The sequence below is a fragment of the Vigna unguiculata genome, chromosome 4 (genome assembly GCF_004118075.2).
Source record: "Vigna unguiculata cultivar IT97K-499-35 chromosome 4, ASM411807v1, whole genome shotgun sequence".
Lineage (NCBI taxonomy): Eukaryota > Viridiplantae > Streptophyta > Magnoliopsida > Fabales > Fabaceae > Vigna > Vigna unguiculata.
The window spans coordinates 22,571,291-22,643,379 of NC_040282.1; the positions used below are offsets into that span (position 1 = coordinate 22,571,291).

The 72,089-nt window shown below is 32.1% G+C and overlaps 1 pseudogene; it reads left to right on the forward strand.

Moving 5' to 3' along the window:
• Positions 1–26,332: 26,332 nt before the first annotated feature.
• Positions 26,333–43,042, forward strand: LOC114180601 (annotated as a pseudogene).
• The last annotated feature ends 29,047 nt before the right edge of the window (positions 43,043–72,089 follow it).

The window sequence follows — 72,089 nt, forward strand, 5'->3', positions numbered from 1 at the left end:
TCACTGGGACCACAACAATTCATTGTTTTCAATAAAACTTCGCAATTTCTCTGCAACGTCTCCGATCCGATCAGAGGTTTTTGTACAGTGATTCCAACTTAGCAATTTTGTCATTTACATAGAATCCATATTTATGCATAATGACGTTGCAGGTTTTAGCTTTCCAATAAATCTTATTTCCGTTGAAAATCGTTTTTCTTTGCCTCTCTTCTCAATCAATAACTCAACTAGGACCATTGCCTCAAAGCATTAATGCAAAGTTTTTCGATCTGAATTTTGTTTGTTTTTTTATGCACACAATATATAGAAGATTCTGAAATTATTAAAGATATTATGTTTTCTTAAAGTATAAAATTTATTATTAATAATATATAAAAGTTATTTATAAAAGTTATTTATAATGTATACTTCAATACTTCTATTCACTGGCACGGTCTGTATGACAAAACAAATATTGTTATATATAAAATTTGGAACTTTTTTCAGTATAGTTCAATTTTTAATACAACTAATTCAGTTTATTCTAGTATAAAACAATACAATTAACTGTAATACAGTACAACTAAATTAATTATGCCCAGCTCTAAGGTTTTTGTAAAAATATTAAAATAAAAATTTCATGGTAAAAAAATGAATTATGTATATAATCATGAGGAAAATACATAAAAAAATGAAGAAAAATTAAGCAAGATGGCAACAAATGATCGTACTTTACAATAAACAAAGTATAAGAATAGGTAATGAAACACGGAGAAGAAGTATAAGAATAGGTAATGAAACACGGAGAAGGTTGATGAAATCGAAAACTTGATGGTAACCGTTGTCTAGTGTATGGGTTGAAGAGAAAAAGAAAAACTGGAAAACTTGATGGTGATGGAAAACTGGTGATTAAATTTAAGATTTGATTATAATTTTAATATTATTTTTTAATTATATACTTATTTTAATTAAACAGAATTTTAATTGATTGTATGCATCAAATAGTGTTAGAAAATATTAAAAAAAAAGGAATAGTAAAAGAATAATTTAAAAAGAATAAAATAAAATAATGAATAAAATAAAAGTATGGGAACGAACATCGGTAATCAAAACAAAGATAAAAGTTATACTGCAGGTCACTCACACAGAGGTGTACTGTCATATTATATTTATTTAAATTTTGTATTGAAAAAAATAAAAAAAACGCGTATAAACACAGGTGATCCAACATATAGAGGGAAGAAAGAGTTAGGTTACAGCCTTTAAAAACCCATTACTTGGTTACATTATGCATCATTTTTGTTTTCTTGTCTTGTACCAGCTCATGACATATTTATCTTGTTTTCAAAATTGTTTATCATGCTGGATACGTGTGGCCTAGTACACAAAAAAGACAACACATTTTGGTGATTTTTGTATGTTTCAACTGTAGTTGCAAAGCAATGGAATTTTTGACACACTTCCAATGTAAGAAAAAACTTAATTTTTTTTCTAAAAACAGACTAATATTGTTTTTGTAAATGTCAAATGTTCTAAATGTGGGTCCAAACATGCTGTAAATTTAGAAGGAATTAGGCTTTGATGGTTCGATTAGATATCCATAGAAGAAAAATGAAAGAATCAGAGTATAACAATACACTACTTGTATATGCCAGTAGATTTCTTTTTTCATTTTTTCTATTTATTTTTTGAGTTGGTATTCTATCCATAAATTTATTCTGATAAATGAGTTATAATTGTAGGAAGGAGTTATGTCTTTTATATTGTAATGTCAAGGAATTCTCACCCAAAAATTTGGGAATGCATTGCAGCTCCTAGAGTTTTGAAGAGTTTGAAAAGGTATGGTTTCATCAAGTTAACAATTTCCCCTCACATGTTTTTGTTTTTTTTTTTTCGATTAATTGTAATTCATCGTTGCATTTAATGGTTGACTGATTGGATAACCGACAAATTCCTTTAATGCTACAAAATTGGAACTAATTATTTCTGTCAATATCATGCAACTTAAAAATAAAATTTCAGATAATTTTGCGGTTGGTCTTTTAATTCAGTGTTTTCACCCTGAGTGATATTCTTTTATGTTGCATTAAATTATATACTATAGAAAATTGTCATTATTGTTCAAGTGTAATTCTTGCTTTATAGTTACGTGTGTATGTATCAGGCTCTTGATCTAAAGAAAGGAGAAACTGAAGCCATTTTAAAAGAGTTGGTTAGTAAGCCGTAACTTTTATTTGTGACGAAGCTTTGAATACTGACTAATTATTTCAAGTCAAGTTAGAATTTTTGTTTTTTCTTTTGTGTTTACTCTTTTCTTTTATTACTTTCACCACTTCATCTTTTTTTTGCTTTTATTTTTTTTTTAATTTTTGTTGTCCTAATATCTTTTAAAGTGGTTGAAAACTTGTTTAATACGTCCAGGAAACTCCACAAGATATCTATTCAAGAAGAGATATATTCAAGATATGCAAAAAGGAGTGAAAGAAACAAAACTTAAGATTGTTACAGCTAAGGGAAAATAATATGTTGTGTTCTTTTAAGTTCGTAAGACTTTTAAGTGAATCATGTTGATTGTTCTTAAGAGACTCTTTCGGTGATAGAGTATTGATGTTGTATTCGGTAAATTTATCTAATAATAATAATATTATTATTATTATCATTATTATTATTATTATTATTATTATTATTATGTTGCCAACATTATTTTTAATATATTCATTAAAGAGTGATCTATGTATCATGAATCTTTTTAATCATTACAATAATATAAAATTTTGATGAAGAACTAATTCCAAAATTTACTGAAACTTGAGGGACTAAAAACATATTTAATCCTAAAATTTATTTGTCTCGACAAAATGTCAGTAATGTTAAAAGAGTATAACGACTAAGTTGATAAAACAACAAAACATTATTGATAAAAAGAAAAAGAAAAGACGAAGAAAAAAAGGATCAGGAACCTCTAGGGTTTATTTTACTCTCACCACTCATTCGAACAACAATTTGGTCAATGTTGTTTTCACTATAATTTGGTTTTAAATAGCATTGTTTTTCACTATAAACCATATTTTTGTGAATCAATGAAAGAAACAATTTACTGTTATGTTTGTATCCTAACTGTTTATCATACAAAAATTGAATCTGCAGATTCAATTCGTTTCCTTCTATAAAGTAGTCTTTGTTCTTGCAAATATCATAAAATAAATAACAGTTAATATGATGTTGACGGTTGTCTTTCTCTACTTAAAAGAAGAGTTACAGAAGTTGGAAGAAGTTTATTATTATTACTAACTCTTTTCTTTTTTTAGAAAAAAATTATTAAACTATAAAACATTATTTATTAAAAAGAATTCTAAAAATAAATAATTTATATAATTCTTTTATTATTAAATACTTTTATATTATAAACAATTATTTGAATTTAAAAATAAAGTAGTTATTAAAAGATAAAATGTTAAAATAAATATTTCAATTTATAAAATAATTAAATCATTTAAAAGATAAAAAATGAAAATATAATTATTTTAATTTAAAAAAATGATTATTTAAAAGATAAAATGGAAAATAATGTATGAAAAAATCAATCCTAAATTATTATTATTATTACTATATTATTATTATTATTATTATTATTATTTATTATTATTATTATTGAAAGGTTTGTTTAGCAACCTAATATTTACCTATAATGTTATTGATGAGTGCGTATTTGTGCCGTTATTTAATGTTTAATTCTGGATATTTAATTGAATTTGTGTGCTTAAAGAGTGATTTAATTGACAGTTCTGATAATTAGACTAGTTGAGCTTATGTGATAAAAATGTCTTAAAAAGTGATTTTTAGCTGCATAAATTATTTTTGGATATTTTAACGTTTATTGATGCAGCTGAAGTTAAGATTAAGCTCATTTAAGGTGGAAAAATAAATTGATTGAAGTTACAAACCACCTTTAGATAAGGCTAAAATCAGCAATGTCTGGAAAAATCACTTATGCTCCTCCTAAATTACATATACACTCCCCTCTTTCTAGATGGGCGAAAAAACCTATTTTGCACCCCTAATATTTCTATCTACACACCTCCTTCCACTCAAAGTTCAGCCCCATTTATAAGCTGCGATGTGGCAATCCTCCATTAATTAAATTGTCCAACCATGTGTTGCCACGTGTCACTATCTTATCCCACTAAGTAGAACCAATGGAAGGATGCCACCTCATCATCTCCTTCCCATCTCCCAAATGAGAAACCCTAGCCTCACATTCCATCACGACAGCCACCATGGATCTCGCCGGCAGCCTCCACGTTCACGGTCCACCAGCACCTACAACTCGAAGGCATCTATCTTCATCCATCATTGCTTCGTCATTCAACACACCTTCAACTTGCAAGTGCCACAAACCAGAACACGTCGCAGACAACCACCACTACGCCTCACGCTCACACTACTATCATGGACACGATGATACGATCCTTTGTATTGAATGAGTATAAGGATCATATATGTGTATAGAATACGTATTAATTTGTTGTTATTCTGTTAGTTCTATTTTGGGAAGGATGATGAATGTTTGGCAAGTGAACCAATCGTTAACGTAGTAATAAAATATCGTCCTCTGAGATTGACTTGTTGAATACTAGATTCCTAATTTACGTAATTTTGAGCAAATGCGAATCAATATAATTGCAAGCATGAAATTGATAACAAAAACTTTAATCAATAGAAGAATCGTTAGAGGATTGATTTCGTACATTTTCCTATAGAATTCTACTCCTTTTACATTGATGCAAGTAATGTAATCATCCACTTGAGTTTACTGAGAGCTGTTTTACCCCTAATCCCTTAGTAGGTAAAATATAATTATTGAATTTGAACCCCCAATTCCTTAGGTTAGTTTACAAAAATTCAATAAAATCATGAAAAATCAATAATCATCTCTATTGCAAACTAATTAAATATGCCCAATTTCCCAATTGTGACATAATCTAACATGTCTTGTTTATAATCGTAAACAATACCCAATTTCCCAATTGTGAAATTGCTCATAAATAAACGATAAAACCATAAACAAAGCACTGAGATAAAGAACATTAACAAAACATCAAATATAAAGAGTAGAACCTATAATCCAAAGTCTTACATCAATCCTCCAATAAAAAGAAATTAGTTTTGCATAATGAAAAGAAAAACTCTAAACAATACCCAAAACAATAGACGAAAAAAATTAGAGAGGATGAAGAAGAAGTTTTTTTCCGTGAACGTCTTCCTTTTATCTTTTCTCCCGTTCTCTCCTTTGCTGAGATGATTTTCTCTCTCCTCTAACCATTTCCTCCATATCTCTCCTCTTTATATTTTCTTTTCCTTTTAAATCTTTGTCAGTCCACGTAATCTTTAAGTTTCTCGCTAGAAAATCCACAGGCCACCTATGGAACACGCTGTTTTGCGCATGATCTTCTGAAGCAAACTCCACAAGCTGTGGAAAAATCAACCAGGCACCTGTGGAACACAATGTTTTGTATCATCCAATTCGTTGCAAAAAACCACAGGTCGTGGAAAAATCCACTGGGCACCTATGGAACACACTGTTTTGAAACTCGCATCTTTAAAGCCAAATCCACAAGTTGTGGAAGACTCCACTAGGCACTTGTGGAACATGTTGTTTTGTGTCTAACTTACTCCTTTCAGACCTGTTTACACAAACAACGCACCAATCCAAATGTATGATCCGAAACTAGATAATGCATGATGAAATGAGTCCAATAATGGACAAATGAATAAAAATGCCTTAAACTAATGCATGAATATACCTATATATTATATACTCATCAGAGGAAGTTAGTTAGTGGTTGTTATAGGCTATAAAAAGGAAGAATGCATATTTTGTTGTAGCTATTCATTCATTCATTCAATTCTGAGAACAATTCCTTCCTTCTGTAATCTCTGTTACTCTTCTATATGAATAAGATTCAAACTCTATTCTTCCAGTAGAGGCCCTATAGTTCTTCATCAATCTTCGAATATTCAGTATTCCTAGTTTGATTTTATCAATTGGTATCATCCTTTACCTTCCTATGGATTTTTTATGGCTAATGCAACTCGTAATCAAACTGTGATCCAAAATTTGGTGCAGGAGGAAGAAGAACGCCTCAACGATCGTATGAACATGCGATTCATCAAGCTTGGCGCGTCAATAAAGCAAACGCTGCATGATTCTCTTACGAGTTCGTTAACGATTTCTTTAACCGATTCTTTGACTTCTACCTTGTTGTTGAAGATTCAAAATCTTTTTCAATAGAATTCAGCTCAGAGTCCTTCGCATCGTGGTGAAAGATCTTCTCCTTACTCGTATGGTACTCGTTTATCTAGTCTTTATTTTCCTAGGTTCGATGGCATGAGGTAAAGCATTGATTAATTCAGTGTGAAACATTTTTTCCCGTGGATCATACACCGGAGGAGTATAAGGTGAGATTGGCGGTGGTTCATTTTGAGGAACAGGTTTTGAAATGGCACATTGCCTTTGTTAAGTCGATTGGAGTTGATAATTTGCCGCCATGGGAGGAATACACTAAGATTGTGCTAGAACGGTTTGGTGAGGTTGTTGAAGATCCGATGGCAGACCTGATGAAATTGAGGCAAAAAGGTTTTGTCACTAACTATCACGAGGAGTTTGATTGCTTGGTGGCTCGTGTGGAATTATGGGAGGAGCATAAGTTGAGTTGTTTCTTAGAAGGGTTGAAGCAAGAGGTGCAGATGATGGTTCGGATGTTTCAACCTTTGGCTGTAAACAAGGGTTTTTCGTTAGCTAGAATGTACGAGTTAGCTTTTAAGGTGGGTGGCGATGGAAATTTGATGGCTAAAAGCTCAAAATCAGTGTTTCCTACTAAAGCTCCTAGGAGCACTAATTCTATATTGGGAACTTATGAGTCTTCCAAAGTGGGAACCAAGCCTACAAGACAACTTAGTTATGCTTTTATGGCATAAAGGAGAGCAAAGGGTTTATGCTACTTTTGTGATGAGCCATTTTCCCCTGAGCATGCTAAGGTGCATAGGGAGTTGTAGATTCATGTGATGGAGGTGGATGAGATGGAGGATTCAGTTGAGGAGTTAGATGGGGATGTTGAGGAGGAGGTTCATGTGGAGTAACCTCTAATATCTGTTAGTGCATTAACTAGTTTGTGTTCTTGAAATACTATGAGGACAATGCGGGTGACTGGTTTTGTTAGGAAGAAGCCAAATCACATTTTGATTGACAGTGGAAGTACTAATAACTTTCTTGATGTGCAAATGGCTAAGAGGTTGGGGTGTAAGATTGAGCCAATGAAACCTTTGCGAGTTTCTGTGGCTGATGGTAATACATTGGCTATATCTTCCATGGTGAAGAAATTCAGTTGGCAATTGCAGCAAAGTACTTTTAACTCTGATGTAATGTTGCTTCCCCTTGGTGGTTGTGATTTGGTGTTGAGAATTGAGTGGCTGGTAAGCTTAGGGGATATTATGTGGAATTTTGACAGGCTGGTGATGGATTTTTCCCTCAAAGGAAAAAGGCATGTGTTGAGGGGTTTGTCTTCAAGGGGCTTGAAAACAGTGAAGAAGCAGCAAATTAGTAAGGCCATTGAAGAAGGAGTCCACTTGTTTATGATTCAGTTGTGTGACCAGGGAGAAGGGCTGCTGTAGACTATGACTAATCATGCTAATAGTGGAGAGGTTTCTGTAAAAATTGATCAAGTTTTATTGGAGTCTGCAAATCTGTTCCAAGATCCAAAGCAGTTACCTCCTAGAAGGCCAGGCCATGATCATCGGATTCCTTTGATACAAGGATCTAATCCATTTAATATCAGACCCTACAGGTATGGCAAACACCAGAAAGATGTTATTGATGGGTTGATTAAGGAATACTTGCAATTTGGAATTATCCAAAACAGTAGTAGTCCCTATGTAAGTCCAGTTGTGCTCGTTGGCAAGAAGGATGGGTCTTGGAGGATGTGTTGATTATAGGGAGTTAAATAAGAAAATTGTTAATGATAAATTCCTTATTCCTCTTGTGGAGACCTATTGGATGAACTACGTGGCTCAGTTATCTTTTCCAATTTTGACTTAAGGTCAGGCTATAACCAAGTCAGAATGCATCCAGATGATGTGTATAAAACTGCATTTAGGACCCATGGAGGACACTACGAATATCTTGTGATGCCCTTTGGTCTAACTAATGCTCCAACAACCTTTCAAGGGTTGATGAATGCCATCTTTAAGAACTATATGAGGAAGTTCCTTTTGGTATTCTTTGATGATATACTAGTCTACAACAAAGGGAAAGAGGAACATTTGGAGCATTTACAAATTGTGTTGAAGACTTTGAGGGGCCATTCCTTGTTTGCTAGACAATCTAAGTGCTTCTTTGGTGTGCCTAGAGTTGAATACTTAGGACACTTTATATCCAAGGAGGGAGTGGTTATTGATCCTTCCAAGATTGAGGCAATAAGGAATTGGCCCTTACCTCATAATATTAAGTAGTTGAGAGGTTTTTTGGGGCTATCCAGTTATTACAAGAGGTTTGTGAAAGGGTATAGTGTTATTGCAAGGCCCTTATCTAATATGTTGAAGAAATATGGGTTTTGCTAGTTTGAGGAAGCCAAGGCAACCTTTCAGCAATTAAAAGAGGCTCTTATTACTTCTCCAGTTCTTGCTTTACCTGATTTTTTGAAGGAATTTGTGCTAGAAGTAGATGCTTGCGGGTATGGCATTGGTGTTGTATTGATGCAAGAGCATCATCCCGTGGCTTTCATTAGCAAGATCTTAAATCAACAATAGAAATCCTTGTCTATTTATGAAAAGGAGCTTATGGCAGTAGTGTTTGTTGTTCAGAAGTGGAGGCATTATTTTCCTTAATCATCATTTTACTATCAAGACTGATCGTAAGAGCCTTAAATACATTCTGGAGCAGAGATTTACCACTTATTTTCAGCAGAAGTGGTTGGTTAAACTGATGGAATTTGACTTTGCTATTGAGTACAAGCAAGGTCAGAACAACATTGCAGTTAATGCTTTGTCAAGGGTGCAGTTATCTGAGTGTTGTCAGTTGCTGGTGCATCAGGTTCAATCTGATATGTTGGCCAAGATTATGCAAAATTGGTCTATGGATGATGTTTTAAAAAGGTTATTAAGGAGATTCAAGCAGATCCTAGTTCTCATAATCATTTCACATGGTAGAATGGTGAATTGAGAAGGAAGGGCAAACTGGTAGTTGGGTAGAAAGATGATTTGAAGAAAGAAATTCTCAAATGGATGCATTCTTCTCCTATAGGGGGGACATTCGGGAAGGAGGGCTACTTTAAAGCGAATTAAGGTTATCTTATACTGGAAGGGCATGACAAAGGATGTGATCAAATTCATTCAGTAATGCTAGATTTGTCAAACTTGTAAATATGAAATAGTGGCCTCACTAGGGTTACTTCAGCCTCTTCCAATCCCTGGTCACGTATGGCAACATATATCTATGGATTTTATTGAAGGCCTTCCTAATTCATTTGGTAAGTAGGTGATATTTGTAGTGGTGGATAGATTGAGCAAATCTGCTCGTTTTATGCCTTTATCTCCCCCTTACAGTGCTTCTGATGTGGCTCAAGTCTTTTTGGATTTTGTATTCAAATTACATTTTTGGCAAGAGTTGATGTCTTTGCAAGGGGTGCAGCTCCGGTTGTCCTCATCCTACCATACTCAAACTAATGGTCAGACTAAGGTGGTTAATAGGGTGTTGGAAACTTATTTGAGGTGTATGTGCAGTGATGCTCCTACATTCTGGTCTAAGTGGGAGAACAGGATGAAACAAAATGTTGATAAGCATAGATCAGAAAGAATTTTCGAAGTGGGAAACTTTGTGTTTGTGAAATTGCATCCTTATATTTCAGTTGCTAACAAGATTAATGCTAAATTGAGTTCTAATTTCTTTGGCCCTTTTTAAATTTTGAGCAAAGTTGGTGCAGTAGCTTACAAGTTGAAACTGCCTTCTACTTCTAAGGTGCATAATGTCTTCCATGTGTCTTAGTTGAGGAAGCACATTGGAGAAAACAATGTGGTGTCTAGTTTGCCCTTGTCGGAGGAGGAACAACAGGACAAAGAACTAGAAGCTATATTGGATCGCATGACTGTGAAGAGGCAGGGTAGAGCTGTCACAAAGGTATTGGTCAAGTGGAAACATCAACTACCTGAAGATCTACTTGGGAATACTACTATGACTTGAAGAGGAAGTTTCCTTTCTTCAATTCTTGAGGTCAAGCAATTGCTTAAGGGGAGGGCTATGATACGATCCTTTGTATTGAATGAGTATAAGGATCGTATATGTGTATAGAATACGTATTGATTTGCTGTTATTCTGTTAGTTCTATTTTGGGAAGGAAGTTAGTTAGTGGTTGTTATTGGCTATAAATAGGAAGAATGCATATTCTGTTGTAGTTATTCATTCATTCATTCAATTCTGGGAACAATTCCTTCCTTCTGTAATCTTTGTTACTCTTCCATATGAATGAGATTCAAACTCTATTCTTCCGGTAGAGGCCCTATTGTTCTTCATCAATCTTCGAATATTCAATATTCCTAGTTTGATTTTATCACACAAAGCGTTAATGCCTTCACGCACCACATTGCGCGACCTGTAAAAGCAAAGCCAGACCAGAAACGGAGAGCGCACCAGATCCACCACAGATCTGCAATTGCACCAGCTTTCAAACAACACCGCATTCACGTCAAACCATGATGCCGGAGAAGAGAGGACCACCAGAAACCTGCGACCACGATGCTGCCTTCGAACCACCAATGTAGTACACCAGAACAGCAGCCTTACCGACAACAACGTCATTTCAATGGCAGTCGTCATTCCACATGCGACAGAAACCATGGTGGAGGACAAAACCCTAATAGAGGCAGGAGAAGAAACCCTAATTCTGGAGAGAGAGGATTTGCCACGTGTCAGTCTGTTATTGCACAATCAACGAGTCAACTCTGGTTAATCATTCAAAGACTGGTCAAACATTGCAGATTCTGGTCAATGCTATCAAATATTCAAATAAGAGGGGCAAAATTGGAAATTGGACAGAAATTAAGTTGCTAAATAATTAATTAAAGATTTTTAATTAATTATCTTTGGTATATATGAAATTATCAACAAAGAAAATCTTCTAAATATTTTAGAAATTAATAAAATCTGTTAATTATTTGAGAAATATTATATCAATAGATAAAAGATTTTAGCAACTGAAAAACCCAGTCCAAGTCCTATATAAAGAGACCAAGGGAGAAGCTGAAAACAAGCTCGAGACTTCGGAGTTTAGGAACCCTTAAGGGGGGCCTAATTTCGTTTCCTTTTTCTCTCTCTATTCTTCTTTTAATGTTAATTTATTTTCCATTCCATGGAAGGCTGAGCTTCAAGGGTTACTTCCACTGTAATTTCTTAGTTGAATTCTGAGATTTGAATAAATTTGTTTATTCTTTTGATTCTTGTTATGATTTATTTTCATCTATGTGTTTTGGTTCTTAACTTAGTAAAAATAATGATTTTTACATTGTAGCAAGTTAGCACAATGTTAAATCTACATAACATAACAATCGTATGAGTCCAAGTGTTTTTAAATTTTAATTGAGAAGTTACTTTGATTAATTTTAGAAACTTTCATATGATTATATGAGTTTTTGCTAATAATTGAGAAGTTACTTTGATTAAATGTGAAAACTTAGATTAGAATTAATCAAGAAGTTACTTTGGTTAATTAGCTTTTTACTAGATATAAGAGGTAAAAGAATGGACATGATTAAGATTAGTAATATTTAATTAAGTTACTTTGGTTAAATTTACTATGATTAATCTACAAAGTTCTTGCTTTTGATTGAGAAGTTATTTTGGTTAAAAATAAGGACGCCAACAAATTAATTGAGAAATTACATTGATTAATTTGAAGTCTTAAACAATAAATCAATAACAATAATCTGTAGGAAACCAATGATAAATCCTATCTTGAAAAAGTAGTGGAATCAACCTATTTTTCCTTATTATTATTTTTATCTTATTTTATCTTTTTCCATTTTTTTCTTTCTTTCAAATATTATTTTATTTAACTAACTCTTTTGTATAGTTTTATAAGAACTAATTTGTTAAAAATCAGTTCCGTGTTCATTGGGAGACGACTTTGGGTTATTTTACCCTTTCTATTTTGTTAACTACTTTTTTAACAATACTGAAATTGTTATAGATAAATAATATTAATTTGATCGCGTCAACGACAGCGTTATCCATTATTAGTATTATTGAAAGGTCTGTTAGCAACCTAATATTTACCTATTTGTAACTTGTGATAATAATTTACAATGAGAAAAGGTTGAGATTATAAAAACAATTAACCAAAAAGTGTTTTAAATTTTTTTTATTAATAATATTGTTTTCGTATTAAATGTTTGTATTAGTATAAATATTTGAAATAAATTATAAGTATGCTCGTAAATTATTTTTAATTCACTTATTCAAGATAAATTACAATAACTTTAACCTTATTTTATTTCAGTAATAAAAATAATTCATGTATAAATATTTACATGATAAATAAATATTTAAAAAGTAATTTTGTGTAGATTCAATAAATTTCACAATAAATATATATAAGAAAAGAAAGTAATTAAAATAAATTGAGCTTTTACCAGATAAGTTAAACATGATTGTATATTTCAGTTATTTACGAAGGTAGCTGAGAAGATTTCAACAAAAAACAATTGTACAGGTTAGAGAGATGTTGGAATATAGTTTAACTTACGTCTAGGAGTACAACTTATTCCACATTTATCAGTCAACTTTAGAAATGTTAATTTTTCTAGAGATATATAATTTTGGGAACTTAATAACATTTTATCTCTTCGTAGTAAATTATGTCGTTAACAAAAAAAAAAATACCTTCATTTTTCTGTATAAATACTATTGTTTTGGTAATAAAAAGTTTTTCTTAAATTTACACTATAAACGGTGGCGGATCTTCAACCAAAATTTTGGGATGTCAAAATGTTGATTACTTTTTTTTGCTTTTTTTTTTCAAAAATGTCAAGTTGGTCCTCTATTTTTTTCAGTCTCAATTTGGTTTCGATTTTGTAAAAATTGATGTAATAATCATTTCGTTAAGCAAAGATTATTCATCAAAATTGATATTAAGATTATGTAAATTACACCAATAAAACAAACCATCTTTAATTTGATGAAAAAGATCTGATTCAAAAATTTAACGAAAAAGAACCAAATTTCATCTTTTTTCAAAATTCATGACCAAATTTAGATTAACCAACTTGATATTTTTGATCGAAAATATGAACCAAAAGATTAATTCCAAACTTTTTAAATAAACTAGTAAAACATTGTATTTATTTTTTTATGATAATAAAAATAATAAAATTATAATTAATTGCTATTATTATAATTATAAAATTAAATACAAATATTTTTTATAATTTTACTATAATTAATTTTCATCAATAATGATTAAATTTAAAAAAATATTCAAATCTAAAAAATGGTTAAATTGAACAAATATTCACTTAAAAGATAATATTAATAAAATATTTATTTTTATTTTAACCCATATTTTAAAGGTAAAATTGAAAAGTAAATGTGTAAAAAAAAATGAGTTCCTTTATATATAGATATAAATTATAAAAAAAATTTAAAATATCAAACTATATTAGAAATATTAAATTTTTAAAAAATATATTTCAAATTATATAAGACATAAATAAAATTGGGGAGCCATGACCCTTTATCACATAAAAGGTCCGCCCGCCATTGATTACAAATGCATCACTTTAATTATATCTTATTTTAACTATAGAAATACACTATAAATGTTTACATGATAAATATATTTATATATCTAATAAATATTACGAGGTTTTGTATCAACTCAAATATTTATTTTAAATGATTGAAAAGCTTGGCAGGTGGATATAATTTTAATAAATTAAAAAGTAGTCATAGCATATCTAATTGGTTGATATTTATAATAATACAATAAACATTAATCACAATTAATTATATGTGATGAGATTAATTACTCACAAGATTTACATCATTATAATTAATTAGGATGAATTATTGAATTATATTTTACTCACAAGATTTACATATGTATGATTAATTAGGATGAATTATTGAATTATATTTCTCAAATTATCACAAGATTTACATATGTATGATTAATTAGGATGAATTATTGAATTATATTTCTCAAATTGTCCATAAGAATTGACAACGGGAATGTAGTGTAATAGCTTTATCATATTACTATGTCCAAAGACAAGTTTTATGTCACTAGTCATTAAGACATGTTTACAATGGTAAAACATAGTAGTTTCATGAGAACATAGCAAATCTAGTTTTTAGAGTTAAAGTGTTTTAAAATAATGAGATCCTATTATTATTTTAATGATTAAATGCTTAAATATAAATAGAAATTTTAGAAAAGGATCTTATTACTTAAAATCAATTCATCTCTCTAGAAACACTTCTCTAGGAGCTCTCTCCCTTCTTTTACAATTTCTCATTGTATTTTCATCTGTTTGACGATTAGAGACTACGAGGGCGATCCCTGTGAAAAGATCTCTAAGTTGAAAGAGAGTTTGTGCTATTGTTTGGGAGTTGAGATTTGTTGATCAGGTAAGGGAAGCTAATACTTGTTAGATTATATGAATGTATCTTGCATGATTATGATGTAATTAGAATTGATAACCTGTTTTGGTGTGACTTGATGAATTATTGACGTTTATCTTGAATTGAGATTTGATGGCATTGCTTGAATTTTTGAGGTAATTGAGAAAGATGAATTCCTAAGTCATGACCCTATATGGTATTATCTACTACTATTTAAAACTATTTTGGATTATTGTCTATAGTAGAAATACCACTTAAAGTCATGAAAACAGGTATTAGATTTCTCAAAAACCAGAACAATGTTGATTTCTGGTATGACACTAAGTGGCAGAGTCTAGCACTAAGTGCTGAAAATTACGAGGCGTTTAGCGCTAAGTGCTACGCTTGAGCGCAAATATGAGACGATCAACGCTAAGTACTGGCTAAGCGGTGCATGAGCGTTGGGACCTCTACAGGTCTAGAAGTGATTTTAATTATGAGCGCTAAGCGTTGGCTGAGCGGTACCTGAGTACTAGGACCTCTGCAGTTCTAGAGGAGATTTTTAATCATGGACACTAAGCAGTGGAATCTAATGCTAAGCGCTAACATTTACGAGTCAAAAGACGCTTAGCGCTGGGTTGTCTTGTTTTACTGTTTGTTGTTTTGATCTGTGTGAAGGTATTGAGTGTGATTAATTTGGATTCTATAGGCTTTATTACCATGATATGGACTGAGTAGTTTAGTGTGAGTATGAATTATGTTGTTATGAAAAGAATTTCAAGGAGAAATTCTATGTGAAAGTTTATTGTATGGATCGACATAAGGATTCATTATTGGATTGATATCCTTTCTCTAATAATTACTCAAGCTCAGATAGAGTAGAGTAGATTATATGATGAAGAGAAGAAGGACATCCTAGCCACTGGACTCGATCAAGTCCTAGGCGTGAAGGGCATTTATCTTGTTGATGGTTGGGTGATAACCTTTTGAGGCCAAACTCTGCAGAGTTTGGGAACCATCCACAAGCGTAGGCCACCAGGGGATCCGATGTCATATGCATGTATTTAGATAGTAGAGTCAGTGTCCTCTATTTATTTTATAAAATGATGAATATGTTGTGTATTGGTATGATGTTTGTGGTATTGTTCTGAATTATAATATGATCCATTGTCTACTTAATTATATGTTTTGGAAAGAATAAAGTTCTTCTCCATTTGGGTTGGATGGACATTGATTATGCTATTAGAAAACTTGAGTCACCGTTATTACTAAGACCAACACTTTAGATGTTGTTGATCTCTGTGAGAAGTAGGAGAAGTTAAATTGTCTCTTTGTGACATTAATAAAGATCAACTTTTCTACTAGAATTGGGGGTTTTGTTGATCAACATGCATGACCATGCGAGAGAGTTACTAAGGTTATTGATGAACAATCTATCACATTGGATAAATCCCTTATCAACACTATTATTATGCATTTTTCATCCTTAAAACTGACCGAGATTAAGGGAGTGTGTGATCACATTCTTAAAGCTCAACTAAAAGCCTTGGATGTTACCATGTCTAATTCCCTCCTAGCATATTATTGATAAACAATCTATCACATTAGATAAATCCCTTACTAACCATATTTATTTTGTATTTTTGATCCTTAAAGCTAACTGAAATGAAGGGAGTGCGTGATCACATCCTTACAGCTCAACTAAAAGCCTTGAATTATATATTATTATTATTATTATTATTTATTATTATTATAATTATTGAAACAACTCTAATATTTACCTATTTGTAACTTGTCATAATAATTTAAAATAGAAAAAATTAAGATTATAAAAACAATTAACTAAAAATTGTTTTCAATTTTTTTTATTAATAATATTGTTTTCGTATTAAAGCGAATGTTTGTATTAGTATAAATATTTGAAATAAATTATAAGTATGCTTGTAAATTATTTTTAATTCACTTATTCACGATAAATTACATTAACTTTAATTTTATTTTATTTCAGTAATTAAAATAATATTTACGCGATAAATAAATATTTAAAAAAGTTATTTGGCGTTGATTCAATAAATTTCGCAATAAATATATAAACGAAAAGAAAGTAATTAAAATAAATTGAGCTTTAACCAGATAAGTTAAATTTGTTTTGTATAATTCAGTTATTTATGAAGGTTTCTGAGAAGATTTCTCCAAAAAAAAAAATTGTACTGGTTAGATAGAAATGTTGGGATATAGTTTAACTTACGTCTACTAGTACAACTTATTCCATATTTATCGGTCAACTTTACAAATTTAATTTTTCTAGAGATAAAAAGTATAATTTTGTGAACTTAATAACATTTTATCTCTTCGTAGTAAATTATATCGTTAACAAAAAAAAATACCTTCATTTTTTTGTATAAATACTATTGTTTTGATAATAAAAAGTTTTTCTTGAATTTACATTACAATGCATGACTCTAATTATATCTGATTTTAACAATAAAAATATACTATAAATGTTTACATGATAAATATATTTATATATCTAATAAATATTATGGTGTTGATCGAATGAATTTGATTATCTAAACTATAAGAAAACAAACACCTCTACCCAAATACCCCAACTTAATTCATTGATACGTGTCCTTTTTTCAGGTTTTTTTAGTAATTTCACGGGTGGATATTACCCAAATACTCCAACTTAATTCATTGACACTTGTCTTCTAAATTGGTATTTTGGTAAAATAACGTTTTGGCAGTGATCTGAAACGCAAAACTCAGTATTTTACTGGTCTAACCCTTTTCTTCAGATTCAATTTTCGTTTAGTGCCCGGGGTTAAAAGTAATTTTGCATTTCCCGCCTGTTAAGTGTTGGAAGGAGGGATACTGTGCATGAGTTGATTGATGTTGCATGCATTAATTATTTCAGTTGTGTTTGAAATCGTTTTTTAAAGGTAGTGTTTAGTGGTTTGGTTTTTTCATATGGTTCTTGCGTCTTATTTTCTCCGATTTGGGTATGGGATTTTTTTTTCCAGTTTACTGTCTGGATTTTTCCTTCGATCTAGTACCCTATTTTCTCTAATATCATTATTGGTTTTCTTCGTTCTTGTCTTCGAGTTTTTGGTTTGATGGTGTAGCTGAGTTGGTCTGAGATGATTTTTCGTTTCTTCCTTTTGGTTTGATCCTGTTTATTATTTTTTCTGAGTGCATTGTTTGTATTTTTCAGTGCATTGTTTATTATTAACTATTAATGTGTTTTGGATGTTGTTTACTGTGATCGTGTATCTCAATTGGTCTGAGATTATTTTTCTTTTCTTCCTCTTGCTTCGATCCTCTTTAATATATTTTCTAAAATTATTTTACATTTCGTGTTTGTATTTTTTAGTTCATTGTTTGTTGTTTACTGTTATTGTGTTTTGGATATGTTTAACGCTTTTGGTTTGTATTTTCGTTTCCCTAGTTACGTGAGGTATGATCTTCCTTTGCTTTATTTTTGAGTTTTATTTTTTGTTATTTATATACTTTTCGGCTTATGTAAATGGATTTTATTTCGTGTGTGTTTTTTCTAAGGGTGGGACGTTGGTGTTCTTCTTGAGTTTGTGTAGGTTGTATTTATTGTCTTCAAATGGCTAGAAAATTTGATTTGATTAAAGATATAGATGAGAAGAAGGAGACTTTGAAGCTTGGTGTGAGAGTAAAGGATTTGTGGTTTGTTCAAAACCGGGATACGAATCGTCATATGGAGTTGATTCTTTTGGATCAGAAGGTAAATAAAGTTTGTTGTGTTCTTTATTTTGGGATATGGAATGATCTTTCTGTTTACCTTATTTTTCCAGGGGGATATGATTCATGCAATGGTAAAAAAGGAAGATATAAGTTTGTGGGAAGAAAAGTTGGTTGAGGGTCATACCTACATAATGCATAATTTTAAAATCATGAAGAACCAAGGACAATTTCGGGTTTGTGACCACCCATACAAGTTATTGTTCATAGGTGCAACAACTATAAAAGAACAACGAATTTCAAGTATTGCTCTAAATATTTATAACTTCAAAAGTATCGAGGATATAGTTAATGGAAAATTCTCTGCTGATTTGATGTATGGTAGGTACATATAATAATGCTTTTTTACTTTACCCTGTAGATATTTAATGATTTTGTTTTCTTGGTAATATTGGTTTTAGATATTATTGGAGTGGTGGATAATGTCAGGTGTAATCCCCAGTCCAAGAATGTTGTATTTCATATAAGGGATTTAAGGTTTGTGTATTTGATAAGTATAGTGTTTTATTTTATTAGGGTTTCATATATGTGTTGTTGTTTATAATGTATTGTTGTTTCATTTTATAGTTCTGCTGTTATTGGGTGTACGTTGTGGGATTCCTATTACTTTAAATTTATGAGTAATTAGAGGGGAGAACCAGATTCGTTTATTGTTGTTGTTATGTTGACTCAAGCTAAGATCAAGCCGTCTTCAGGTTTGTGAATTTAATTTCATTATTTTGTGGTTTCGTAATGTGATTTTGTAATCATTATTTTTCTGATGGATTTAGGACGGTGGCCAGTGTCAATATCAAATTCATGGAATGGTTCAAAGTTGTTTATGGGTGATGAATGTTCTGAATTGGTCCGGTTCCAGGAGCAATGGATACAATATGCATTTCTTGAATTACTTAGTTCTTAGAACATTGTTTTCCATTTATTATTTTATACTGACATAGATATTGGAATTATAGACATTTTGGCAATGAAGTTAGTCAAAGTCAAGAAGTTAGCCAATTGAGTTCATCGTCTCAATATAGTGAACATGAGAAATTTATGTATAAAACTGTTGTGAGTACAATATCCGAAATCACAACAATGAAGGAGGTAATATAGCACTAAGTAATGGTTTTAACATCCTTATTGAATTTTTAAGTTTGTTATTGTAATGACTTTTTTTTTATATATATAAGAAGTGTATTGTGTTACTGTTGCAACTACCGTCAAGTTTAATTTAGGGAATGATGGATGGTGTTATCCAGTATGCAATGGTTGTAGGAAGAAGACTGAAGAAATAGGTGCTTTTAAGTGTGTCATGTGTGGGATTAATAATGAAAAACCTGGAATTAGATTTGTATTTTTTTTACTATTGTATATGTTAACTGTATGTTGTATGGTTTGAATTAAAAAAGTTAATTTTGTTCTAGATATAAGTTGGAATCACAGGTCTGTGATGGAGATAGTTATGCGAATTTCGTTATATGGGATCAAGATTGCATTAACTTGATTGGTGTATCAGCTGTTAAGTTAATGAATAAGATGATTGAGGTAGTATTACTATGTTCATTTATTAATTTAACTAAATTTTAATGTTAATGTTTTTTTTTTTTGTTCTTAGGATGGGGAGGATGATCCGAAATGTTTTCCAGAAGATTTAGATGTTATGCTGGGATGTACTCTTGCATTCAAGGTTAGAGTTCAACCAAAAAACAGATCTTCATCGGTCATGAAAGCTTCGAACAATCTTGAAACCATTGCTTTTATTAGAAGTAAACTTGAGTCAAAGATGGTAACTCATTTATATCATGCTTTAAGATTAGATATTGTATTGGAATAGTTACATAAAATTAAATGTTTTTAACTACTCAATTTTTGATTCTGCATACGTGGATTAAAGACTCCAGGGCTGAAGGTACGTGTGATTCTAGTACTGAGGAAAATTATAAGGGTAGAGACAAAATACAAGAGGTGAAATAATTTGTCACTAATTGCTTTGTATGTAGTTTTTTATGATGTAATAAATATATTTCTAAACGCACAGGGTAAACAATCTTTTGATCTACCTATATGTGATTCTAACAACGAACATGAATCAATTCCCGTTATTACTTACGAGTCTCAGACAAATGTGGTAAGAGTCATTTAAATTTATGTTAGTCATTTATTTGCGATACTAAATAAATGATGTAATAACTGTTGTTATGGAAATTATAGATTAAGGAGTCCAGTCCCACAGATATATGTGGTTCTAGTATGCAATCTATGGCAATTGGTTTGATTAAAAGTGGATCTCGTGGAAAAAATGTATGTGTACTTTAAACTATATTTACACTTCTCTGTTCACACTATATTTCTAATAAGGTACTTTTATGCTAATTTTAGATTAAAGAGTCCAGTCCCACTGCAATATGTGGTTCCAGTACCCAATCTAAAGCCACAAATCCGATTAAAACTGGATCTCATGGAAATAAGGTATGTGTACTTCAACCTATTTTTATAGTTTTCTGTTGACACTAAATTTATGATATGCTATTTTTATGAAAGTTACAGATTAAAGAGTCCAATCCTGTAGATCTAAGTGCTTGCAGTACGCAATCTAAAACACTTGCTTCCATTAAAACTCCAAGTCATACAGAAAATGTCTCTTTAATTAAAACTGTTTGTATACTTATTTCATTGCACTAAATTTCCCATGTTCTAACCACTTTATTTTTAAATGCACAAATTAAAGAATCCAGGGGTAAGCCAAGTGTTAATAAAAATACCGAAGCTGACAATTGCATGGTAAGACAAGATATGTAATTTTATTAAATATCAAATGTTTTATAACTAACAAAAAGGATGTCATAGTAATACTGTTTTGATATGCTGCAGTTGACTCTGAGTGGTTCAGCAGATCATGATCCTTATATTGATTTCTGTGTTACCCCTACAAAGGACTTATTGTTGTACTTTGAAGTTGATTGCGACCACCTTGAAGAAATACCAAGTGTAGAATTTTCAAGGTCCAAGACTAAGAAACGAATCAAACAGGAAAAGCACTGATGTGGGCCACTTCTGTTTGTAATTAGACATAATATATATATATATATATATATATATATATATATATATTAAATGTGGGTGGTAAATGTTAACTTGGGTTTTGGAAACCATAGCCATGTTAATGTTTTTTGTCGTGGACTTGGGTGTATTTTGTTGGAGTTGGCTATCAAGGATGGAAAATGGTTATAATTAATGTTGGAAACACCAAAGGATATCACACATTATTATTACAATGTAAATATTTTTGGATATGTAAATTTGTTCTACAATTCCCATTTCGATGTAATGTTATGGTAATTTTATTCTAAGAATCGTTATACATATATTTCGGGTTAAAAGGTTAAGTATTGATTATTAATTATGATATGCTACAACAAGGTTAAATGTTATATGGACAAGAACCCAAATGGGATACTATTTGGTGTAAAAGTAAGTCGATGGTTAAAATAATAATAACATGTATCAATAACCATTAAAATTGGTAAATCATGAAGTTCCTTAAACTATATTCTTGAGTTTTTTTTTCTTAATGATCAAATTAATATTAATACTTAACATCGAGCATTATGAGATCACAACTAGAAGCATAAGCAATCATTTAGGGAAATAGTATGAAAAATATATATAGGTAATAGTTCATTAAAGATGTTTACAAAATATAGATAATGTTTCGAAACATATGATGAACACCGGAACTATATTTTTATCTCCATTACATGAATATACACGCTTAGGTCCCTATCAACACCAAGTTGGATTATAGTGCCTTCCTTGAATCCATTTTCATTGCAGAAATCTTTCCATCCACAAGTTAAATAACATTGACTGTTGTTTCTTCCAGACCATCTAGTTTTGCAAGGCCAGCAATCACCTTCTGCATTCACCAATAAATAGCGCTTCCTCTGTTTAACCAAAGCTTTTTCCAACAAATTCAGAATCCAAGTACTGAAAAAAGTTTGAATTTTAATAAATTAGAACACATCAAACAAATTTGCATTCAAATACCCAAGTTTAAGAATCTGTTAATAGTGAAGAAGATTTTGCATCATTTGAAGATAAGCATTTTGACATTGATGTTAGAAGTCTGTAGGATCATAACCTCCATCATTTGAAGATTTTGCATCATTTGAAGATAAGCATTCCGAATTGTTACTGCTGACAAATTGCGGAGTATATTCAATCTCAATGCCTTCAGCAGAAAAAACCTTGAATAAAAAGGTATCTTTGTCAACATAATTCATATGTATGGCTTTGTTTTCCTTCAGATTGTAGTATTGACATATCTGTAAGACACCTTTATGTATTGTAAAATCTCCATTGTCTAACCTCTGGATACCAACATCATGTTTCTTCTGACGTGAATCAATATGTTTAAATTTTTTCTTCTTATTACCATTTGTTGTGGGTAGAACAATATTTGTAATTTGAATTATAGAATGATGAAGTGTCTTTATTTGATGACTATGATATGATATCTAAGTTTTATGGATGAATCAATGGTGAAATTGTGAGATGTACTTTTTGATTAACTTTTTGATGTAAAGGGAGATATCTAGATTTTGATTCTGGAAAATTCTTTGGTATGTTTTATTGGATTAAATTAGGAAATTGTATTTTACTTTGTTAGTTAAAATGATTTTGGCCACTTGGTGGGTTGTGATTTTTCCTTCTATGAACATTTATCGGGGCAAGGCTTTTAGTACTGTGAGTTGCTATTTTATTTCCGTGATTTTATAACGATGAAGTTTTATTGAGTATGATTAACATTGGTTGATGATTTGATCATGTACTTCTATATTATATGGATAAAGTTGAAAATTGTTTAAGACAATTGCAGATTATTTCATGAATGATGTTAAAGTATTTAAATAATATTTTATTGATTTGGATATTATAGTTACGGTTAAGTTTTAAAGTATTATTTTTTTGGGAAATAAGCAATTGGGATTTACAGTAGTTTTGTGTTCATTGGCAACCCCTGGATCTTTATTTTCTTTTATATTATTATTTGTCAATGTGATGAGTGATGTGGAATTGTGGTGATATGAATAGTAAATGTTGACGGGTGTAGTTTATGTATTAGGCAACACTTTTGTTATTTGAATGATGCTTATTTCACAACAGTAGAGTTAGTGTGTATACAATACTATGGATGTGATTAATTTTAGTATGTTCATATCTATATTTGCATGACAGATTTTGGAAAACTGGGTTAATAAAATTTATTGGTGCGTGTGGTTTGTTATAAAGCCTAGAGTTTATAATGATTGATATTTTATAATGGGAAGAATTGTAGATAGAATTCATATTATTAAATTTAATAAATACCGTAGAAAAGTTTGAAATTCTTTCATGTTAAAATCATAGTATATTTATTTTGGACATATAAATTATAAAAGGTCGAACTATGTTTTTTTTTATGCAAATACGAAAGATTAAAAAAAAAGAGAAATTTGAGTATAGTTTTTAATTCTATTTCTATTAGTAGAATTATATTGATGATAGATTAGATAATAATTTATATGGACTTTCAGTAAACTTTTGGTAGTTTACATATTCTTGGATTATTATATTAAAGATAATATAATATACAATTTTGAATTATTATATTATTTTAAGATAATATAATAATATAAGGTGATTATGGTATTATGGGTTAAGTGGTTTGCAGCTCAATTTTGGCCTGGCAGCGCCAGACGATAGTGTAGGGGTAGGGGTCCATTGTAGATGGATTCACATAGATGGGCTTGATGGCTTGGTCAGGGATATGCTGGATTAGTTATGAGCGGGGAGGTTCGTAACGGAGATTGGAGATGCGTGATTGATGCGGGCGGGTAGGTCTGTATCTGTTGTACTCTTGTGTGGGGATACGAGCGGGGAGGTTCGTATGTTCCGTGCTCACACTTGAGGCTACTATGAGCAGGGAGGTTCATAGTAGGTGTTCACACATGTTGGACTACGAGCGAGCAGGTTCGTAGAGTTGGACTACGGGCGGGGAGGTCCGTAGAGTTGGACCACGAGCGGGCAGGTTCGTGGGAGCATGATAATCCCTGAGGACCAAGGTTGTGAATGGATCTTTCTCATATAGGTTATGAGATTGGGGTATAATGTTATAAAAAGGTCAATAAACTAAAATTGACTAAGTTAGATTGGGTGAGGGTCAATTCTTATTATCTTATTATTTGTATAATTTTTCTTTCTCAGCTCACCCTTTCTGTTTGTGTGTTTGTGTTTGGCGATGATCACGTGACTTGTCACGTGGGAGCAGATGTGAATCCAGGTGAGAACGCCGATGCATAGTGACAGAGCGGGGCAGACGATGGGGGATTTTCTCTATGTTTTATTTCATGCATTTTGTAATAAATTTTATGATGTTTTTTTTCTATCATGAACATGTAATAAAGATGGAGTAGTGTGATTGAATTACAACGAGATAAGTTTTAAACTTTCCCGCGCTTGGGAACTTTATATAATGTCTTAAATGAAAAAGAAATTTTATGATATATGCTTTATCTAGTAATATCCATCTAGGGTGTTACATAATATATTTCTTCCATGGGCAAACTGAAAATTCTAAACTAGAAATACCGGTTTCCACAGTAAAGGATCACTAACCAGTAAAGATCATCCAACTTATAAAACTTTGCAAGTTCACTAGCTATCCAAAATCTGTGGTTTTCCATCAAACAATCTTCAAATTCAACCATAATATAATTTCCTACCGGATCACGAAAATAGTTTGGGCCTATTAGCATGTGTTGTCCCCTGTAAGCAAAGAAGGTTTCATCAAACTCAACCAATTCCTACAAACAATTACAAAAGCCAACAAAAATGGAATTTTTAGAAAAATAATAAGTATACACAGTCTAGTGGTTGAACATTTCATGAAAGATTGAATTTTTCCACCAATCTAACAATAAAAGAAGCGTTAAAAGTAAATGAAATCACAACTTTAAGATTTACCCATTGTGGATGAACCAAGGTCATTGAAGTCTGGAACCAGTTCTTGACGGAGTAACATTTTGTAGAGTTATTTTGATTTTCCTGAGAGGTCGCCATTGAAGAGGTTGGATGGTGAAGTTCCAAATACATTTCCAAAAAGCAAAAAGTAAAGAATATATATAATGCTGAAACGATGCAAGGGGTTATCGAAATGTAAAAGTTCTATCTTTGCACTAATTTTTTTTAAATTGAAAATAACCATAGAAATGAAAGCTTAATTAATGGATGTAGACATTTATGTCAAGTACATTCTAGAAAAGCGTTTAGAAGTCGAACTGCCCCCATGCCATGCAATCAATCATTTCTATAATAAAAGATTTGATAAAATTAATTTAATAAATAAATTATTTTTGGCGCGCATTATTCATGGATCGTGAACGAAAAGCTCTTTTAGGAAGTTCTGTTTCAAAGCTTCATACATCAGAAAAACTAAAACACACAGCAGTAGGCAATGTAACGGAAAAAGTAGCCAACCAGTAAAGTAAATGAAGTGTGAGGTACAAAAATGGATTAAATGCTATTTTTAATGTTTGATTCTTGCACATATTAGACATCTACCCTATCTTTATTCCATCTTGGAATTAAATTTTCAAGATTTATGCTATGTCAATGTGTTTGTGTATTGGGATAAATTTTAAAGTTGTCTATGTACACTATTAATGTCTTTACATTTAACAAATTCATGTGAATGTGCAAATTGCTTTTGTTTCAGTACCAAGTTTTATTGCCATAGTAGCCAATATGAGTGATCTGAAGGTGCTATCAAATCTAGGTTGCGCAAATGCAAGACTAAAGAGAAAGTTAGTTCTAAAAGAAAATAAAATGAAGTGTGCACAAAAGAGTCAAAGTCTCCTACTTGACGATGAACAACAGAAGAAAAGGAATTTCACACCATTATGTGATATAACAATGAATGCTTTCCTCAATCAAGATACTCCAACAAATAATGATATGGCGGGCTATTATAAAGGTCTACGACTACAGGGAAAAAGTTACGAAATGAACCACAGATTGTTTCATCAGAGTTCTCATTGTCAAAATTTATTTCAAAAGTTTGAAGTTGCTGGATCCATAGGTCAATCATCTTTCCAGAGAGTACTAAATGATACTAGAATATGTCCAAGTACTACTACTCCAATCGAAAATATGGGTACATGTAGTAGTTTCTAAATTTCTGCGCATATGACTACACATTCTAAATTATATTTTATACTTTATTTACTAAAGAAATATCTATTGACAAAATAACAACATCATTTTAGACATAGGAGTAAGTGTTTCAGATTCAGCAGCTGACACTAATGAAGAAATGGAAGATCAAAGTATAGAACAAGATGACGAAATTCCATAAAACATAGTTCCAAGATAAGATTGTATTTAATAGTTATAGTTTCTACTAAATGTATATTGAATTCTATTTACTAACCATATATTTAATTATGCACAATGTATGTAGACATTGGTGATCCACTATTCATATGCAAGGAATGCAATGCCTATATGTGGTACGAGGAAAGGATTAACAAGAAAAGAAGGTCCACCAATCTGACATTTCATATGTGTTGTGGTAATGGTAAAGTTCAATTACCAACTCTAAAGGACCCGCCAATTGTTTTGCAACATCTTTTATTTGATAATGAATCGAAAGAGAGCAAGAACTATCAAAATCATATTAGAACATACAATATGATGTTTGTATTTACATCTCCCGCAGCAAAAGTCGATACCACTTTCAACAATGGAAAAGGGCCACCTAATTTACGAATTCAAGGTCAATCTTGTCATAGAATAGGAAGCCTTTTACCAGTCCCTTTAGGACTTCCAAAGTTTGTCCAACTTTATATTTACGACACTGAAAATGAAGTTCAAAATAGAATGAAATCTTTAAGGTACATGAATGTTTCCTCTATTCAATGTAAATAAAATAGAACAATTGGTTATTTAACTAGTTAACCTTTGCAGGAACCAACATAGCATTGATTCAGAAATTGTCAGCAAAATAAAGATGATGCTAGACGAATTCAATGTTCATGCGAAATGTTTTAGAATGGTAAGAGACAGATATAGAGACCAACCATTTGATGACTTGAAATTGAGACTTATTGCGGATAGGACAAAAGATGGAAGGATATATAGTGTCCCCAATGTTTCAGAAGTTGCAGCACTTATAGTTGGTGATGTAGATACTGCTTCATGGAGAGACATCATAATGGAAAAGCAGTCTGGCAAGTTGCAAAGAATAAATGAATTGCACACTAGTTATTTAGGATTTCAATATCCTTTATCTTCCCATATGGGGAAGATGGTTATAGACATGATGTCAATCATCGACAGAAACCAGGATTCAACAACAAAAGGAACAGACTCACAATTAGGGAGTGGTTTTGTTTTAGATTACAAACGAAACAATCTGAAGCACAAACTTTGCTTAGATCTAGACGACTTTTTCAACAATTCATAGTTGATGAATATACAATGGAGTCTGAAAGATTGTCATTCATTAAATATAATCAATCGAAGTTAAGGGTTGATAAATACAATAACCTTTGTCAGGCTTCCACTAGCTCACAAACTCAAGGATCACAACAAGGAAAGAGGGTTGTTCTTCCTTCATCTTTTATTGGTAGTTGCAGATTCATGGACCAACTATATTTTGATGGAATGGCTATTTGTAGTTATATGGGATTCCTAGACCTTTTTATAACTTTCACATGCAATCCGAAATGGCCAGAAATAACCAGAGTACTTGCTAAGCTAAAGCTATCTCCAACAGACCATCCTGATATAGTGTCAAGGGTCTTCAAGATTAAGTTTGAACAACTTTTGACAGACTTAACTAAGAATCATCTACTAGGCAAAACTACTGCATGTAAGTCATCCATTTTTGTAATCATCATTCTTTAATATGGTTTTCTATCAAATCTGTTTGAATTGTTTTGTTTGTGAATAAATGTCTTTTGCTTCATTTGTAGTCATGTATACCATAGAATTTCAGAAGCGTGGTCTACCTCATGCACACCTACTGATTTTTTTGCATCCCAATAGCAAATACCCAACTCCTGGTGATATTGATAAGGTAATATCTGCAGAAATCCTTTGTCCAATAAATAATCCTGAATTGCATAAATGTGTTCAAGATCACATAATTCATGGACCTTGTGGAATGTCAAACAAATCTCTGCCTTGCATGAAATACAGAAAATGCTCACGCTTATTTCCAAAAAAAAATTCAAAGGACAACTACCATATCAGAAAATGGTTTTCCTCATTATTGTAGAAGGAACGATTCATTGACAGTAACCAAGAATGGAGTTTGTCTTGACAATCGTTCTGTGGTTCCTTACAATCCACAATTGTTGTTGAAGTACCAAACATATATAAATGTTGAATGGTGTAATCGTAGCACTTCCATCAAGTACTTATTCAAATATATCAACAAGGGTTACGACATAATAACGACTGTTATTGTTCTAGAGCAAAATGAATTCTTTTTGAACAAAGAACCAATAGATGAAATCAAGCAATATCTTGATTGCAGATATGTATCTCCTTGTGAAGCATGTTGGAGAATATTTTCATTTCCAATTCATGGACGGAATCCAGTAGTAGAAAGATTGTTTTTCCATCTTCCCAAAGAACAGGCAGTATACTTTAAATATGATGACGTGATTGATGATATCATGGGAAAAACAATAGTTTCGGAATCAATGTTTATAGGTTGGATGGAATGTAATAAGAAATATGCAGAAGCCAGAGAATTAATTTATGTCGAGTTTGTTTCTAAGTTTATATATGTCAAAAAAGATAGATGTTGAAAACCAAGGAAAACGGGGAATACTATTGGAAGACTGATTTGGGTTCCTCCAAGTACTGGTGAAGTATTTTATCTTAGAAGAATGCTAACCCATGTAAGAGGACCAACATCCAACATTGATATCAGAACAGTTAACAATGTAATATATTCTACATTTAGATAAGCTTGCTTAGCTTTGGGAATATTAGCAGATGATACAGAATATGTTAATGCTATAAAAGAAGCAAAAGATTGGGGTTCCGGACATTATCTAAGAAAATTATTTGTCACTATCATGTTGTCAAATAGTGTTAATCGACCAGAAGAGCTATGGAACAAGACATGGGAGTGGTTAGCAGATGGAATTCTCTATCGAGAGAGAAATATAGCAGGAATTCCAAGTTAGCTCCAATAAATTGTATTCATAAATATACAATGCAAAATTAAATGTCTTAAATGTTTTTGTGTGCAGAACTAAATCTTACTCCAAAAGTACTTCAAAATCTAACCTTGATTGAGATTGGAAAGATCTTGGAATCTAATAGAAGCAGTTTAAAATTCTTCCCAACAATGCCATACCCAAATGGATTCATTACCCAAAATTGTGGAAATAGATTGGTATATGCAGAACTTGACTATAACACTGCTAACCAACGAGATTTATTCCAATCAAATTTCAAATCTATGACAAGTTAAGTATTATTATCGTTTTTTGTACTTGACTATTAAATCGAATTACATTATGCAATCAGTTTGAATAACCATTCAATTACAGGTGAACAAAAAAGTATTTTTGAAAAGATCAAGCAAGCAGTTGTTAATAAACAAGGAGGTGTATTCTTTTTGTATGAGTATGGTGCAACTGGCAAAACATTCATGTGAAAAACACTATCAATAGTAGTGTGTTCCGAAGGTAAAATTGTACTCACAGTAGCTTCAAGTGGAATAGCTTCCCTACTATTACTAGGGGGAAGAACATCACATTCTAAATTCAAGATATTGGTACCAACACTAGAACATTCAATTTGTAACATTTCACAAGGATCCGAAGCGTTAGAGTTGTTAAAGAAAGCAGAACTGATTATTTGGGATGAAGCTCCTATGGCCCACAAATTTTGTTTTGAAGCTTTGGATAAAACTATAAATGACATAATGAACGGTATTACAAAATAGGGTTCAGTTTTTGGAGGAAAAGTCATAGTATTTGGAGGAGACTTTAGGTAAATATTACCTATTATACCAAGAGGGTTCATATCAGATATTGTCAACGCCATAATTAATTCATCTTATATATGGGATCACTATGAAGTTTTAAAACTGACAAAAAACATGTGTCTGTTACAAGAAGGCCTACAATCAACTACTGCATCAGAGATTCAAGAATTCTCAGACTGGATTGTTCAAATTGGTGATGGTAAGTTACAAGAACCTAATGACGGTTTAGTTGAAATTGAAATACCTCAAGAATTCCTAATTTCAGAGTTCAATGATCCTATAGAAGCAATTGTGTTTGCCATTTACCCAAATTTGATACAAAAGCATACGGACGAGTCTTATCTACAGTGGAGGGCAATATTGGCAAGTAGGATTGAGACAATCAATGAAATCAATCAATACATGTTATCACTAATTCCAGGTATATCAATCTACACCCTCAAACTGATATGATTATAATTTGGAAATTTAGTGTGACTAATATTATTACTAATACAGGGGAAGAAAAGGAGTATCTTAGCTGCGATTTAGTTGATGAAACAGAATCTGCTTCAAACGATAGCTACAACACTATAACTTTCGAATTCCTAAATTCTCTTTCTACCTCTGGCCTTCCATAGAATCAAACTGAAGATTGGAGCACCAATAATGCTTTTGAGGAACTTGGATCAAGTAGAAGGTTTGTGCAATGGGAGCAGATTAATAATAACAAGACTTGCAAACCATGTTATTGGATGATGAGATGCCTTGAGCCAAGGGACCTACAACAAGAGCCATGGCTAGGAGAATACAAGAGGAATGAGCCTTAAATGCGCATGCAAGGCCCAAGATGAACTTCACATGGGCCAAGAAAGATGTGAAGACCCAGCCTAGGACATTTTGGTTGTAAATACTAGATTAGGATTTTATTTTGGGCTTTGTATTTTGGACCCAGCAGAATAGGGTTTTCTTTGGGCCATGTATTGGGCCTTAGAGGAAATTGGGCTTTAGAAGTAATTTTGGACCAAAAAGGGGAATTGGGCCAAATGGGCCAAGAGTAGTGTGTCTACTCTAGAAAAGCCTAGAAGCTTCTCAAACTTGCTCTCCATGGATGAGAATTAGCTTCCCATGGCAAGACAAGTGTGACTTGCTTAGGTGGCAAGTCACACCTCCCACATGCTCCTTTTTGGCTCCAAAATTCAACTTTCTAAACTCCTTTTTCCCTCCACTTTTTGGAGACTCCTTGGTTTCATTTTAGCGTATAAATAGAAGGCTTAGGAGATGTATTTTTCAGCTTGAAATTTAGTAATGAATTGCTGCCCAAATTTGTGCACAAATCTCTTTTGAGCTCACCTTAGAGTAAACTTTTCTCTAGTTTACTCTAGTCTTCTTCCTTAAGAGTTGGCCTCACCTCTCTTAAGAATCCTTTCACCTACACCAAACCAAACACCTTAAGCTTCTTTCCTTCATGCTTCCGCATCCAACACCATCCATGGAGCCTTCATTCTTCATGCAAGCTTCAATGGAGACAAGAAGAAGCCATCATGTGGTATCATGAGCCTTGGTTTTAGTGAGTTAAGTGCTTCTTCTCCATTTTTCTTTCAATTCCGTGTTGTTCATCACTTCTCCTACTTGTCTTACTGTTTTTGTTCATTTTGTTTTGAGTATTAATGTCTTTTTACTTTGGTTCATCTTCATTTGCTTCATCTTGAACCATCCTTGTATGCTTTAGGTGTTCTATTTGGTTTCTACCATTTACTTTTCATTTTAATTGAGTATTTGTTGTTTTTGTTCAGTTCATTCTCTTGATTCTTGAGTTTATTTTGATTTTAAGATCCATATGTTTTGTCTAGAGTCATGTTTAGTCCATATATGTCATTAATTCCTTGTTTAGCTTTTAATTTTCTTTGAATTTGTTGGTGATGTGTTGCTGATTTTTTTTTTCAGATTTGAGTGCAGTTTTTAATCCTTAAAAATTAACACTCTCTTCTCTCTTTGAGCCTTGGAAATGAACCTTCACATCTAGATAACCTTAGTTATCTTAATGTCCAGTGGGAATTTTCCTTGTGCTTGCTTAAAATCACCATAAACCACACTAAATTTCCTTTCAATTAATTGTGCTTTGGTGCTTTTTCATTTCTGTTTTTGAGTTCAGATTGCTATTTAGATCTTAGCAATGTCTTAGAGTCAATTTCCATTATGTTTCATTGTGTTTCATGATCTTCTTTTGATTCCTTTAAGTTTCCTTCTCCTTTGTGCTTTTTGTTTCCATTAAAATGCAAATGATCAAGCATAGTGTGGTGTTGATTTTGTTTTGTGGTGGAAACTAGCTGCTGTAAGAGCTATAAAAAGAAAGAAAAAGAGCACAAAAAGAATACAAGCAAGTGCCAAAAAGAATCAAAAGAAAAGATCAAAAGTAAGTGGCAAAAGAAGTACAATAAAATCACTACCATCACTTGACTTTGAGAGCATTATTTTTGTTGCATTTTACTACTGTTCCAGTTTCTGTCTGACTGCACACTGTTTGTATTCGATTTATCATAAAACATTGGCCGGTGCAAATCCAAATCTAATTTTTTCATCTTTTAGCTAAGACATAGACGAAAAATTGAAAAAAAGAATCATTGAAAAATGTTGAGAAATGAAAAAATGAAAAATAGCTGAAGCAGAGGCTTGAATTCACGTTTTTGGACTGGCAGTGAGTGAAAAATCAAATTTCAGTGTAGTTTTCTAGCTTATTTTGGTTGTTTTTCATCCATTCTAGTGCCATTCATTAGGTAATTCATTTGAGTGCTTATCTTGTTTCTTTACCTTATTTCTAGTTTGTCATTTCTTTGGTAATCCTTTGAGTTTGTCATGGCATTATTCACTTTTGGTTTAGCAATTATAATTTTGTGCTTTATTTCTTGACCTCTTTTGGTTTGATTTCTATATTTGGTGCATACTTCTTTTTGGAGGTGATCTAATTTTCCTAAGGTAGCATCCTAGGAGGTGGAGTACCTAGTCCCGAAAGAGAATCCTCTTTGGTGAGATCAAGAGGAAGTGCAAGAGTGAAACACTTGTGAGGACCAAGCCAAGAAGACAAAGCCAAGAAGACCTTTTACATTTTGTGCACTTTGATTGTATTCAAATTGAGTTGTAAATTTGTAATGCTTTCCTTCTTATGTTCATGGCCTAGTTAGGTGTCTTGGGGGAGTCTTAGGTACTCAATCCCATCTCCTAACTAGAACCTCTTCTATACATTAGTGAAGCGCTTTTAGTGGTGAAGTTTGAAGGTTCCAAGTGCCTTCTACTTCTACCAAAACTTAGGCCGCATATAGCTTATAATCTTTCTTGTTTTTAATTTTCTTGTTTGATAGTTTAGTGTGTGTCAACTTAGTCCCTGAATTAATTTCATTTAAGAAGTTTTGTACAAAAGTTTCAAGTTCCCTTGGCTAGGAAAGACTTGGTATGTAAGCAATCCAAGTGATTCACCTCTCTTTCCTGGAGGAGAACTAAAAGCTTTTGATATCTACTTCTTCTTTGAAATTTTCTTTTAAAGACCAAAGTATTCTAAAATAGAAAAATGTCTCAACCTCCTTCTCAATGTATGAGTGCTTCAAATGAAGAAGAAATAAGTTTGAAACAAATTGCCTTTGATTTGAGAGCACTACTACGTTGGAAGGAAGATGAAATAATTGCAAGGGAAAGGGAAAAACAAGAAAGAGATAGGTTTCATAAACTTTTAGATGAAGAGAGGAAGGGAACAAGAAATATGGAAAGGTTGCATGAGAGGATGAGTAATAGGAGTCAACATTTGTACTCCCACACTCCAACACTAGTCACACACTATGAAGAAGATAATAGACTAGTTGACAACTTCTATCAACCTCCTCCTCCTCTAAGAAGAGAAAGAAGATAGCCTAGGGAACCAAGAGGCATTAGAATAGACCTCCATCACTTTTATGGGAAAGATGATGTTGAAGCTTATCTTGATTGGGAAATGAAGGTTGAGCAACTCTTTGCTTGCCATCAAATAAGTGAGGAGAGGAAAGTACCCTTAGCTACCCTTAGCTTCCAGGGCAATGCTATATATTGGTGGACTGCCCTCGAAAGAGATAGGAGAATCAATCAAAGTCACGAGGTCAAATATTGGAATGACCTCAAAGGAACCCTTAGGAGAAGACATATTCCCTCCTATTATCATAGAGAGCTAATGGATAAGCTCCAAAGACTCCATCAAAATAAAATGAAAGTGGAAGAATATATACAAAAGATGGAGTTATATATGATGAGGGCTGGGATTAGGGAGTCCGAGGATACCACCATTGCAAGGTTTCTTAGTGGCTTAAGTCTTTAGATAAGAGATAAAGTAGAATTGTTGCCCTACCAAGACTTAAATGACTTGGTTCAACTTTGCATGAAGGTAGAGCAACAAATTCTAAGGAAAAATTTTCAAAATGACTACTCTAACTCTTATACCAAGAAAGAATTCAAGAGGGAGGGTAAGCAAGTCAAAGAGGAACTCTCTAAAAGTTTCAAGGAAAATGAGAAACCAAGGGAAGGCACATCTTCACACACTCGCACTAGTGAAATCAAATGTTTCAAGTGTCTTGGTAGAGGTCACGTTGCATCTCAATGCCCTACCAAAAAGACCATGATCTTAAGGGGTGTTGACCACTATAATAGCGAAGATGAGCAAGAAAGTGAGAGTGAGACTTCTAGTGAGGAGTCTAATGATGAGTCTAAGGAAATTGCCTATCCTTGTGAAGGAGACCTTCTAATGATTAGAAAACTTCTTAGCAACCAACCCATTCCAAAAGAGCCAACACAAAGAGAGAACATCTTTCATACAAGATGTAAAATATTAGAAAACACTTATTCTCTCATTGTTGATAGTGGTTCATGTTGCAATTGTTGTAGTACAAGGTTGTTTGATAAGTTGGCTTTGACTATCATTCACCATCCAAAACCTTACAAATTGCATTGGCTTAATGAAAGTGGGGATTTGACAGTCCAACATCAAGTGAAGGTCAAGTTATCCATAGGTCAATATGAAGATAGTGCTATGTAATGTAGTACCTATGGAAGCTTGCGATGTTTTATTGGGAAGACCTTGGCAATTTGACAAGAAAACCATGCATAATGGTCTTACCAATGAAATCACCTTCACTCACAAGGATAGAAAATTTGTCTTGCATCCTTTATCACCATCCCAAGTGGTAGAGGATCAAATCCAAATGAGAAAGAAGTTGGAAAAGGAGAGAAAAGAGGATAAAAAAAAGTCCTCCCTCTCTCCCCAAAAAGTAACTAAAGATGAATCTGAGGTGGGAGAGATTGGTGTTCCTTCTCCCAAGGTCATTCAACATGAGAACATTTTGACTATAAAATCTTTGAACCAAGTTCTCAATGATGAACAACCTTCATCCCTCTTGTTGTGTAAAGGAACACTCATATGTACTGCCACAGCTCTTGAGCTTAAGAATCCACCTCCTAAAATTGAAAATATTTTGAAAGAGTTTGAGGATATATTCCCTAAGGAAGGGCCTATTGGGCTTCCTCCCTTTAGAAGAATTGAACATCAAATAGATTTAGTGCCTAGGGCTAGTCTACCAAATAGACCAGCCTATAGGACAAATCCTCAAGAAACAAAGGAGATAGAGCCTCAAGTCCAAGAGTTGTTGGAGAAGGGTTGGGTTCAAAAGAGCCTTAGCCCTTGTGCTGTGATTGTTTTGTTAGTTCCTAAAAAGGATGGGAAATGGAGAATGTGCTGTGATTGTAGAGCCATAAATAACATCACCATATATAGGCATCCAATCCCTAGGCTTGATGAGTTGCATGGGTCCCTCATGTTTTCTAAAATTGATCTAAAAAGTGGTGATATCGCTGTCGTTAGGCGATCAAATTACCACTACTTTAGCAACTTCAGTATTGCCAGTTAGTAGTGAACAAAATAGTTAGGGTTAAGATAACCCTGAGTCGTCTCACAAAGAATACGGAATTGATCTCAAATATTTGATTCTTAAAAATGCAATTAAAACTAGCAATTATAAAAATAGGGGGTTTTGATATGCAAAGAAAATGACACGGAAGATTGTAAACACAGTAATAGTAAATAGGTCAATTCCACTGCTTTTTCTAAATAAGATTCTTCATTGGTTATCTAGAGATTATTGTTAAATTAATTATTGTTGTTGATTTACAAACAAATCAATGTAAAGACTCAATTCATTTGTTGGCATCCTCACTTTTAATCAAAGTACAGTCTCAATTAAAAGTGAGAATTGTTAGATTGTCCATAGTAAATTTAATCAAAGTACAGTCTCAATTAATTTTACTATGCCTAATCATGTCTATTCCTTTGTTTCTTTACCAAATAGAAAACTTAATTAATCAAAGTAAAGTCTTGACTAATTTTAGTTAAAGTAATTACCTCTAATCAAATTAAAGTCTCAATTATTGGCAAAAACTTATTTAATCAAATGAAAGTTTCTAAACAAAATCAAAGTAAAGTCTCAATTTAATTTAAAAACCTTTTAACTCATATGATTAGCATGCATGTAGATTTAAAATCATTATTTTCTATTCAATTAAGAAGCAAAGGACATAGATAAACAAAAACCACAACAATAATCAAAATAACAAAACATATAAATTCATCTAACCTCAGAATCCAGTTAAGAAATTACAGTGGAATCAACCCTAAAAGCTCAGCCCTCCATCGCTTTGATGGAATACATGATGATATGAAAGAAAGAAAATAAAAGAAAGAATGAGAGATGTGGTGGAGACGGTATCTGCCAAAACCAGAGAGTTCTAAGTGTCTAAGCTGTAAGTTGTAAATTGTAAGTCCCGCTTCTGCTCCCTTAAGTCTCTTTATATAAGCTTCCACTGGACTTTGGGCTTTATCTGTCAGTTGCTAAAATCTTTTATTTTTATTTAATTAATTAGTAACTTAATTTCTGTCCAATTTTCAATTCTGCCCCTCTCATTTAACCATATTTGCAGTTTTGACCAGAGTTGACTGCTGACTTTGACCAGTTGACCAGAGTTGACCAGTTTGACTGTCCTATCAGATGCTGACACGTGGCAGTGTAGATTCTCTCTCCAGAATTAGGGTTTCACTCTCACACTCTTCTCCCTCCCTCGTGACAGCGCGGCTGCTTCGGTGAGGTGCTTCTTTTCCGGCGAAGATGGATTCCGACGCGGCTCTTGTTCGAAGATGGTGGTGAAGCTGCGGTTATCGTGGCTGCCGTGGCTTGAATGACGCTGCTGGTAGTGCAGGCGTGAATCTGCTGGTGGTGGTGCGCGGACGTCTCCATGGTTGTGCGCGAGGAAGAAGAACTCGCGGTGGCCGTGAATATGGTGCACGATTCGTGGTGGCGGCACTGCTGCAGTTCTTGTGTGGAGATGGTGGTGGCGCGCGCGTTGCAGGTGCAGTGGTGAAGATGGAAGCTGCGCGTGAAGTGGCTGAACGCTCGCGGGAAGAAGAAAATGGCGTCGCGATGGTGGCGCTGCGGAGTTGCGATGGTGGTAGAAAATGGCGGTGCGAATGGAAGAAGATGGTTGTGGTGGCCGACGAGATGAAGAGGTGCGGTAACTCGCGGTGGTCGGAAAGAAAGCTTCCATGGTGGATGACGGAGATGGCGGCGGCGGCTGCCGTGGAGAGTGGAAGGAGAGGAGAAAATTAGGGTTAGGGTTTTGGGAGATAAAGATGATGACGTGGCAGCCTTCCATTGGACAGCTTGTTAGTGCAAGGATTGTTGCCACGTGGCTTGCTTTGGTTGGCTAATTTTAAGAGGTGGGGATTGCCACATGGCATAATCTGGTTGAGTGGAGTTTAAGTGGTAGGAGGGGTGCAACTTAGTGAAAACTGGGGGTGCAGAACAGGTTTTTGTGGTCCACTTTGAAAGGAGTGTGCAAGTAAAAACTGGGGGTGCATTTAGCCCCTGATTTATTCTTTTTCAGAATTTCTTGATTTTGGACTTATTTTGTAACTTTGAATATTTTAAAATCACACTATTAATTGACCAAAAATAAATTCCAGCTGCATTAACAAACGTTAGAATATCCAATAATATTTTATGCAACTAAAATCAATTTTTACGCCACTTTTACCAAACTTACTCAATAAATCCAATAATCACAAATCCTAATTAAATCAATCTTTAAGCACAGAAAAGTCAATTAAATCCCCAAATTTAAATATTAAATGAGGGCAAAAATTTGAACTCATCAAGTGGTTATCACCAAATAAGAATCAAAGAAGGTGATGAGTGGAAAACCGCTTTTAAGACCAAATTTGGACTATATGAGTGGTTGGTGATGCCCTTTGGGCTTACTAATGCACCTAGCACATTCATGAGGCTAATGAACCATGTTCTTAGAGAGTGCATAGGAAAGTTTGTGGTTGTCTATTTTAATGATATCTTGATTTATAGCAAGAGCTTGCATGAGCACATAGACCATCTGAGGTCTGTCCTTACCATCCTTAGGGTAAATAGTTTGTTTACTAATAAAGAGAAATGTACTTTCTGTGTAGATAGTGTAGTTTTCTTAGGTTTTGTGGTGAACAAAAATGGGGTCCATGTTGACCCTACAAAAATAAAGGCCATCCAAGAATGGCCTACTCCTAAAAATGTTGGAGAGGTTACGAGCTTCCATGGTTTGGCAAGCTTTTATAGGAGGTTTGTTCCTAACTTCTCTACTTTGGCTTCACCCCTCAATGAACTTGTAAAGAAAGATGTATCTTTTTATTGGGGTGAAAAACAAGAGTCTGATTTTCAACAACTCAAGGAAAAGCTCACCAATGCACCCATTCTAGCTTTACCAAACTTTTCAAAAGCCTTTGAGCTAGAGTGTGATGCATCCGGTGTAGGAATAGGTGCTGTGTTGTTGCAAGGAGGGCACCCAATTGCTTAATTCAGTGAAAAACTTCATGGTGCCTCCCTCAACTATCCCACCTATGATAAGGAATTGTATGCCTTAGTTAGGGCCCTTCAAACTTGGGAACACTACCTTGTGTCCAAAGAGTTTGTCATTCATAGTGACCATGAGTCGCTAAAATATATGAAGGGCCAACACAAGCTGAATAAAAGACATGCTAAGTGGATGGAATTCTTGGAACAATTCCTTATGTGATAAAGTACAAGAAGGGCAAAAGTAATGTGGTGGCCGATGCCTTGTCTAGAAGGCACATCTTGTTTTCAAAATTGGGAGCCCAAATTCTTGGATTTGATCACATTCCAGAAATGTATAATCAAGATTCTGAGTTTTCCTCTACTTATGCTGAATGTATCGAAATACCTCAAGGAGGTTTCTATGTGAATGAGGGGTATTTGTTTAAAGAAGGAAAAATTTGTATTCCCCAAGGTTCACAAAGAAAACTCCTTGTTCAAGAAACACATGAAGGGGGATTAATGGGTCATTTTGGGGTAGAAAAAACCCTAGGTCTTTTAAAAGAGAAATTCTTTTGGCCCCATATGAGGAAGGATGTCCAAAGGCATTGTAATAGATGTATTTCATGCTTACAATCTAAGTCTAAAACAATGCCTCATGGATTATACACCCCCTTGCCTGTTGCTTCAGCCCATTGGGAAGATATAAGTATGGATTTTGTCTTAGGACTCCCAAGAACACAAAGGGGTTTTGATTCCATTTTTGTGGTGGTAGATTGTTTTAGCAAAATGACACACTTTATACCCTGCCACAAAGTGGATGATGCTAGCAACATTGCTAGGCTTTTCTTTAGAGATGTGGTCAAGCTTCATGGTATACCCCGCACCATAGTTTCTGATAGAGACACCAAGTTCCTTAGCCACTTTTGGAAAACACTTTGGTCAAGGTTAGGAACTAAGCTTAATTTATCTACTTCATGTCACCCACAAACTGATGGACAAACTGAAGTTGTTAATAGGTCTCTGTCTACTATGTTAAGGGCAATTTTGAAAAGGAACCACAAATCTTGGGATGAATGCCTTCCCCATATTGAGTTTGCCTACAATAGAGTAGTTCATAGGACTACTAAAATCTCTCCATTTGAAGCTGTTTATGGCTTTAATCCTCTCACTCCCATGGACTTGCTACCACTTCCTACATCTTTTGATTTTATTCATAAAGAAGGGGTGGCAAAATCTGATTTTGTTAAGAAAATGCATGAAAAGATTAAAAGCCAAATCCAGCAACAAACAGAGAGATATGCTAAGTACAACAATAAGGGGAAGAGGGAAATGATTTTTGAAGAAGGGGATTGGGTGTGGCTACACCTTAGAAAAGATAGATTTCCTAAGCAAAGGAAGTGTAAACTTAGCCCTCGAGGTGATGGTCCCTTTAAAGTGCTGAAAAGAGTAAATGATAATGCGTATAGGCTAGAGTTGCCTGAAGGCTATGATGTGCATGCCACCTTTAATGTTGCTGACTTAATACCTTTTGTAGGTGGTACAGATGATGAGGCAGAGACTATAGATTTGAGGACAAATCCTTCTCAAGAGGGAGGGGATGATGAAATGCCTCGAGCCAAGGGACCTATAACAAGAGCCATGACTAGGAGAATACAAGAGGAATGGGCCTTAAATGCGCATGCAAGGCCCAAGATGAACTTCACATGGGCCAAGGAAGATGTGAAGACCTAGCCTAGGACATTTTGGTTGTAAATACTAGATTAGGATTTTATTTTGGGCTTTGTATTTTGGGCCCAGTAGAATAGGGTTTTCTTTGGGCCATGTATTGGGCCTTGAGGAAATTGGGCTTTAGAAGTAATTTTGGACCAAAAAGGGGAATTGGGCCAAATAGGCCAAGAGTAGTGTGTCTACTCTAGAAAAGCCTAGAAGCTTCTCAAACTTTCTCTCCAAGGATGAGAATTAGCTTCCCATGGCAAGACAAGTGTGACTTGCTTAGGTGGCAAGTCACACCTCCCACATGCTCCTTTTTGGCTCCAAAATTCAACTTTCTAGACTCCTTTTTCCCTCCACTTTTTGGAGACTCCTTGGTCTCATTTTAGCCTATAAATAGTGATGAAGGATTGATCCCAACCAAGGATGGAGGCACATGCTTAAAAAGACTAAGCATGTTTAGAAAGGAAGTTCACTAATCCTTCATCCCTTTCATTTGTCTTTGTTATTTTTGATTCCCTAAGTTGACTTAGTTGAATCAACTATAGTTGACTTGACTTAAGCCAACATGCTAATCTATGTTTATATGCTTTGTAGGTTAATTAGGAGTAAGAAAGCAATGCTAGGTGGCGCATGGTGATTGGGGAGCATAAATGATGTGGAGGAGAGAGTAAAGCAAAAGCATAAAGCATAAAGTAAAAGCCATGAAGCAAGTGTACCTATGTACCTTTGGTCTCCTTTGTTTTTAGCACACTTTGGCCACTTTTTGGAGACATATGAGACACATTCTTTGTCTCCTTTTGTGCTAGAACGAAATTAGCCTTGCACACACCATAGTTAGCTCTTTTGTCTCTCATTTTTGTAACCTTATTTGACCTAGTTTCTAGAAGCTAGGGTTAGGTTTTTGTAGAGACATCCTTAGGTATCTTTTATTTGCTTAGAGGCCCCTAAACTCTTCTATATAAGGGGTGCTCCTAGACATGTAAAAGGGTTGAACATTTTGAAGTAAAAACATTCTTGTGTCTCAACCATTTGTGAGAGTTTTCTCCCTTGGGAGTGAATACTTTTAAGCCTTATCTTGCATAGCAAGTGGCGGCACACATCCACTCATCTTCAAGGTTGCCATGGCTTCTAGCCTAGCCTTGTAGTGGCGTGCTTCTCACATTTTTACCATTTCTTTCCTTTCCATTTTATGTTTTCTTCTTCCTTTAATTGTTCTTGGTTTTCTATAGTTTATGTGCTTTCCATTTCCTTTTTGTTTTGAATCAATCCATCATCTTCTTCTCTTGAGCTTTGTGAAAGGAACCTTCACATCTAGATAGCTTGCTACCTTAATGTCCAGTGGAGATTTCACTTAGCTTTCTTAATCAACTCACACCATATTCAACAATCATAAAAAGGAACAAGATAATCATTCATCAAATAGAAGGCTTAGGAGATGTATTTTTCAGCTTGAAATTGAGTAATGAATTGCTGGCCAAATTTGTGCACAAATCTCTTTTGAGCTCACCTTAGAGTAAACTCTTCTCTAGTTTACTCTAGTCTTCTTCCTTAGGAGTTGGCCTCACCTCTCTTAAGAATCCTTTCACCTACACCAAACCAAACACATTAAGCTTCTTTCCTTCATGCTTCCGCATCCAACACCATCCATGGAGCCTCCATTCTTCATGCAAGCTTCAATGGAGATAAGAAGAAGCCATCATTGGAGCTAAGATGATTACATGTAATAAAGATGATCAAGACATTTATATTCCACGAATGTCAATGTCCCTTTCACAATCCCCATGGCCATTTAAGCTAATCAGAAAACAATTTCCTATCATGCTATCATATGCAATGACAATAAACAAATCTAAAGGTCAATCACTACGTTTTGTTGGATTGTATTTGCCGACACCGGTATTTAGTCACGGTCAGCTATACGTTGCAGTCTCTCGAGTTCAAAGTAAATTTGGGTTAAGAATCCTAATCCATGATAAGGACAACAAACCTTCGAATACAACAATCAATGTTGTATACAAAGAAGTGTTCCAAAATGTATAGTTTGTCTTAAGAAAAAACCTTTTGTTACTAATTACTAAACATTTTGTACAAGACTGCCAAACAACTGATTAGAAAAAGATATATTATTGTATTCTGATTCCATAAAAAGAAGTTAGATCTATTATTTAAGTTTACAGGTCATACCAAAACGCATTACCAAAGATGCAAAAAAATTCTTACTTTTCGAGATAGATAGAACCATTGCAATAAGCTTATCAAGATCTACCCATGATAAAACCTGGAAATCCCAATTGCAAACAATAATGCATGTCTCTTCGCAAGCTTAACTGCAAAAATGAAAAATCTTCAATAAATTCCGAAATAAAATAACCAATTCAACGTTATTGAGGCCAGAAGAACTCACCAAAAAAGATATCAAGCTCCTTCCATTGTTCCCAAAAGCTTACAACTTCCCCTATATGAACCCGTGACCAATGACTACTTTAGAATCTTTTCAGGTTGACCATTATTTTGTCCTATTGCACAACACATGACAATGCATTTAAACTGAAACCAACAAACGTACCTAACTTATATTGAACTTTCATAACAACACCACCAAAATTGATTTCTGCACCACTACGATAAAATTGATTATATTCAGTTTTTTTTCCAAGTTCAGTTTTTACTCACAATCATACATCTTCCAGTATCTTGTGTTTCATGATCCATTGGGAGTATGTCAACTTAGAACCCAATCCAAAATTTCACTAACCACACCACCACAAGTCTTAGCTACAAATATACCATTATCCATGACTATAATATTGGTACACAACTGGATCATCGCACTTAATTATTTGATTAACATTAACATTAAAGAAATTTTGTTATTAATCAATTATTGCAGTTAAATATGTTCATGACATTCGAACAAAGCTTTGGTTTATTAATCAATTTTTGCTATTAATTCTTTTTTTAATAAAATTTCTATAACATCCAAAAGTATACGAAAATAGACATTACTTTAATTAGTACATTAAAACCATATGCATAGAAAAGGAGCCATTTTAAGTAATAAATTATTATTATACCAGACAATTTATTATTTTAATTGTTACATTCAAGTAATTTAGTACCCACGTTAATATACCAACAAAAATTAAACAATTATATACCAGATAATTTATTACTTTAATTACTACATTAAAAGCACATTAATATACGAACAAAAATTCAACCATTTTAAGTAATGAAATATTATTACGTATAGTCTCAATCAATATCTAAACATTTTAACAATATTTAAAACAATATTTAATCTTCAACCTCAACTACTTGGTCAAATATCATCGTTGAACAAAATAACAATTCAAAGTTAAACAGGAGTTCACAAAACAGAAATTGTTTTCCAATTCTAACATGATACCTAACTATAAAGGCATTCCAAAGAAGCCAAAAAGTAAATTAACCAACACACCTAAGCCTTTACAACATGGATGGTATTTTTCTTATCATCGTCTATTACAAATTTTATGCCATCACTAGTAGCTAAGCCATTGCCCTTGTAGAACGTCTTCCATCCACACACCAGATAGCATTCAAAATTGCTCCTTCCAGTCCAACGAATTGAGCAAGGCCAATATATAGCAGTTTCATTCGTCAGCAAATATCTCTTGCGGCTTTTGTCCAAAACTGTCTAGCAAAATTGGAATTCAGATACTGCAAACAAAAATTCTTCTGTTAAACATCAATTACATAACAATACAACTGTGAGAAATATACAGCCATAAACATAAAGTATACCAAACATGAACTTCGAACATCATAATGAGTTAAGTATTTCACCAGTCTATCATCACTAATATGTGACACATTATCAGGAATAACACTAAAGTCAGCATTATCAAGAATGCCACTAACAACAGACTCATTAACAAGACCATGCTCTATGTCATTTCCACTCACGAAATCCCTACAATAGACCATTTCTACTCCTTCAGGGGAGAAAATCTTATGGATAAATTAATTTTTTCCTACATAACTCAAATGTAGGAAAAAACATTTCTTGAACCTGTAGTACTTCATAAATTCCGCCAACCCAAACAATAAAATATTGCCTACATCTGTTGTATCCACAAACAGCTCAAACTTTTTTCTAACAGGGTCATAAAGTTCAACTTTACGATCAAGTTTTAGTTCATCCTGAGAAAACATCTGAAATTCGTTTGGGAGAAGAATGTATGGCTGTTCAGAAGCATTACAAGTAAAGCAAAAATTAGTAAATATAGATATACCTGCACAAAATTAATCAAAATATGTAAGGAATACAACATTTTACCGTCGATCGCAACAACATTGAAAAAATCTTGGTGAACCAAAAGGGTCATAGGTCATCCCAGTCCTTGATTGGCTTACCATAAGATACTCAACTTCCTTCCAATATGAGTCAAAGACTCTTAACCGAAAGTACCTATCTCCATAAAACAGAGTGCATACGTAACACATGCATCGCAGATTATAGAACCCTAATAAGTGAAAAACACAACGAAATTTCCTCTCTGCCACTAGATTTTCATCAAACTTAATGTTAAGCACATTTCCCGCAGGATCAGAAAAATAGTTCATCCCTATTACTAATGATTTACCCCATTCCAAGAAGAAGGCTTCATCAAACACTAAAAAATCCTAGGAAAAACATAAACGAGAAGGAATACGTTCAATAGTTGTTGTTTTTAAGAAATTTCCTACTCTGAAACAAAATCACATTAAAAACAACTGCTTTCAAACCAAATCACATTAAAAAGGAAAAAAAAAATAAAAAACAAACAATTCAATTAACACTAACCTTAGAAGGATCCAAGAACATGACCGAGTTTTGTTAAAAATTTTTGAAACTAAAATGTTTGGAACCTGACATTTTCCCTTCTGGCAAACTGAAACACAAAGCTATGGACTCTGAAGGGTTTTGTTTTGTTCTTCTTCCCAAAAACCGAACAATACACTTAATAAAGCGTTTCTCTGGCTGTTTTAATCCAACGTTTCTTTGCTCCTTTAATTAAATCGAGACGCAACATATAACAAAAGGCCAGATATTTTGAAAACATAAATAATAAATATAACTTATTGCCAAAATCAGATTCTCCAAATCGAATCTTAAACGTAATCATAATACTTCTGCTGTGAAAAAAATATTATATTATAATAATACTATTCCTTTTTTGATTAAATTTATTACCTAAACCATATCTATAATTAAATTTCTATAATCAAATAATTCCATATTTACTTAGATAAAACATAAATAAATGTGCAATCCAAAACAATAACACACAAAAAAACAACTCGTGCGTACACATGGGTCTCAACCTAGTAACATGCTACGTCAAAATACAACCAATACTATGCACTACAAAACAAAAATTCTTACTCATTCCTTCTGTTAGCGGTTAAAACCACTAAGAAGGTTATATAATTTTAAAAAATTAGAGAGGAGATATAATTTCCTTGATCGATTGATATTTATAATAACACAATAACATTAATGATAATTAACTATATGTGATAAGATGAATTTTTACTCATTTATATAATTAATTAAGATGAAATATTGAATTATATTTCTCAAATTGTTCATAAGAATCTAGAAGAGTAAAAAGAACATAGTTTAATAGTTTTATAACTTGTTTATATGAATCTAATTAAGTAAGATTTTAGCCACATACAAGTTTTATGTCACCAGCCAGGAAGACATGCTTGCATGGGTAAAATACACTAGTTTTATCATTTGGTTATATGAATCAAATTAATTAAGACTTTAGCCCATAAGCAAGTTTTATATCACTAGATTCATTCGTTAATATACGTTTGCATTGGTAAAACATGATGTTTGGTATAATCTCAAATTATGATGATGAACATGTATTTAAAAATTTATAGTTTCGCAATACGTAATATTTCTAGTATCCATTATGGTATTCTCAAACTAAAAAGGGGTAATTATAAGTTTTGGAAAGAAAAACATCTTCTCCATTTGGGTTGGATGGACCATTGATTATGCTATTAGAAAACTAGAATCACCGTTATTATTGAGACCAAACACTTCTATGTTGTTGATGTCTATTGAAGAGTGGAGAAGTTAAATTCTCTTGTGACATTAATAAAGGTCAACTTTTCTACTGGAATTGGGGTTTTGTTAATCAGCAAGACCATGTTAGAGAGTTACTAAGGTTATTAATGAACAATTTATCACATTAGATAAATCCCATACCAACACTAAAGGTTGGAACCTGCGGGGCCGACTGAACTGAATTTAGTGAAATTTTTGACGTTTAGACGCGACCAAAATTAGGTTGAGGCTGTCGTGACTAAATTTGCCCTTTGCCAATTTGGCTGAATTAGGCTTAATTTTGACTTGGCTGAATTGAAGTCAGAGCCAAATCGATCAAATATCGGTTTTGGCCTACTTGCCTGAATTTGGTTGAATTTTGGTCGGACGAATAGGCCAAATTTGGTGTGGCAAAATTTTGGTGACCCAGTCAAATTTTGGCCTAGGCCAACTCTACTAAATTAGGGCCCATGTCAACCTTGGGCCCAGGTCAGCCTATTTAGACCTTTGATCTGGGTCGGCCAGTCTTAACCTATGACTCATCCAACTCGTCTTGATTTTCGACCAGGATTGTAAGACCTAGGAAAATTAAATAAATAAATATTTATTTAATATAAATGCAGGTAAAAGGATCTTTACAATATGTAATGCAAGGAGTTATGATAAGGAATAATATTAGCTTAAGTGGTTGAGAGTACTTGGTTGTGTGGGGACTTGATGTATGCCATTATTGTGTTAATTTAAGTTTTTAATTATTTTGCATGTATGCTTGACCATGGAGTGTGATAATATAATCATATATGAGTATGAATTATCATGAGACATGAATGGCTTGTGGGTTGTGCATTTGCTAATTAGTAATTGTATGGATGTGAGTTCGAACCTTGTTGTGGATCTAAAGGTTCAGAAACCCTAGAGAGAGAGTAGTGAGTGTGGCAACGTATTATTATTATTATTATTATTATTATCCCTACGGTATATTATTATTATAATTAAACACACATTCTACTTTTATTTACTACGAGATCATGTTCCAAATACTTGCACTTTTTATTTGTTTTATTATTGATTTATCATTACATCTGAGTAATTAATTCAAAAAAGTAGTTACTAAAATTAGTAAAATAATAAAGCTAAAAAATAATATTTTTTATTATAAATAATATTTAAATTTAAAAATAATAATTAATAGGATAAAATTGTAAAAAAAAGAAGACACCAAAGATGTGTATCTCTTCATATATCTAATTGTTGTATTATTTTTATTATTATATTTAGACACATATTTTACTTTTATTTATTTCAGGATCATTTTTAATTACTTAAATTTTTTATTTGTTTTGTTGTTGATGTATCTCTTTATATAGTTATAGATTACTGTTGTTAATATTAACATTAATAAAATTAACATTAATATTAATATTCACATTAATATATATTTTTTAATATAAATTCATTATTATTATTATTATTATTATTATTATTATTATTATTACCATTCAATGTAAACCAATTGGAAAATGAGAGTTTAAAAAATAATAATAATTTAACATCTGATAACCTACCTATTTAGCTAAAAAATGTAATACTTTATTACTTCATTTTGTTTAAAAGATAACAAATTAATTTATTTAATTCTATTTATCAAAACTTTGTAAAATTTATTAAAATAAACTTTCACTAGTGCAGAATTCCCATTTTACCTCACCTTATATGCCTCGGTTGGCCAGGAACCGAAGCATATAATGGCGTGGTGGCATTTTTGCAATTAGACCCAAGTTTTAGGCAAGGATACTCTTTAAATATTCAGAGTTTAGTGTCCATGCAAGACTTGAAGCTTGTTAGCCTAAAGTCTCACGATTGCCACATCTGAATGCAACAATTGTTACCTGTAGCTATTCGTGGAATTTTACCAAAAAATGTTAGACAAACTATAACACGTTTGTGTGCATTCTTCTCTTCAATTTGTAGCAAAGTCATTGATCCTTTAAAGTTAGATGAACTTCAAGCCGAAATTGTTATCATCTTGTGTCAGCTAGAGATGTTTTTCCCTCCATTATTTTTTGACATCATGGTACATTTACTTGTTCATGTGGTGAGAGAAATCAAGTTTTGTGGACCAGTATACTTAAGATGGATGTATCCCATTGAACGTTACATGAAGATTTTGAAAGGGTATGTGAAAAATCAATATCGTCCAGAAGCTTCAATGATCGAAAGATATATTGCTGAAGAAAGTGTCGAGTTTTGTTCAGATTACATGGCAAAGCAAAACCGATAGGAGTTCCTCACAGATCATGGTTGAACAGGTGTTCTATAAGTAACAGCATCCAGGTGTGAGTGTGGTTACCAAAAATCGCGAAGAGTTGATGCAAGCACACCTATACATATTGAACAACACAAATGAGGTAATGCCTACTTATCTGCACACAAAGTCATTGTGAAAGAGAAAATCCAAGACAATTAGAGAAATGGCATTTGATGGAGCATAATAGAACATTCATGCCTTGGTTTAAATCTGAGGTTTTGAAAGATTCTCAATGCTCTGAGACTTTGATGTGGTTAGCAAATGGGTTGAAATTGATGTCATCTGTTGTACAAGTTATGAAATCAATAACTGCACATTCTATACAAAGTCTCTTGATGATAAAAGCACAGTACAAGATAGTGGAGTCAGTCTTGAAGCTGAGTCACTACAATTTTCTACATATAAAGATCAAAATCCCGTAGTAGGATCAAGGACATACTATGGTGTAATACAAGAGATATGGGAGGTTGATTATACCATGTTTACTATTCCATTGTTTCAAATGTAAGTGGATTGACAATAAGAGTGGTGTCAAAATAGATGAATCAGGAATGTCTCTAGTGGATTTTCGAAAGGTGGGTTATCGAGACGAGCCATTTATCATGGCACAACAAGCATCTCAGGTTTTCTATGTTAAAGATCCTGCAAATGAACATTGGTTTGTCGCTCTTCATGGAAAAAAATAGATTGACCCTAATGAAGAGAATATGAGTGATCTTAATATTGTTGTCGCCCACCCATTTAGAAGAACGACAACCGTTGATGAAATCCATCTAGTTGATGATGTACATGCAATTCGAGAAGATCACGATGAAGGAATTACATATGACCAATCAATAACTTTATGTACGAATTTCATGTTCTTGTTAAAATTTAGGTGTTTTGTTAAATAATGTTTTATATATATTTTATATGTTGCTTATTAATGGTTTTTTATGTTTTCATTTCACATATACATGGCTGAACATTATACTTCATCAGAGGATGAAACACCTGCTAAGAGACCCACCAGAGGAACCACTAGGTTGAGAGATCTCTTAATTCAAAGAGCTAAAGGTCAGAAAACACATGTTGATATTAACGTCGACACTGTGAGCCTAGTGGTCGTTCTGGGACGTCTTCAAAAACTATTTAGGAATGTTGGCACGAGAGAGAATATTAATCCTTATGCCATCTTTTGATCATGTCACTTAAGCTGATCGGGAAATGATATGGCAGGATATATTGGTAACTAATATTAATGTTATTAACGTTATACTTTGATTTTGTTGATAATATGATAAATATTGTTGATGACATTTTCTATATTGCAGCTAACATTTGATATTCCAAATGTGGCGACGCTTAAACAAAAATGTTTGTCATTGGTGGCTGAGAAATTTCGTGGTTTTAATACCAAGTTGACGTCTAGGTATGTCTTTGGACATAAAAAGAATGAGAATCCATTGTTGAAATACACTTGGATTGATGAAGACACATGGTGTCAGTTTCTTGAGCTTCGGACATCTGAGGGATGGTAGGTATGTTTATTTGAAATCATCAATAGCACAATTGATAATTATGCAAATTTTAACTAATTCATAAAGTGGGTTTTATATGTTATAGGTAAAGAGGAAAAGGCTCAAAGCATAAGTGCTCAAAATAAAACCCACACATATTATCTCGTTGTGGGTATAGAAAACTTGAAGAGAAGATATTGACAGAAAAGAAAAAATCTAGGCCCACACCTTCTGAGGGTGAAGATACTAAGCCTCCTTCACCACCATCACGTCATCAAAAGTGGAAGTTAGCCCGTTTACGTTCATCGGGCAACTACACTTCTGAATCTGCACGAGAAATCTTTGAGAAAATTGTAAGATACAAATCTTATCTAAATAGCTCGTTCATGTTTTATATTGTATTTTTTTTTATAAATTTTTTTGTTACATTGTAGGATTCGTTGGTTGGGCAGACCTCCCAAGGAGGATTCATTCTAGAAGGTTGTCATGACATACTTGTTGCTGCAATTGGACGACCTAAGCACCCTGGACGTGTGCGTGGTGCTGGATCAGGAGTTGGCATACGCCAAGTTTTTGGTTCCTCCTCTCGTCAGTATTCATGCAGTCATGGTGCTGATTATGAACAAAGAATGAAGGAAATGATCACGACGCAGGTGAGAGAAGAACTAATCCGCCAATTTGAGCATTATGGCATTCGTTCGCTAGTGGATCCTCCGCCAGAACTAGACCCATTTGTGCCTCCCATGGGTAAATTTGTTTTCTATAAGTTATGAATTGAATAAATGATATTTAATAAAGTAATTGAATAACAATAATAATCGTTGACTCTAACAGGTAGAAGTGGAAAGGGGAGTTGTTCAGCTCCACCCGAGGATGACATGGATGACACTCATCCATGTCAGCTATATATTTGGGATGGTATAGAGAAGACACTAGTGGCTCGTGGAAAAGTATTTGAGGTAGCCACAGTTCTTCATGGCATGGAGTTATTAGAGGATGAGGTTAGGTCACGGTAGAGGAGGTTCTCATGCCGTATGCTTTAGTTCTTGTGCCCACAGATGAGGTGTATACTGTGGCACAAGCATTCCAGTGTTTCCTTGCCTGGCCTAGAGATTTGGTTATTACTAACTCCCTGGTACAGACTCTTAAACCCACAAATATACTACATTTTTAAGTTTACATGTTTATTATGTTCAAACTTAAATTATATTCCATTTAACTGAAATTGCATCAATATAGGAAAAACCTCAATCAAAGAAGATTTTTCTCTCTTTGGACGATCCTCTTGGTGCATTGCTCCAACTTGCAGAAATCATAACTGATAACCCGATGCAGGTTCCTTGGATGCTATCATTTTGGGAGAGATCTTGACATCCCACTTTACTTGCATTCCCACGATGTCTTGGAGCTTGCACGGGGACAAGAGGAACTGAATATTACCATTATTCAGTTATGGATGATGTAAGTCTTTCAATCATTATATATAGTTATATGATATATTTATCTATTTACTTATATCAAAACAACTTTATGTTTAGGTATTTGTCTGGTGTCACTGAAACTATGGACTGAATGATGTATATGGGTTTGTAGACCCCCAACTCACTCATGAAGGCAACAAGTTTGATGACATCCAATCATATGTAACTGAATGCTTTCAACGCGGAAAAGAAATTTATTTGTCCCTTATATTGCTAGGTAAGTCATTTTTGTTAACTTATGAATATAATCTATCATTTTAATGCATAAAAATAAATTTATTTTCTTCTCAGACATCATTGGCAATTACTTGTGGTTTCCCTAAGGGAGAACCTTGTTGTATGGTTTTGCTCTTTGCACCGCCCTCCCCCCAACCATCTTAGACAAGTGATAGATTGGTAGAAACCTAATCTCAATCTTATGAAAATGACATGTTATATAAAAGTATCCTAACTTATTCCCTTTATCATAGTTCAATTATTGGACATAACATGTTGTCAGGGAGATCAACAACTAAGGCAAAATGTCTTGCATGGTGTTCCCTGCAGGTTTGATATTTCTATCCATATATTTATAATTGTTTGATTTGATTTTCTTCATTAATTTATTTTAATGTTGTTGATATAATGTAGTTTAATAGACAAACCGGCTCATATGAGTGCAGTTACTATATAATGCAATGGATGACAACAATTGTGCGTGCTCGTATTACAACTAATTGGGACACGGTAATATATTTTTGAATTAAAACAATTACTTTGCAATATTCTAAAGTTTGGTATACTAAAGTTGTCTTTCTATATACTAACTTAATGTCTTATTTTGCAAACATTCAAGAGTCCTTTGCCAATTCCTGCGAAGTCCATAAAGTTTGGTAGGATAGCATGTGCAAAATTCATAATTCAAATGTACAATAGTATTGATTAGGATATATGTATTTTGATTGTGTACATTTCAATTATCTTTTAAATGTTTTTGGATTATGGATGTTTGAGAAAATATTCTGTTATGGTTGTGCTGCTGTCTGAAAATATATGCAGGTTTAAATGTGGGAATCAATATAAAACAAAACATTTATTAAAAAAAAAGCAGTGGAATATGCCTCGGTTGCTACCAAGACCAAGGCAAAAAGTTTGCGAAAATTTTAATTAAAAAAAAATTCACCTATGGCCTCGGTCCTATCTGACCCGAGGCGGAAAACTGTGTATATGACACCGATTTTGGAACAATCGAGGCATAAAACTGGGTATATGGCTTCGGGTGATAACCGAGGCCAAAAGGTACCCCTTTTGGCCTCGCTCCAATATTCCTCGGTTCCACACCCGAGGCAAAATGTGGAAAATAACTGGGGCAGAAAGCCCTTACTACACTGGTGTTTGTCAAAAAATACTTTTTCAAACCAATTATTTCTCTTGTTTTTGTACAACTGTTTAGTGTAAAACCCTCTTTTTTTTCTGCCCTAAAAATATAAAGGGCTTAACACCATCTGTTGGGCCTAAGGGTTGGCCCATAGGGTGCCCAAAACCCCTAAACCAGCCCTAACCCCCTCATTCTTGCATTTTTCTAGAAACAGTTTTCTTTTCCCTCTCCCTTGGTTGCTTCGTGAGCTTTGCTAGGGTTTTGGATCCCCTTTCGTCTTCAAGTTAGCTCAACCCATTTTTCTGCCCACGTAAGTTGTTTCTCAGTTCATACTACTTCTTCTCTAGTCTTATTTTCGTGTTTCCGGTAAGGCTCATCTCAATGACCTTGTGTCTGTTCTGTTCTACTATTTTCCAGCTCATTAATCTATTCCTAGAGCTACTATGCTCGACTGTTTGGGTGTCCGAGTCCTTGGCTAGCATTTTTCTAAGTAAAAGAAGCTAGGGCTTTACTGTTTTCAAGATTTCTATGCCTGTTTGGTTGATTTTACGTACTGGGTGATAGATATATGTTGTTGGTTACGTGAAAATGTGTTGATTGTACTATTATATAATCCTAAAATTATTTTTTGGATTTTTAAGAAATTTAAAAAATATTTCAAATAATTTTTGCAATTTTTAGTTGTGAAATATGATATATTTTATGGCGGTTTTTAACCATGAAAATGCTATATTTTGTGGCAGTTTTTAATCGTCAAAATATGATGTATTTTTTTGTGAATTTTAATGGTAAAAAAATATGATGCATTTTGTGGCGGTTGTTAAACGTCAAAATATGATGCATTTTGTAGTGGTTTTTAATCGCTATTATTATGTTTTCTTTTCTAACAACAATATCAGCGGTTAAAATATTTTTGTCAAAAATTGTTTTTGATATGTGTAATTGTGGCGGTTATTTTAACCGTCAGAAATTTCATTTGTGACAATTTTTAACTGCTTAAATTTATAATTTTAACCTCTACAAATATTACTATTTTTGTAGTGTCTCGTTCATGAAAAAGAAAAATGAGGATACCATTTTCACCATTTTTACTTAAATAAGTGAGTTCAAATATATGCAAATTTAATAAAATTTATCTCTTCTCTGTTACAAATTGATTATTGATTATATGCTTCATTGTAGTTTTAATATATTTTATAGGTTTTAATGAATGTGCATATTGAAATTGTTTCCTTGTAATCTTGATTCTTGCAAATATTTAAAAGAGGAGGAAGATGAATAATGTTAGCTGAATGACTAATGTAACCTTCAATCTATTTTACAAATCATGCATATAAGTGATAAAAAATATTTTTCACATATTGTTACGATGACAACATTTTATTATTATTATTATTATCTTTCTTTATAAATTGAATTTCATTATGACCGAATTGGCTAAATTTCGGTTGGGGGTGAATTTGTCGAATTTCATCAAGGCGACTGGGTTGAATTTAGTGCGTTTGAATTTTGTTGACTCAGTTGAAATTTGGTTGAGGCCAAGTCTACCGAATTAGAACCCATGTCAACCTTGGATCCAAATCGGTCTATCTAGACCTTTGGCCCGGGTCGGCTCTCTCGACCTACAACTCCTCCAAATCGTTTCGATCTTCGACTTAGGTTGACCAGTCTCGAACTTCGACCGAGGTCAAGCTGTCTCGACCTTCGTTTTGGGACAACACGTTTCAACCTTCGGCTCGGGCTTGTTCATCTTGACTTTCGACCTTTCTCGAACTTCGGCACCGGTCTTGACATGAAGTCCTACCAAGGTCATCTTGACTTTCACCTCGTGCCAACCCTTTCCTTTGGCCCGATTTGACATGTTTGAAATTTTGGCTTGTTCTGACTTTGGTCTTGGTCAGCCCATCTCGACCCTTGGTATGAAAGAGTCCATCTCAATTTTCTGTTCCAACGTGTCCTCTCAACATTAGTTACGTCTACCACTAATTTCTCAACTCAAATAACAGATAATAAGATGATGATAGTTGTCTTTCTCAACATGTATAATATTTATAGGAAATTGTAATTTAATAATAATAATAATATTATTATTATTATTATTATTATTATTATTATTATTATTATTGAAAGGTCATTTAGCTTAATCTAATATATACGTATTTGTAACTTGTGATAATAATTTATAATGAGAAATATTTGAGATTGTAAAAAGAATTTATAAGAAAAATGTTTTCTATTTCTTTATAAATATTATTGGGTTGGTATTAAGAAGAAATGCTTGTATTGAACTAGTATAAGCTTTTGAAACTAATAATAAATATGTTTGTAAATTACTTTTATTTCACTTTTTTACGACAAATTACAATATAATACTTTAATCTTATTTTATTTCAATAACATATTTAATTTCGTAATATCACATTTTTGTAATGAAATATAGATAATAAAGACACGTCATAAACAAAAGTATATAACTCGGGATATATAATATATTTGTAAAGTTATCCAAAAGGAAAATAATCATATTAACATAATATATACATCGAGACTTCTGAAACATAGAATTGTCCCAAAATTAAACATAACAAAAGGAAATGTTATCCTATAAACTTAAACTTAGGTTATTCATCATCTAGAGATACATCAATTTCTACATCATCTTTTGTTCATCCATAAAAGTGATCATTGCAAACGCAGAGAGACTAAAAATGTTTCTTAGTCTCTACAAGAAATTCTATAATTACTAACCAAATGTATCGACGATAGAGATGGTAAATAAACCCGTCTGCGTGGGTATTGTCTGAACCCGTCCCCGTTTTGACGGGGAATCCCCGCATTGACTGGGTATGGGTATGGGTATGGGTATGGGTATGGATATGGGGAATTCTCGACTTTTTCAATTGGGTACGAGGATGGGTATGGGGATGTACATATCCCCGCCATATTACCCGTCCCCGTTTAAATTATTAAAATATTCCTAATTAATTAAATAACCATAGATATATATATATATATATATATATATATATATATATATATATATATATATATGTATATATATATATATATATAATTTTTTATTTATTCTAATTATTTGGTTTGTCATGAAACTCATTCGCATTTCAATTATATTTTTCATCTTATCATAACCTTTATGTAATTATGTTAAAAATATGTGTTTTAATTAAAAAAAATTATGTCTCACATTTGAATATTTCTATTATTTATTAATATTTTTATTTAATGTATATTTTTCTTTCACATGAAAATGTTTAATACTCTCAATTTAAGTATTTAATAGCACAAACATTTCATCTAGTAGGTAATATAAAAAAAAAAACAATTTACTTATTATTCTTATTATTAGATTTTGTTTCATTTGAATAACTTTTTTATTTCACTAAAACATTTTTTGTTATTTCTCAACCACTGAGTATATATGTTGATATTTGAAAAGTTTTCTTAGATCTCTAAGATATTTTTCAACTTATCATATCCTTAATTATACATTTGTTTTTCTTTGTGCGATTTCTTTCAATAGTCTCTCAAATTGTTTGTAAACATTTGTTAATTTTTTAATATTTTTATTTCTTGTTTATTTTCATTATGTAGAATACTATTTCGATATATTTTATTTAATTATTTTTTATATTTTAAATCATTATCAATCATACTGTAATTTTTCACTATAATTGTATAAATAACTTTTATTTACTACAATATAAAAGATTTAGTGTAATTGTCATTAATATTTTTTTATCACCATCCAACATAATTGAAGTTCAAAAGATACAATATCTATGTTAAAATTTTATTATTATGATTATTATTTGTTCTTTGTATCATTTTGATTAAGTAATATATTATAACTTTTATTAGTGTATAAAAAAGAGATTCATTAGAATTTAAAAGATTCAAGTAAACAAACATTTAAAATATATTTTAATTTAAATATTTGTTTTCCTTTTATATTTTTTTAAAAATATTCTTAAATTTTATCAACTAGGTTTCATTAATGTTTGTAAATTTAATAAATATGTTGGTTTTCATGAAATTTTATTTGGTATTATAATCTGAAATGTAAACAATTATAATTTATTTTAAACTTTTATTATGATTATTATTTGTTCTTTGTATCATTTTGATCAAATGATATATTATAACTTTGTATAAAAAAAAGATTTATTAAAATTTAAAAGATTGAAGTAAACAAACATTTAAAATATCAATTATGTTCTTTGTATCATTTTGATCAAATGATGTATTATAACTTTTATTAGTATATAAAAAAGAGATTTATTAGAATTTAAAAGATTGAAGTAAACAAATATTTAAAATATATTTTAATTTGAATATTTGTTTTTCTTTTATATTTTTAAAAAATATTTTTAAATTTTATCAATTATGTTTCATTAATATTTGCAAATTTAAGAATTGTTTTAGTTCTCATGAAATTTTATTTGGTATTATAATGTAAAATGTAAACAATTATAATTTATTTTAAAGTATTTGATATCGAAGAAACAACCATCATTGTAATATTGAATATTTGATAATATTATGTTTCCTTTATCATAATTTTTTTTATTTTATAAAAATTAATTAAAATTAATATTGAAGTAGTAAGAAAATGGGTATGGGTATGGGTACGAGATTATACTCGTTACCCGGTGGGGATGGGGATGGGTCAAAAGTTTAATACCCGCTGGGTTTGGGTATGGGGATGGGGATGAATTTCTTTTACAGGGATGGGTATGAGATAGCGAAACCCGTGTCTGCCCCGCCCCGTTGCCATCCCTAATCGACAATAATAAATTTTCATGCTACACATGTCATGATAAGCCCATGTACTTGATTATGTAAGCATTATTGATCATTGTCAGGTTTAATTATAATTAATGTAATTAAAATTGTTTTGGTTTTATATACAGATGTAATCAATGGATGAAATCTTTTTAATATGTTCAAGGCATATAACGAGAATTTCGAGTTTATAAAGTTTAACACATTTATAAGGATTTATAAGAATATATATATATATATATATATATATATATATATATATATATATATATTGTATCACACCTAGCCGGTTTCGCTAGCATACCAACACATATTACCCTTGACCGACAACTCATATCGGACAAGGCTGGGGGACTGGTGTACCACACCTAGCCATAAGTAAACAATATATATATACCAAGGCAGTCAAGTATTAACCCTATTTATTTTGTATTTTTGATCCTTAAAGCTAACCGAAATGAAGGGAGTGCGTGATCACATCCTTAAGCTCAACTAAAAGCCTTGAATTATACATTATTATTATTATTATTATTATTATTATTATTATTATTATTATTATTATTATTTATTATTATTATTATTATTATTATTTATTATTTATTATTATTATAATTATTGAAGCAACTCTAATATTTACCTATCTGTAACTTGCCATAATAATTTAAAATGAGAAAAAATTTAGATTATAAAAACAATTAACTAAAAATTGTTTTCAATTTTTTTTATTAATAATATTGTTTTCGTATTAAAGCGAATGTTTGTATTAGTATAAATATTTGAAATAAATTATAAGTATGCTTGTAAATTATTTTTAATTCACTTATTCACGATAAATTACATTAACTTTAATCTTATTTTATTTCAGTAATTAAAATAATATTTACACGATAAATAAATATTTAAAAGAGTTATTTGGCGTTGATTCAATAAATTTTGCAATAAATATATAAACGAAAAGAAAGTAATTAAAATAAATTGAGCTTTAACCAGATAAGTTAAATTTGATTTGTATATAATTCAGTTATTTATGAAGGTTTCTGAGAAGATTTCTCCAAAAAAAAAAAATTGTACTGGTTAGATAGAAATGTTGGGATATAGTTTAACTTACGTCTACGAGTACAACTTATTCCATATTTATCGGTCAACTTTACAATTTAATTTTTCTAGAGATAAAAAGTATAATTATGGGAACTTACTAACATTTTATCTCTTCGTAGTAAATTATATCGTTAACAAAAAAAACTACCTTCATTTTTCTGTATAAATACTATTGTTTTGGTAATAAAAAGTTCTTGAATTTACATTACAATGCATCACTCTAATTATATCTGATTTTATCAATAAAAATATACTATAAATGTTTACATGATAAATATATTTATATATCTAATAAATATTATGGTGTTGATCGAATGAATTTGATTATCTAAACTATAAGAAAACAAACACCTCTAGATATTACCTAAATATCCCAACTTAATTCATTGACACGTGTCCTTTTTTCAGGTTTTTTAGTAATTTTACGGGTGGATATTACCCAAATACCCCAACTTAATTCATTGACACTTATCTTCTAAATTGGTATTTTGGTAAAATAACGTTTTGGCAGTGATCTGAAACGCAAAACTCAGTATTTTACTGGTCTAACCCTTTTCTTTAGATTCAATTTTCGTTTAGGGCCCGGGGTTAAAAGTAATTTTGCATTTCCCGCCTGTTAAGTGTTGGAAGGAGGGATACCGTGCATGAGTTGATTGATGTTGCATGCATTAATTATCTCAGTTGTGTTTGAAATTGTTTTTTAAGGGTAGTGTTTAGTGGTTTGGTTTTTTCATATGGTTCTTGCGTCTTCTTTTCTCCAGTTTAGGTATGGGATTTTTTTTTCCAGTTTACTATCTGGATTTTTCCTTCGATCTAGTACCCTATTTTCTCTAATATCATTATTGGTTTTCTTCGTTCTTGTCTCCGAGTTTTTGGTTTGATGGTGTAGCTGAGTTGGTCTGAGATGATTTTTCCTTTCTTCCTTTTGGTTTGATCCTGTTTATTATTTTTTGAGTGCATTGTTTGTATTTTTCAGTGCATTGTTTATTATTAACTATTAATGTGTTTTGGATGTTGTTTACTGTGATCGTGTATCTCAATTGGTTTGAGATTATTTTTCTTTTCTTCCTCTTGCTTCGATCCTCTTTAATATATTTTCTGAAATTATTTTACATTTCGTGTTTGTATTTTTCAGTTCATTGTTTGTTGTTTACTGTTATTGTGTTTTGGATGTGTTTAACGCTTTTGGTTTGTATTTTCGTTTCCCCAGTTACGTGAGGTATGATCTTCCTTTGCTTTATTTTTGAGTTTTATTTTTTGTTATTTATATACTTTTCGGGTTGTGTAAATGGATTTTATTTCGTGTGTGCTTTTTCTGAGGGTGGGACGTTGGTGTTCTTCTTGAGTTTGTGTAGGTTGTATTTATTGTCTTCAAATGGCTAGAAAATTTGATTTGGTCAAAGATATAGATGAGAAGAAAGAGACTTTGAAGCTTGCTGTGAGAGTAAAGGATTTGTGGTTTGTTCAAAACCGGGATACGAATCGTCATATGGAGTTGATTCTTTTGGATTAGAAGGTAAATAAAGTTTGTTGTGTTCTTTATTTTGGGATATGGAATGATCTTTCTGTTTACCTTATTTTTCCAAGGGGATATGATTCATGCAATGGTAAAAAAGGAAGATATAAGTTTGTGGGAAGAAAAGTTGGTTGAGGGTCATACCTACATAATGCATAATTTTAAAATCATGAAGAACCAAGGACAATTTCGAGTTTGTGACCACCCATACAAGTTATTGTTCATAGGTGCAACAACTATAAAAGAACAACGAATTTCAAGTATTCCTCTAAACATTTATAACTTCAAAAGTATCAAGGATATAGTTGATGGAAAATTCTCTGCTGATTTGGTGTATGGTAGGTACATATAATAATGCTTTTTTACTTTACCCTGTAGATATTTAATGATTTTGTTTTCGTGGTAATATTGGTTTTAGATATTATTGGAGTGGTGGATAATGTCAGGTGTAATCCCCAGTCCAAGAATGTTGTATTTCATATAAGGGATTTAGGGTTTGTGTATTTGATATAAGTATAGTGTTTTATTTTATTAGGGTTTCATATATGTGTTGTTGTTTATAATGTATTGTTGTTTCATTTTATAGTTCTGCTGTTATTGGGTGTACGTTGTGGGATTCCTATTACTTTAAATTTATGAGTAATTGGAAGGGAGAACCAGATTCGTTTATTGTTGTTGTTATGTTGACTCAAGCTAAGATCAAGTCGTCTTCAGGTTTGTGAATTTAGTTTCCTTATTTTGTGGTTTCGTAATGTGATTTTGTAATCATTATTTTTTTGATGGATTTAGGACGGTGGCCAGTGTCAATATCAAATTCCTGGAATGATTCAAAGTTGTTTATGGGTGATGAATGTTCTGAATTGGTCCGGTTCCAGGAGCAATGGATACAATATGTTTTGTAGGTAGGGTTGTCATTGTAGAGAAGTCAAGTGTAATAACATCACAAGTAGGTAGGGTTTCATAGTTACTCAACTTGACAACATATATTCATATCTTCAATATATATCTGTGTGAAGAAACAAATGTTCTTTATGCCTTTTATTTAATTATAGGTGAGTGAAAGCAAAAGAAAAGAAAAAAAAATACACGACTCAATCCTATTTAGTCATGCTTAGATTCTTAATGATTCTTATGTAAGGGACATAAAAAATTGTTACGAACTGAAAGTAACTATCGAAACAACAGCAAGATCATATGCAAAAATATAAATTTTTGAGAGCTAAAGTTCTTTATGCCTTTATTTAATTTATATTTACAGCAGTAAAATAACACAAAAAGTAATTAAATTCAAAAAATTTCAAGAAAAACTAATTAATTTATACGTGAATAAATTATATATTCATTGGAGAGGAGACAATATGAAAATAATTTGTAATAAATAATAATAAATTTAAATATAAATAATAATAGATGATAAAAAATATATAAATATAAATCATAATAAATGATAATAGATATATAAACATAAATAATAATAATAAATCATAATAAATATAAATAATGTAAATACATATAACAAATAATAATTAAATTAGTCGTAATAAACAATATAGTCTACTCATTTTATATAAATATAATATAAATATAAAAACAAATAAAATAATGAATATAAGTGTTATTTTATTAATAATAAATCACTTTAAAATTGGGAAAAAAAATATAAATATCAAGATAAATACATAATTGCTGACTTCAACTTTGGCCTCGTCGGGCTCAGGAACCTCCTCCACCTCACCAACAAGGATGTCAACAATGTCCTTATCCATGTAAAATTGTTCCAGGTTCAATGCAGGAGTAAAGAAGACAGTCTGCTTCTTGACCTTCTCAAACATAATAAAAAATAAAAAAATTTATCAAGATGTTTTTATTATTATTTTTATTATGGCTTAAGTGTTTTATAAATTGTTTTCATTTCTCATTTTCACATGTTTCCTTTTTTTTCTTTCATCTCACTTGATAGTGAAATGTTAGTTTAATAATTTATTTAATGAATCTCTTTTATATTAATTTTTATTTTATGAAACTAGAAGTAAAATGTACTGTGTGTTTTTTTATAACCAGATTTTTATTATGGTTCCATTATATGACTTGAGTTTTTCACAAATTGTTCTCATCTCCCATTCTCACTTATTTTCTTTTGTTTCTGAAGAGAAAAAGATCTATTACTTTTGCTCTCATATCTCAATTGTTGTCTTCCATTCTCGAAGAAATAAAGAAGAAGGTAATTCTCTCGTGTAGCACATGATAGTGAATTATTAGTTTAATAATTTATTTAATGAGCTTGTATATTAATTTTTTATTTTATGAACATAGAAGAAAAAATATTGGACTGTGTGTTTTTTATAACTGGATTTTAAGTGTGGTTTGATTATCATCAAATTTTCTTTTGGTATTTACGCCTATCCGTTTCTAATTAGATTATGACAAATTATTTTTGTCTTTTTTTAAATAGGTATATTGATGAAGAATAAAAGAATAAATTCATTTTTTAAAAGTGATAAAAGGGAAACTATCTGTGAAGATGAAAACAAGACAAATTCAACTCTTCCAGATATTCATTTTTAGTCTTATTTCTTTTTTAGTTATCGTTATACTAACTTATGTATTCATTTTTATTGTATTAGTGACAATCATTAAATGTATAAATTTTGGAGGTATTATTTTGCCTCCCCCAACAATGTTGGTCAAGATCCACCACTAATTGCTACAATCATTTAATCAATATATAAACAAACTCGTGTAATATATATTGTTAGACCCCGTCTACAGGGGCAGAACAAGGTTAGGACGGAGGGGAGCCACGGCTCCCCCAACCATTTTTTTTCCTTTTTTTTATTTAAAAAATAATATTTATATATTATTATTTTATTTATATTAATTTATTTTTATTTTATTTTATTTTTTTATATATTTTAAAAAATATATTTATATATTCTTACTTTATTTATATTAATTTAGTTTGAATTATTTTTCTTAAATTTAAAAATCATGTTTTTTTTCTATTATAATTTTTTATTTTTTTATTTAGTTTTTCTCTTTCGTGCTTCTATCTTCTTTTTTTTTTGATTTTATTTCGATCTCAATTTTCACCATCATTTCTTTATTATTTTTAAAATCAAATTGTACTATGACAAAATTAAAGAGTTAATAAACATTTTGGATTGAACAATTTCTTCTTTTGAGTAAGTTCATTTTTTCCCTTTTTTTTTAAAGCAATTTGTTTTCCTCTTGTATGTGACTTTTCTATGCTCTAGGCATATCTCTATCTGTTAGAGATCATAAAATCATGCTTTATATTATTTGGATTATATATTATTGTTATATTGTTTGGATTATATTGTCATGAGTGCTTATTGTGAATAAAAAGTTATGTAAAAAATTAATTTTTTTAATTAAAAATAATAATTTATATATAACAAATATAATTTAGCCCCCCTAAAATTTTTGGTCAAGTTCCGCCACTGCCCGTCTAATAAATGTATGGACAAAGTTGTCTAATGTATATGCATAGACTCGTCTAATCAATGTATGAAATCACTCATTTAATATTTTTTGGTATACTTATCTAATCCGTGTTTGAAGGAACTCATCTATTATATATTGTAAGACTCGTCTAATCGGTGTATCGATAGACTTGTCTAACAGGTGTGGTTAGACTATCTAATTAGTATATTAATAAAGTGGAATTTTGTGTATCTATACACTCGTTATTCTCTCTTACAAAAAGATCATTACTATCTTAGTGAGTTGAGCGTCGAAGATACTTTTGTAAGTGGGTCTTTCCTATCGTCTAATCAATATACATATATATATATATATATATATATATATATATATATATATATATATATATATATGTTTCGGTCAATAAGGTGTAAAATAACCTTCAATCGAAAACAAAATGAAAAACAAATTTCAACCTTAGCTAATGACTTACTTTTGCCAAAATCTATATGTCCCTTGACCATGGGAGTAAATTCTTATTTATAGAAGGTAAGTCGGTTATAAATATTGTAGATATACATTAGTTAATGCATAATAATAGCCTTAGAGATAATCTAAAATATTCCCCTAAATAAAAACTAGAATATTTCCCTAAATAATAACTAATATTTCTTCTTTTAAATATTCTCTTAACAAAAATAATCACTTTATATAATCTAAGATTCTATCTTAACTTGCACCATCTCCTCAATCCTAGCTTCTTACAGAGAGGTCGGTCCTAAGGTGACATCCTCGTAAATCTTGAACCATCAACTAGCTACCCACAATAGCGTCGGTCCTAGGAAGACATCATTCTGGCTTCTTACAATGACCTTGGCTTTGTGGAGACATCTTTCTGGATTCCTGCAATGACCTCGACTTTGTGGAGACATCTTGCAATGACCTCGGCTCTGTGGAGACATCCTTCTGCATTCTTACAATGACCTCAGCTCTGTGGAGACATCCTTCTGCATTCTTCCAATGACCTCGACTCTATGGAGACATCATTTTGGATTCTTGCAATGACCTTGGCTCTATGGAGACATCATTTTGGATTTTTGCAATGACCTCAGCTTCGTGGAGACATCTTTTCTGACTTGAATTTTCGCCCGATTCCTTGGCCTATTGAATACCTCGATTTATTGGAGATCTTCTCTATATTGGCTCTATGACGATACAACTCTACACTTATGCTCATCTTTGCTCAAGTGTTGGCTTGATGGTGATGCCACTTCATATCTCTATTCTTTGTTGATCATCACCCTATCATCGATAATATAACAACCCTATCATCGTTAATATATCGACGAATTGTTTCTGGACAGATACAATATATATATATATATATATATATATATATATATATATATATATATTCTTACATTTGTTCAAATGATTGTTTTGATTTTATGGTATAGAAATTGCCTAGACATTATGACTTCATCGAGATTGTAACATCATACATATTCTTATTATGTCATCGTTAATTATGATGGGAGAATTTGTCAAAAAAAATTAGTCACTTTAGTGAAGTCTATCTCAAGACAACCTTATGTGAAATCCAAAAGTGATTAATAGTAATATTAATGTATAAGATATTGTTTTAAGTTAAAAAAAAATGAAAAGTAAATATATTTGGTAAGTATTAATGTTGAAGAGTTTACACATACAAAGATCACATACAATTAAGAGGTATAATGATAATTAAGAGAAATAATGACAAGATAACTTTTGGGCTTAAATATACATTTGGTCCCTATTTTTGTTGTTTTTATTCAATTTGGTTTCTATTTTCGTTTTGTGTTCAATTAGGTTATCATTATCCTCAAATTTTGGTCAATTTGGTCTTTTCACTAACAGTGTTTAAATAGTTAACCTTTTTGAACAGTACATGCCACGTGTCAGCTCCTGATTTTTTTAATTTTTTTTAATTTTGTTTTAATTTTGTTTTAATTTTTTTTAATTTCAAAACAATTGTCCACATATCAAGTCACAATTATGCCACGTGTCAATGCTAGTGCCACGTGTCAGTTTGTGGTTGTATTATTTCTGTTTGTTCAATTTAGTCTCGATATTCGTTATTTTTATTCAATTTAGTCCCTATATCCGTTATTGTTGTTTAATTTAGTCCCAAATTTTTTAAAAATAAAACCATTTAATTTTTAAAATTGACATTATTATTAGTTATTTTTTACATTCAATTATAAATTCTAATATTTGATTATAAATTGAATATAATTCTTAGATTCGATTGTTAAATAAAATATAATTAATACAATTTTAAAAATATATATTAACATTTGTAAAATTCACATTTAAATTTAAAATATTTAATATTGTAACGTCCCATTTAATCAACAAACATAATTAACGAAAACGTTGCCCAAAGGTAACATAACAACGCAGTCCTGGAGTTTTAAACTTAACTCCTTACAACTCAAGGCACACCACGATGCCACAAGAAAACAAGTTATAAAGTTTAAAAGGAACAAAAAGAAATCTAAAAGTCAGACCGGTACAAGGGCCATAGCCCTAAAGAAAAGCCCAACAAGAAAATGAAGTCTAGCCCAAGTAGACTATGCAGCGGAATCATCTCTCCCCTGTTGACCATGAGTACCTCTTGCCTCTGCTCCCATCAATAAATTGATGATCATCGCAAAAGTAGAAGAATAACATACAAGACATTCAAACGAGAAAAGGGTAAGTAGAGTCAAAAAGATTTCATCAATGCAATCAGATATACTTTTACAGTCTAATATACATACATCATCCAAGCATGTTATGACCTTCCAAATCAATACACTAAGACTCAACTTGACTCATCCGGATACATATAACTTGGTCGGATTCAGCGGATGCTTGCACTTGTGGTGGATACCTCTGCTCACCCTCGAGCTGCTCACCCCCGAGTTGCTCACCCCGAGCTATGTGTTACAAGTGTTACAATGAATCAATTCCCTCATACACAAGGTTAGCCCTTGATGAGTTTAGGCCTCCTGCTACTCTCACCAAAGGAGTCAGTCCGCTCTAAGTGAGACTAACTGACTCCTTAGAGTGTCAGGATGCAATCCTTACCTTGAATCCTTACCAAGTTATATAAATGGGGCACCACCATGGACACCCACTAACAAGGGCCATGGAATTACATCCAACCACTGAAGCACGGCCAGGAAGTCTCACCTAGAGACTCATAGATTTATGTACTCACAACATACCAATCACATTCAAAACAAACAAATAATATTGATCATGCATTTAACACCTCACGCCATCCTTCGTAACCCATCCTCATTCATATTCCATATTGATTTCATACCATCCCATTCATCTCAATTCGAGGATATAGAACTTCACCTCATACCAATACCATGCCATCAATGTAACATTATTGTTCATACCGAATTCATGACCACATATATAACCAACCATTTCATTGCAATCGCATGCCAAGATTTATCCAAGTTCATCATTCACAATTTCATTAATATTTGAACCCCTAACTCAGAAATATACCAAAACTAACGTTTTCCATTCATTTAAGCATAAAACAGAAACGAAAACAAACCTCATGTTTCAAAAACGCGAAAAAGAACCTAGCTTCCCTTACCTGGAAAGTGTTTAGCAGAGGATTCTAACACCACAGTAGTGAGTACAGCAGCTCCAAGAACAATTTAGGGAGGTGAGCAAAAACAATGGAGTTGCGTGAGCTCGAAGAGGGAAATGTCCAAACCCTAGCAGAGCTTCTGTTAGAAGGGAAAAAAGGTAAGAGCACTGTTTTTGCAAAGTGTGGCAGAATGAGAGGGGTTAGGCTGCCTTAGGGGATTTGGACACCCTATGGGCCAGCCCTAAGCCCAACTAATTTGGGGCAGCCCTTTTTAAATTAGGAAAGAAATAAAAAGAGGGTTTTACAAATATTTTTATTGTAGTTTAGATATTAAAATCTAAAATATTTTATCTTTAAATGTTAATTTTACAAATATTAGTTTACTTTTCTAAAATATTTTGAATATTTAAAATATTTTTATATATCACTTTTAAAAGTATTTTAGAATATAAATATTGGAAAAAAAATTAATAATTATATTCTTATAATATTTTAAATATTTATATTCTATATAGCAATGAAATATAAGTATTTTATTTTAACGAAAATTGGGACTAAATTGAACAAAAATAACGAATGTAGGAACTAAATTGAACGAAAAAAGTGTACTACCACAAACTGACACGTGGCACTAGCATTGACACGTGGCACAATTGTGACTTGACTCATGGACAATTATTTTGAAATTAAAAAAAGTAAAAAAAAAATTAAAAAATTAAAAAAATTAAAAAAAAAAACAAGTGCTGACACGTGGCATATACTGTTTAAAAATGTTAAGTATGTAAACACTGATAGTGAAAAGGAATAAATTGACCACAATTTGATGAAAATGAGGACCTAATTGAACATAAAACGAAAATAGGGACCAAATTGAATAAAACAACAAAAATAGATGATCGTGTAATGCGTTACACGGGAGTAAATGTTGTTACAGGTGATGCTGGTGAGGCATAGATAGAAACGGGACAGCATGGGATTTTATGATTTCCACTTATTTAGTTATGTTGTAATTTGGTTTTCAAAATATTTTTTAGCGTGTAAGACTTGAAGTTTAATTTTACAATTATCATAATTGATGGTTGATGTACAATTTTAATTTTCTTGCGTTTTGGGAAAGACATTATAATAAATGTGGTTTATATTTGAATATTGTTTCTTTTTTATTAAAATTTGTAATATCCGATCGGAATGTTACAAAGTGGGGACCAAAGGCATAATTTAACCAAGAATTTATACAATTTACGCAACGTAATGAGGGTAGAAGAGATGATGAAGTGAAGTTTAGATGTGCTTGTGTCTACTATTTGAACACGAGAAAATTGAATCCAACCGAAATTAGGGAACATCTTATTTGTGATGGTTTCCTTCCAAGTTATACAATATGGACATGGCACGGTGAATTAATAGACATCTCAACTATCTCTCGAACTAAAACTGTTGTGGATACCACTATCGAAGATCGACTTGAAGAAGATAAATTAGAGGACATGATCTGTGATGTTGGCGCTGAAGCTTTTGCCTAAGTGCATGTGTATGAGACAATGTCTACTGATTTGGATAGTCTATTGTATGTTGGTTCAACTAAGTTCAGAAGGTTGTCAACAATGTTAAGACTCATGAATTTGAAGGTGACAAATGGGTGGACCGATAAGAGTTTCATAGAATTGTTGGTGTTGTTGAATGAAATGCTTCTAGATGGAAATACACTACCCACTCGCAACTATGATGCAAAGAAAATTATTTGTCCAAAGGGCAAGGAGTATAAAAGGATACATGTCTGTCCTAATGATTGCATATTGTATAGGATATAATTTGAAGGATTGAAAAAGTATCCAAAGTGTGACTTATCGTGGTACAATGAGAAAATCAACAATGAAGATAAAGGTAGGTTAGAAAAGAATGGACCCGCTTTGAAAGTAGTATGGTACCTTTGAATCATGCCTAGACTTAAGCATTTGTTTGTGAATCCAATAGTGCATCACCTTGGGGAGCACCTGTACTCTTGGTAAAGAAGAAGGACGATAGTTCACGGTTGTGTGTTGACTATCGTTAGTTGAATAAACTGATCATGAAGAATAAGTACCCATTGTCGAGAATTGACGATCTGTTGGATCAGCTGAGGGGAGCTATAGTGTTCTCTAAAATAGACTTGAGGTCTGGATATCACCAAATCTTAGTTAAACCAGATCCATATCAGTGGTTAATGTATTACATCGATCTATAAAAAATTAAGTGTCCAACACCTAACCAACCACATCAAATAAATCCTGCAATCATTAACAATATTCTTAGAATAAATAACCCATCAACCAGTTACAAAATTTTATGTTGTGAGGCGAAGAATAGTCATGTAAAAGGTTGAATTAACAAGCTGAGATAAGGGATATAGACCAGAACTTGCAACAATATACAATAGTTTTGTCAAAGAGTAGGGACATGTTACAAACAAATCACCAATGCACCACCAAATTTCATTTGTGCCAAGAGAGATTGGAAGAAATCACATTACAAAGTAACTACTGGAGCCAATAATCTTTTCCATAAAGGTAAACATTAAGGTTGTTTGTTCTGAGAAAATCATCTTTACTGTTGTTTCTTTGTAACACAGACACAAAAAATTTCAGATATATACAGTTCGTTTCTTACTTTCACTTATACTTTTTCTTATACAAACAAATTTCATAAAAAAAGAAAGGAAGTAAAAATACACAATATTTTCATAATTATTTGTGGAAACGGGAACTTAAAAGAACTTCTCAATTTGACATTTTTGTCAAGAGTATTTTTTTTTTTTTGAAAACTAGAGCTCCATGTTTCAAAACTATAGCTACCTCAAAAGAACTTAATGCCAAGAGTATTTGCTCATGAAGCTAAAGAAGAAAATCTAGTAAAAATAATTAAAAGAAATTTCCATATCCAAAACACATTTAGACAACATGGTCAAATGTTCCATTGACATCTCTTAAATGTGTGAACTAAGACAATCCTACTAGAGTAAGCAATGTTCCATTCTAAAACAAATTGGTATTAACCAAAGAAGTTGCCATATATATATATATATATATATATATATATATATATATAAAAGTTGCACTCAAAGACTTGATGTAAACAAGTGGGACTTCTAAATATTTCTCATATAATTTCTACTGCCAGCTTTTATAAAAGACTTTACTTTACAAGTAGACTTTACTTTATGTAAATTTTTCATTTTCTGATTGGTGTCTATGTGCCATTCTGTGTTTAAGGTCCATAGCTTAGAAACTCTTTATCCTTTTTGATTTAATGAGCTAGGGGCAATAATAGATTACATGTATATGGTTTTCTAACTTACTGGTATTAGACCCGTGCGTACGCATGTGTCGTTTTTTTTTCTTTTCATATAAGTTTAGATTTTAGTTATTTTATATTATATATATATATAATATGATAGATTGATTGTGTGGTTAAGAAAATATAATATAGGTAGTATTAAATGAAAACATAAAGCTAATATTAAGTTAAAAGATGTAATTACTTAAGAATATTTAAAATGTATCACTTTGCAATTGATTTGAATCCATATCTAACTAGTTAAAGGAAGAATAAGATCACTAAGAATAGTTGTTTCTATCAAAAATAAACTTCTAGCTTTATAATCCACTACAACAACATACAACAAGTTCATTTTCTTTTTCACATTTTACATCAACTTCATACTCTTGCTACAAGTGAATGTAGATCATGATAATGAAGTTCCCTTTTGTAGAAGAACACAAACATCAGTTAAAAGCATGGGAGAAACCTTGTGATTTTTGAGTCTTTTAGCCCTGAAACAATAGTACAGAACAAACATTGTTATTGCTCTCAC